The 69,539-nt window shown below is 50.4% G+C and overlaps 3 protein-coding genes across 7 annotated transcripts; 1 reads left to right on the forward strand and 2 right to left on the reverse strand.

Annotated features, from left to right (window-relative positions):
* Nucleotides 1–14,890: 14,890 nt before the first annotated feature.
* CIMIP4 (ciliary microtubule inner protein 4) lies at nucleotides 14,891–34,669 on the reverse strand. Of its 2 annotated transcripts, XM_063723046.1 has the most exons (8): nucleotides 33,438–34,669; nucleotides 33,181–33,281; nucleotides 29,621–29,680; nucleotides 27,588–27,667; nucleotides 25,540–26,006; nucleotides 23,560–23,704; nucleotides 15,248–15,358; nucleotides 14,891–15,042 (listed from the first exon to the last, which is right to left on the reverse strand). In XM_063723046.1, the coding sequence occupies exons 5-8, from the start codon at nucleotides 25,771–25,773 to the stop codon at nucleotides 14,945–14,947; spliced, it is 588 nt and encodes a 195-aa protein (XP_063579116.1). In that variant the 5' UTR covers nucleotides 25,774–26,006; nucleotides 27,588–27,667; nucleotides 29,621–29,680; nucleotides 33,181–33,281; nucleotides 33,438–34,669; the 3' UTR covers nucleotides 14,891–14,944. The 2 variants fall into 2 exon arrangements, with proteins under 2 accessions (XP_063579116.1, XP_054399350.2); XM_054543375.2 differs by lacking the exon at nucleotides 27,588–27,667.
* A 1,903-nt stretch (nucleotides 34,670–36,572) lies between these two features.
* TST (thiosulfate sulfurtransferase) lies at nucleotides 36,573–45,286 on the reverse strand. Its single transcript, XM_002831081.5, has 3 exons — nucleotides 45,136–45,286; nucleotides 43,874–44,489; nucleotides 36,573–37,034 (listed from the first exon to the last, which is right to left on the reverse strand). Exons 2-3 carry the CDS (start codon nucleotides 44,466–44,468, stop codon nucleotides 36,736–36,738), a joined length of 894 nt encoding a protein of 297 aa, XP_002831127.3. The 5' UTR covers nucleotides 44,469–44,489; nucleotides 45,136–45,286; the 3' UTR covers nucleotides 36,573–36,735.
* A 67-nt stretch (nucleotides 45,287–45,353) lies between these two features.
* On the forward strand, nucleotides 45,354–55,512 carry MPST (mercaptopyruvate sulfurtransferase). 4 transcript variants are annotated; one of them, XM_054543376.2, is made up of 4 exons: nucleotides 45,522–45,610; nucleotides 49,901–50,519; nucleotides 51,890–51,895; nucleotides 52,709–52,776. In XM_054543376.2, the coding sequence occupies exons 1-4, from the start codon at nucleotides 45,575–45,577 to the stop codon at nucleotides 52,759–52,761; spliced, it is 714 nt and encodes a 237-aa protein (XP_054399351.2). In that variant the 5' UTR covers nucleotides 45,522–45,574; the 3' UTR covers nucleotides 52,762–52,776. The 4 variants fall into 4 exon arrangements, with proteins under 4 accessions (XP_024095557.3, XP_002831123.3, XP_054399351.2 ...); XM_009234326.3 differs by lacking the exons at nucleotides 51,890–51,895; nucleotides 52,709–52,776 and adding exons at nucleotides 49,461–49,636; nucleotides 54,913–55,512 and having other exon boundaries at nucleotides 45,531–45,610; XM_024239789.3 differs by lacking the exons at nucleotides 45,522–45,610; nucleotides 51,890–51,895; nucleotides 52,709–52,776 and adding exons at nucleotides 45,354–45,512; nucleotides 54,913–55,512.
* Nucleotides 55,513–69,539: the final 14,027 nt, after the last annotated feature.

Genomic DNA, 69,539 nt, shown 5'->3' on the forward strand with positions numbered 1-69,539 from the left:
AAACTCTTTCTAGGTGGTAACACCTCCCGTTCTCGTTGGTTTCTTCCGGGGCAGCGGGCAAAAAGAATCCGCTGAGCTGTGACAATTCTGACATGAGCATGAAAAGATGTGTCCAAGGATGTTCCGTGGGTGTGGTTTGTAATAGTCCCAAGCTGGAAATATCTGAAGCTCCCATCAGTGGGCATCTGGTTAGTGTAACAGTATGATGAGGGGGATTTTCAAGATTCCAAATTCAGACAAAGAGGCATCAAGGAGCCCACATCTGCAGAGAACCATAAACAATGGGGGTCAGATGCCCTCTCAGGGTTCTGCAACGCCACATCCTCACTAACACACTCTGGCCCTCCTCTGGGCCAGGGAGACCTGGGCTAGAGAGAGAGGGAAGAAGTGTCAGAGAGGTGAGTGCTTGGCCAGGTAAGAAAAACTGTGGCTTTTCCTTCCCCCTTACCATGAAGAAGGAGCTGGGGTGCGCACCTCTGCCCCAAGCCAGGTGAGGATACCTCCCAGAGGAGCAATGGTAGAGGCTGGGGGCCTTCACTAAGGGGAGACTCACATTTTGTTCCCCAGTGAGAACAACCCATCGTGCCTGCAGGACCTTGCTGTGCTCTCTGCCTTCTGACCTCTGATAGGGAGGAGAGGGTTGGAGGGAGACCACGGGGGATGGAGGCTAGTGGGGCTGCCACATTTCCACCCCATGAGACCACAGGATGAGGGAGCTTCCAAAATGCAGGTAGACCCCAAGGTAGGGAGTGAGGTGTTAGTGGCCACGCAGAGCCCATCCAAGAGGGCAGACGACTGGGTGAGAACACCCCAGCAGGCCAAGGCTGTGGGGTGTGCCCCGGAGGAGGGCAGGACCCGAGGCATATGGGGAGCCGCTGAGCCGGTGCATCTCCCTCATGGGGGCGCTGTGCAGTGTAGGTGCCCCCATGGGTTACGCACACCTCCTCCAAGAGCGGCCCCCATAGCAGAGCAGAGCTGGCCAGAGGAGCACTAAGTAAGCCAGGCTGACAGAGGTGCTGGAAAAGAGGTTCAAGAAGGAGCTGGAACTGTTACAGGCATTCAAACCAGAGTGACTCCATTTTGAACAGGGGCTGGGCAAAATGAGGCTGAGACCTACTGGGCTGCGTTCCCAGGAAGTCAGGCGTTGTTAGCCGCGGGATGAAATAGAAAAAAAAAAAAAATTAGGCAGGCCTGGTGGCGCACACCTGTAGTCCCCGGGAGGATTGCTTGAGCCCAGGAGTTCGAGGCAGCATTGAGCTAAGATCTCGCCATTGCACTCGGCCTGGGTGACCGAGTGAGACCCTGACTCTAAAATAAGTAAATAAAAAGAACCAAAAAATGTCTAGTTATGGATGATTTTTACTTTCCTTTAGACGCCATTCTCTATAATAAAAAATGTTGCATTTGTAATCAGAAAATTAAAAAAAGAAAGAAAACTATTAAAACTGAATTGGTAGAAGAATGGGTTAGTGAGACAATCCCTCGGAGAAGCTCGTGCTTTGGGAAATCTCTGTGCCGTTTGTAGAAGGATTGCACCAGTGACGCGGTGACACCCATCTCCTCCCAGCCCCGCCTCCTTCCTTCCCATCTGCTGCTGAGGCTTGGCTCGGCTTGTGCTGCCACCTAGAGGTCAGCGGCAGACATTACTTCAACCCCTCTTCCTCAGGGGCAGCCGCTCCCAGCTGCAGTTTTCCCTTTTCATTTTAAGCCCTTGAATTTCAGAGTTGAGGATGGAGCTTTGTGGGAACTTCCAATGTGAAAGCAAGATACGGGCGAGGGCAACACAGAATGAGATAGAGAACATCTGTGTGTGCATCTGTACATGCAGGGCCCAGTGCAAAATGAAAATGTGGGGGCCCCTTGTTCAAAAATTGTTAAGAATCTCAAAATTGTAACAGTAGAGCATTAAATCAAGTGCAGCGCCCTCTGAGAATGAGCCCTCTGGGACTGCACAGGTTGTAGGCTGCATGCCCATGAAGCCGACTGGCATGCCTGTATTTGAGCTTAAGTTAGCAATGTTTTCGTATGCTGTGCCTAGGGGTGTACGTCTACAAATATGTGTATTTGTGTGTATGCATCATGTTGGTGTGCACCTGCTTGTACAAATGTGCTTAGATGTCTGGTTTTTTGTTTTTTTTTTCCTAGACGGAGTTTCGCTTTTTCACCAAGGCTGGAGTGCAGTGGTTCAATTTCGGCTCACTGCAACCTCCACCCCCCAGGTTCAAGCGATTCTCCTGCCTCAGCCTCTGGAGTAGCTGGGATTACAGGCACCTGCCACCATGCCCGGCTAATTTTTGTATTTTTAGTAGAGACGGGGTTTCACTATGTTGGCCAGGCTGGTCTTGAACCCCTGACCTCAGGCAATCCACCCATCTCGGCCTCCCAAAGTGCTAGGATTACAGGTGTGAGCCACCGCACCCGGCCTTAGATGTCTGTGTGTAAATTCATGTATGGTGTGTTTGTGTGTGTGTGTGCATATATGCATGTGAGACAGCAGGTTTCTCTGTTCCAGGGAAGGACAGGGGCCTCAGGTTTCTCACTCCAAGGCTGCTGAAGAATAGCAAGAGGGGCTGGGCGCGGTGGCTCACGCCTGTAATCCCAGCACTTTGGGGGAGGCCGAGGCAAGCAGATCACGAGGTCAGGAGATCGAGACCATCCTGGCCAACATGGTGAAGTCACCTCTCTATTAAAAATACAAAAATTAGCCAGATATGGTGGCGGGTGCCTGTAGTCCCAGCTACTCGGGAGGCTGAGGCAGAAGAATCGCTTGAACCCAAGAGGTGAAGTTTGCAGTGAGCCGAGATCATGCCATTGCACTCCAGCCTGGTGACAGAACAAGACTCTGTCTCAAAAAAAAAAAAAAAAGAATAGCAAGAGCGTGTCTTCCTATAAGAGGAGCTGTCAGGTCCCACCCACTGAACTGCAGAGCTCTTGGCACAGAAAAATTGTCTCCTAACCTCAGCGCTAAGAGAAGACCAAACTCTAGCTGGCTCCTAACAGCATCAGGACGTGTCCCTTGGATGACTCCAGCACCACCATCCTCTCCCCATTAAAATGTCACCTGAGGCTGGGTGCAGTGGCTCCTGCCTGTAATCCCAACACTTTGGGAGGCTCAGGAGGGAGGATCACTTGAGCCCAAGAGTTTGAGACCAGCCTGAGCAACATAGCAAGACCCCATCTGTACCTTAAAAAAAAAATGGCCCTCACACCTGTAATCCCAGCACTTCGGGAGGCTGAGGTGGGTGGATCACCTGAGGTCAGGAGTTAGAGACCAGCTTGCCCAACATGGTGAAACCCTGTCTCTACTAAAAATACAAAAAATTAGCCAGGCATGGTGGTGGGTTGTAATCCCAGCTACTTGGGAGGCTGAGGCAGGAGAATCGCTTGAACCTGGGAGGCGGAGGTTGCAGTGAGCCGAGATCGCGCCACTGTACTCCAGCCTGGGCGACAAGGGCGAAACTCTGTCGGAAAAAAAAAAAAAAAAAAAAGCCCAGGCATGATGGCGTACACTTGTAGTCCCAACTACTCAGGAGGCTGAGGTGTGAGGATCACTTCAGCCCAGGAGTTGGAGGCTGCAGTGAGCTGTGATTGCACAACTACTCCAGCCTGGGTGAGAGAATGAGACCTTGTCTCTAAAAAATATATATATGAATAAATAAATAGATAAATAATGCTGCTTGAGAAAGCTCAACATTACCTGGAGAATTGACTGTTTTTGTTCTAGCCAATGCCTGACAATAGGTCCCTGTATTTGGCTGTTAATTCGTAAGAAAAAAGGTTTCATTGGCTCACAGTTCTGCAGACCATACAGGAAGCAGCATGCTGGCATCTGCTTCTAGGGAAGCCTCAGGGAATCTTTTTTTTTTTTTTTGAGGTGCAGTCTTGCTCTATCGCTAGGCTGGAGTGCAGTGGTAGGATCTCGGCTCACTGCAACCTCCACCTCCCAGGTTCAAGCGATTCCCCTGCCTCAGCCTCCCGAGATGCTGGGACTGCAGGCACATGCCACCACGCCTGGCTAATTTTTTTGTATTTTAGTAGAGACAGGTTTTCACCATGTTGGCCAGGATGGTCTTGATCTCTGGACCTCGTGATTCACCTGCCTCGGCCTCCCAAAGTGCTGGGATTACAGTCATGAGCCACCGCACCCAGCTGCCTCAGGGAACTTTAACTCATGGCAGAAGGCGAAGCGGGAGCAGGCATGTCTGTCACATGATGAAAACAGGAGCAAGAGAGTGAGGGGGGAGAGGCCACACAGTTGCCCAACCAGATCCCACAAGTACTTACTCCTACTGCAGGAACAGCACCAAGCCACGAGGGACCCACCCCATGACCCAAACCCCTCCCACCAGTCCCCACTTCCGACATTGGGGATCACATTTTAACATGAGATTCGGGAGGCAACAAATACATACCTAAATTATACCAGCCCCAGCCTCTCTTTCTTAGAAAATTAACTTAAGAACAGCTTACAATGATGAACCCCTCCCCGGTCCCCTTGACATGTGTGTGCATCTTCTACAGCTCAGGAGCAGCCTGAAAGTTGTTCCTTTGAAATGGAATCCTCAGGAAGGACAGGGCCTCTGTCTCCCTGTCTCTGTGGGTGAACTGAATCCCAGCTGAGATCATTGCCAGCTTGCAGACACAGACACAACTGGCGGGATGGCACCGACCCTGCCCAGCCCTCATTGCTGTTCAGTTGAGTGCCCGCTGTCTTCCCAGCTCCCACGTTCTTTCTTTCAAATGTCTGCCCAGCCACCTCTGCACAAGCTGGAACAGAGCTCAGCTCTTTCCCCTGCTGAACCAAATCTGCCTCCACTTCCACTGCCTGCACTCACATCGGTTGTGTTTCCCTTTGACACCCACTCTGCCACCTGGACCATTCAGGGTGCTCCCCCTGACTCCTGCCACCAACGCCCGCACTGGCCTCCTATGACAGGGACACACGCTACTGCCAACGCTGCTGGAGCAGAGCCTGTCCCAAGGCTGCAAGTGCCAAGGAGGTGCAGCCCTCCCCTGCCATGGGGGCAGCTCTCCCCCAACTCCCTGATAGGTCTGAGGTTCTACAGATTCTACATGCTTCCTAGAGTTCCTGGGGGGAATTAGGTTCCAGGGGTAATTGCCTTCATCGTGTACTTTTTTTTTTTTTTTTTTTTTTTTTGAGATGGAGTCTCTCTCTGTCTCCCAGGCTAGAGCGCAGTGGCACGATCTCGGCTCACTGCAACTTCTGCCTCCCAAGTTCAAGCGATTCTCCTACCTCAGCCTCCCGAGTAGCTGGGATTACAGGCGCCCACCACCACGCCTGGCTAATTTTTGAATTTTTAGTAGAGACAGGGTTTCACCATGTTGGCCAGGCTGGTCACAAACTCCTGACCTCAGGTGATCTGCCCGCCTCGGCCTCCCAAAGTGCTGGGATTACAGGTGTCAGCCACAGCACCCTGCCAGTTGTGTACATTTGATAGGCTTCCTTCTTTCTCTCTCTTCCCCACTCCCCTCCCCGCATCTCCTCATGAGGATTCCCAAGTAAACCCTTGCATGGGAATCCTTGTTCCAGGGTCTGCTTTTAGGGAACCCAAACTCTGAGGCTCTTCCCCAGCCATGTGGCTTGGTCCCCAGGGACTGTTCTGGAGAGGCTTTGGTTTTTATTCTCAGCTGGGCAATGTGTAATATGCTTATCTGCCCCCTGCAGGCAAAGCCCAGCCCAGACTCCACCCTAGGGTCTAATTTCTGTCCCTACAGATATCCTTCATCTCCCCTCTCAGCTTTCCTGTGTCTAAACTGAAACGGTTTCTCCTTTGTCCTTTCTTTGTTTCTAACCATTTCTGGGTGGCTGGGGTATGTAGAAAATATACTAAGGCTAAATCGCACTTACCCAGCCCCTCTTCCACCCCAGGTACTATGGCAGGTGCTTCATCCCAGGAGCCCCTAGACCCTCACAACCGCCCCATGAGGTAGGTTCTCTGACTATCCCCAGTTTACAAATGAGGAAACTGAGGCTCAGAGGAGGCCTCTTGCCCGGGGTCTCACAGCTGTTTGGCAGCTGAGCTGGCATCCAGAGCTGAGTCCTGGTTCTGGCCACCCTGCATTGAATTAGCCAGGGCAGAGAGGTCACTGAAAGAGTGCCCCAAAGGAAGCCGAGACACCTGAGCTCAATTCTGTGTCCTCCTGTCACATGCTGTGGGACCTTGACAGTTCACTTTATTGTCCATGCATGCCTCAGTTTCCCCATTTGTTAAACAGGAAGGTGCAGAGAGGGGCCTCTAAAGACCTCCCAGCCTTTTTCCTCTTGTTCTTCCTCAGGGAGGGAGCACAGTGTTATAAAGACTTCAGGTCCACAGTCCAAGCAGGGCTTCTTGGACTGTGGACCTGAAGTCGGCCTGTAATTATCTCGGGTTACTTTGTTTGAAGACGTTGCCTGGCTTTTCCCCAAATCCTACCAAATACATCTGCAGCTTTTCCTTCTCCTTCACCCAGCTTTAAAATATCTCTCGCGCTTCATTATTACGAAGAATTTAATGATGAGCAGCAAATACGAAAATCTCCATGTAAACTTCCTCCTCTGGACTCTTTGTTTGTTTGTTTGTTTGAGACTGAGTCTTGCTCTATCACCCAAGCTGGAGTGCAGTGGTTTGATCTCGGCTCCCTGCAACCTCCGCCTCCTGGGTTCAAGTGATTCTCGTGCCTCAGCCTCTCAAGTAGCTGGGATTACAGGCACCCACCACCACACCCAGCTAATTTTTGTATTTTTAGTAGAGTCGGGGTTTCATTATATTGGCCAGGCTGGTCTCAAACTCTTGACCTCATGTGATCCGCCCCCCTCGGACTCCCAAAGTGCTAGAATTACAGGCATGAGCCACCGCACCCGGCCTCTCCTCTGGACTTTTAACATACATATTCTAGACCTCAACCTTGCCCACCATAGTTTGTACTTCCCCTGAGCAACGTGACCTAGGTGAGGTTAAAGGTGAGGACCTCCAAGTTAAACCACCTGGATTCAAACCCCAGCTCCAACACACTAGCTGTATGACCTTGGGCAAGTCACTAGAATTCTCTGTGCCTCAATTTCTGGATCTATGAGACAATGAGGGCAATAAAGTTACCCACCTGGCAGGGGTGTTGTGGTGACTAAGTGAGTTCATGTATATACAGTGCTTTCTCAGTGCTAGCTATTATTCTTAATGGGGTCACCCTGTGGTTCAAGTCCCTTAAGTCTGAGAAAATGTGGTCTCTCCTTGGTGAATCAACTTATCTGTGTTGGACATTGCAAGAAGGCTGGGGAGTAACGTAAACAGACCTAACTAAATATTATATAAAGGCCAGGCACAGTGGCTCACATTTGTAATCCCAGCACTTTGGGAGGCTGAGATGGGTGGATCACTTGAGGTCAGGAGTTTGAGACCAGCCTGGCCAACATGGTAAAAACCCCGTCTCTACTAAAAATACAAAAACTAGCCAGGTATAGTGATGCACACCTGTAGTCCCAGCTACTCAGAAGGCTGAGGCACAAGAATTACTTGAACCCGGGAGGGTTGCAGTGAGCCGAGATCTCCAGCCTGGGTGACGGAGTGAGACTTTGTCTCAACAACAACAAAAATCTTTTAAAAATTAAATAAATAAATATTATATAGAACAAAATCTAGGGAAAATCCCTTAGTAGGGAGTCACAGGTTAAGATGAGTGGAAGAAAGCTATAATCATCCGGAAATGATTGCACAAAAGAATGGGCTTCCTTGTTTAGGGACAGCCAGAGGGTATGTGCTGTGGGAACCATTTGGGGAGCAAATGAGCAGCTGAACTATTTACTTCTGACCTCCAAAGGGCCCACAGTGACCAATTCCCTTCCCCCTGAAGACCTGGAATGTTTTACCCTAGGAAGTCTGCATGGGACGCTGACCTGCTCCAATGCTCTAGTAACATTGATCCCAAATCACCTGGGGCCTGGGGCAGTGCTCCCCAGCTTCTAAATTCCCACCCTGGAAGCCCCAGGTGGTTGACTTCCATCCCCCAGGCTGTACCCTCTCTGTCCTGACCCTTCACCACCTTGTATTAAGCTCATCTATGTCCATATTATCATCCCTCTGAGCCAAGGACTACTCATCTCTGTCTCCCACACGGTGCCAAACACTCAGCATATAGTAGGTGCTCAGTAAATACTGGCCTGCTGGGGCCAGGCACAGTAGCTCACACCTGTAATCCAGCACTTTGGCATGCCGAGGTAGGCAGATTGCCTGAACTCAGGAGTTCAAGACTAGCCTGGGCAACATGGTGAAACCCCATCTCTCCTAAAAATACAAAAACTAGCCAGGCATGGTGGCATGCACCTCCAATCCCAGCTACTCAGGAGGCTGAGGCAGGAGAATCGCTTGAACACAGGAGGCAAAGTTTGCAGTGAGCCGAGATCGCACCACTGCACTCCAGCCTGAGTGACAGAGTGAGACTCCGTCTCAAAGATATATATATATACCGGCCCACTGAAAAGGGATTTGGATAGGAGGGGCCCAGGCCTGGCTCCTGTCACTGCCCTGGACAGGTCACCTAACCCCTCTTGCTTGTCATAAACCAGGGAAGCCAGCAGCACAGGGAGGCTAAGATGCCCTCACTCAGACTGATTCATACAATGCCAGCAATGAAAGAAACTCAACCCCTTGTCCTGAGAGTAGGCTTACTCCCTTCTCTGATTATCTGCTTCCCAAGTGCGATGCCTGCAATGCGGGCCAGAGGAAGGAAGTGGCCAGGCCTTTGGCAGGCACATTTCTCCATGAGCATTGGTAATGGGTATCTGGATTAACACATCAGTCCATCTAACCACTCCCCACAGGATTCCTCTTCCTCAGCTGACCTCCCAGGCTTCTGAACCTGCAATTTTAATAAAATCATTGTCATAATCACAGCCGTTGTAACTGATGTACATAGCTTTCTCTGTTCCAGGCGAAGTGAGGAACAGTGAAAACTATGTATAATAATTCGGAGTGACGCAATCAATTTTAGCGTGTTCAAAGTTCTGAGAAGTCTTGCGCAAAAGCAATCTGTATAGTGTTATGTAAACTAGCATAACCTGATTTATTTGACAATGGGATAATTTTTCATAGAATATCTGTTAACATGCCACAGAGTTCTTTTAAACATATTTAGGAAACTGGGCCTGGAGGAAGGAAAAGCGTAAGTGTTTATTGCATGTCTATAACTGGCTCTGTGCCAGATACATGGCATGCATTTTCTCAGGTAATCTTCACAATAGCCTCTGAAAGAGATGGAATTGTCCCTCTATTAGTACTCTAGAAATGAGAATTGGCTCTGACAAGCGAGGTGGTCTTCCCAAGAACACGAGCCTAGCTAGAGTCTCTTGTTGCCTTTCTACAGCAAACCTGCATTTGAATTTTCCTCTGCTGTGGCTCCTTCTAGTTCCTGTTTATTACAGAGCCCATGATTCTGGGAGGGAGAATGGGAAAAAGATCAGCCTACCACTCTGACATCATTGAGAGTTTGGATTTGCAAAGCAGGCAACGTAAACTCCTGTCTTGCAATTTAAGCATAAATGTGTTCAATTTGGCCTCAGTTTCCTCATCTATAACATAGAACTGGAGTGGGAGTAGGAAAGCACGGTTAGAAAGATGTAGCTAAATGGTCTCTCTGTCCCTCCACAGCATGTACATTGTGGGCTTATGAGTCCGAATCTCTGGGCCTGCAATTTGGACATACTGCCACCAGGGGGCGATCTGGACTGGGATTATAGCCATGGCAGGCTCATCTACTGTATCCTGGGTTAAAGCATCCTAAATTGATTTTATTGGTGTTCCCTTGAGTGGTACACGGATATTACTGAAATTATGAAGATGGTTTTCAGTCACAGTGGGCAAATGAGGCCCTGCATGAATTGAAGTGTGACCAATTTTTTTCACTACATGAATTAATGCTTACTTACTACCTGGCCTCTGTGCCTCCTTGAAATTTAAGAATCATTGTGAATTCCACTATCTAGGGACCTCAGGAACATGAAGAACAAGGAATGCTATTGGGAACCACGCCAGTGAAATAAAAGACCTTCTTTAAGTTAAAAAAAAATCTATGTATATTTTATTTACTTTGCCAAGATTACAGCTTTTCTCTCTCTAGAATATTCAATGTTTAATTAAAAAGGGCTCCTCTTTCTGAGGATGAATCTTTAACTGAGACAAAATCATAAAACATGAGACATTTGTTCCCTTATGTCAACATTGAAATTGCTCATTTAACTTTAGATCAGCTCACCAACACCGTGTTTCTCAGACACTCTTGCTAGCATCTTAGTTATCTCATCAGAAAGCATTTTGGCAGCTCTCTCTTGTAAAGCTGCTTCTGAAAAGTACTAAATTAAATGTAAAGTAAAGTTGGATTTCTGTGGCATTCTTCCCATTCACCTTCCATACTCATACCCATAAGCAATGGACTGGTTTTGTGTGTCCCTTTTGAAGGCTACATCAACAGTACATTTCCTGCTGTAGGGGTTGTTCTGCAGATTGTCATTTTCACCCGCCATGATGTATTGTGAGATCTTCCCATGCTGATACATGCAGATGTGGTTCATTTCTTTCCACTGCCATAGATCATCTCATTTGTCCATTGTCCAGCTAAAAAGCATTTAGGTTGTTTTACTTTTTTTTTTTTTTTTTTTTTTTTTTTTTGAGATGGAGTCTCCCTCAGTCGCCCAGGCTGGAGTGCAGTGGCATGATCTTGGCTCACTGCAACCTCCACCTCCTGGGTTCAAGTGATTCTCCTGCCTCAGCCTCCAAGTAGCTGGGACTACAGGCACCCGCCACCATGTCCAGCTAATTTTTTTGAATTTTTAGTGGAGACACGGTTTCACCATGTTGGCCAGGCTATTCTCAAACCCCTGACCACAAATGATTTGCCCACCTCAGCTTCCCAAAGTGCTGGGATTACAAGCATGAGCCACTGCACCCAGCCAAGAACAAGATCTTTTAATACTTGCCAGGTTGTTTTCCTATTGTAAACTACGCTGCAATGGAGATCTTTGCACGCACTCCTTATATACATGTTCAAGGGTTTCTCTAGGCTATGTAGAAATGGAAATTGTAGGTTGTAGGATATAATTTCAATTTTGCTAAATACTCACCCACTGCTCTTGGCTCATAATTCATCAAGTGTACGAAAGTTTCCATTTCCCTCATTCTCATCTACACTTGCGTTTTAATTTTCGCCAACCTGATGGATTGTTTTCATTTGCATCTCTGATTATTGGGGATAATGAGCATCTTTTCAACTCTTCTGTGTGGCTTCTTTAGTCATTAACTCTTTATGTCCCAGCCAGACTGTAAATTCCTAGAAGGAAGGTTGGAGTCTCAAATGTAAGGTCCTCACAGAGGACAGCCCTGTCCAGGCATAGACTGTCTGTTTCCTACCTCACCTCTGTGCTCCTCCTTGGAGCCCTACCTTCCAAGCTTAACGAGCTACCTGCAGCTTGCCAAATACATCATGATGCAGTTTCATGCATACCATGCCCTCTGTCTGGAATGTTGTGCCTCTTCCAGTCCACCTGAACATCCTTACTCATGTTCCATGATTCATCTCAAGAGCCATCTCCTCTATATGAAGCCTACAGTATGACCGGCACCCCACTCCATCCCAGGCAGAGCTAACCACGTTCTCCTTTGTGCTTCTGCTGGCTCCACGTGAACATCTCACGCCTGTGTAAGACTTCTGAGCATCTATGTACCGATGTATCTGTCTCCCCACCATATTCTGAACTCTTTGAGGACAGGCACCATGTCTTATTTATTTTTGCACGTCCAGCTCAGTGATCAGGGCTCGGCAGGGGTATATCATGGGTAGATAAGTCTCTAAGCCAGCTTCTTCCACATCAATCTCCTGCAGACTGCAAAGCTCTGAGGTCTGGACTGTATTGCATTCATACTGCATATTGCATATGCATATTGCATATTGCATATGCATGTTGCATATGCATATTGCATTTGTATGTTGCATATTGCATGTTGCATATTGCATGTTGCATATTGCATGTTGCATATTGCATGTTGCATATGCATGTTGCATATTGCATGTTGCATATTGCGTGTTGCATATGCATGTTGCATATTGCGTGTTGCATATTGCATGTTGCATATTGCGTGTTGCATATTGCGTGTTGCATATTGCGTGTTGCATATTGCGTGTTGCATATTGCGTGTTGCATATTGCACGTTGCATATTGCGTGTTGCATATTGCACGTTGCATATGCGTGTTGCATATTGCACGTTGCATATTGCGTGTTGCATATGCATGTTGCATATTGCGTGTTGCATATGCATGTTGCATATTGCGTGTTGCATATTGCATGTTGCATATGGCGTGTTGCATATTGCATGTTGCATATGCGTGTTGCATATTGTATTGCATTCATATTGCTGTTTTCACCGTGCCTAATAGGGCTGAGTGTTTGTTGTTCTCAGTCAACAGGCACCACAAACACTCAGCCCTGTTAGGCACTGCACTGTCATACTACGTACACTGCAGTACAATTGACTGATAGAGTAGAAGTGGCTTTGGGTAGAAATTCCTGGGTTTGCACCCCAGCTTCCTATGCGTATAATCTTGTACAATTTCCTTGGCCTCTCCAAGCCTCAGTTTCCTCACCTTCATAAAGGGAATGATAACATTTTTGAGGACTGGTATAAGGATGAAATACAGTTGCGTATATAAACCATGTGGCACATAATCATTTGCCACGTTATCATTTCTATGTCAGAACAGCACAGAGTCTGCTTTAGCCACAAGACTTTGGGTGGCTCATTTTTTCAGGTGTCACATGTGATGGGCACATAGTAGTTAATAAAGACAAAGTCTAGTGTTTCCAGTGCTCAGAACAGTGTCTTGCAGAAACTAAGTACCCAGTAAAGAAGTTGAACTGAACTCTGCACTTTGCACATAATTAGGTACTTGACAAATATTAAATCAAGTCAGATTCACTTCCCCGTATTGCATTCCGATCCAATCCTACCTTTAAGTCATTCCCGGATGGGCACAGTGGCTCACGCCTGTAATCCCAGCACTTTGGGAGGCCAAGGCGGGTGGATCACTTGAGGTCAGGAATTCGAGACCAGCCTGGCCAACACGGCGAAACCTCGTCTCTACTAAAAATACAAAAATTAGCTGGGCATGGTGGCACACGCCTGTAATCCCAGCTACTCAGGAGGCTGAGGCAGGAGAATAGCTTAAACCCAGAAGGCGGAGGTTACAGTGAGCCAAGATCACACCACGGCACTCCAGCCTGGACAACAGAGCCAGATTCCATCTCAAAAAAAAAAAAAGACAAAGAAAAAAAAGTAAATAAGTCATTCCCTTCTGTGGGAGGAGGGGCAGCTGAGGGAGAAGTGGGAACATGTCTCCTCTTCTCCTGGTAGTGATTTTGATTCTTCCTCTCGCTTTTGATCTTTCAAAAGCAAGATGACCACCAGGACAAACTATTATTTTGAGGTCGCCAATGAACCATTCCTGCATACAGTAATACTCTTATGTATTCCCCTCTCACAAAGTCTGGGCTTGGCCATATGTCTCTTTGGACACAGGGACATTGACAAGCCAGTGCAAGGCTTGATAAACAATTGCACATTGAATCTTGTCCCCTGAGATGGCTCCTTCTTGAAACCCAGTTCCCGTTCCAAAAGAAGCTCAAGTGAGCCACGAAGAGAGGCCCCACGAGAGAGAGTGATGATCAGCCAGCCCCCCACTGTGGTTCTCATCCCAGCTGAGGCACTAGGCGTGGGAGAGGAGCAGACGTCTTCACCGCAGATGTTATACAGAACAGAAATGAGCTGTACCTCCTGAGCCCTGCCTAAATTGCTCAATCATGAGCAAATTAAGGATCATGTCGTTTTAAGCCCACAAGTTTTGGTGGTGTTTTGGAACACAGCAAATAATAAATAACCCATGGGTAGAGCACGGTCTGAGGGTGCAAGTCAGTGATCTGGGGGTGGAGTGTGCAGCGGGCTTAGAGGCTCATCAGGTGAAAAGCTTCAGGATCAACTGCAAAACAGAACTGCCTGACCTAGAACCCATTATCTGGGGACTCTTCCCTGGGGCTCCAAGTCCCAAGGATCTTATGGGCTGAGGATGCTTTTGGCTGCTTAAACAATCAGGAGGTCCTCAGGCTCATATTACATGAAGTCCAGAGGCCAGCGGCTTCTGGCCAAGTTGATGGAGCAGCTCCGCGAGGCCATGGAGGACCCAGAATGTGCTGCATGGTCTGCAGTTCCTCTGGTCACAGGTGTCTGGCAGGAGTGGTCTGGGCTGCATGGTTCCTCATTCATTACATCAGGAAAGATGGATGCTCTCCCAGCATTCCCAGTGGAGAAAAGAATTTCCCAGAAGGCTGCACACATCCACACATTTCCTTGCATCTTATTGGCCCAAATTGAGTCACATGTGAATGACTGAACCAATCACGTGCAAGAGGTGGGGTTGGGGTAGGGGTTAAGAATCACCATTGACCAATCAAACCCGCCACTAGATTGGAGGAAATATGTGTGGCCAGTTCCTCTGACGTCCGTGTCTCGTGGGGGAGGAATGGATGTCTGGGAATAATTGGCATCTTCTAGGAAGAGCATGTAGGGTAACATCCAGCAGTGTCCACTATAGGACCCCCTCACATAGGGCATGTGGGAGAAGCCAGGCACCCTGGGCTTGAGACAGAGTCATGCCCAGCTCTCATGTCCCTTCCTGGGATAATGGGTGTAGGTACGTGTGTGTGCATGCATGTGCAGGAGGGAGGACTAGGGAATAGTTTGGGATCCCAGGGCTTCTATCTTCCCCCAGTTGGTCTCTCCAACACCACACATCAGCCTCCACTCCAGTGTGAAGAAAGGCACCAAGCACAGGAGAAGAACTCAGACCTGAGCCTTTCCTTATTGTTAGCACTTTATTTGAGTAGAAGACACCTCTACTGCGTCAAATCTAGTACTTTGAGCTCGTAGATTTACTGTTTTCTGCATATTTCTCTTCCAGTGCTTTCTGCAAGTTCAGGTTCATAGCATTTTTCTGGTGCCACCGTCCTACAGAGAGCAGGAGAAGAGACAGCACAGATTAGATCATCCAGCAGTCTCTGGAGTTGCCCAGATCCCAGGGATGACTCGTACCTCTTCCAAGTCCACCTCTGGCTCTGTCTCCTGCTCTGGTTTCTCTCTGACCCTTAGAGCCGACACACCCTGCCGGTGGAGGACAGTCCCTGCCTCCCATCACCCGCAGCTCCTCACTTACCCAGATCATCCGTCTTCCTGCCATGCCAGTGTTCTAAGTCCCTCACTGATTTCTCAATGACCTCTGGTGTGTAGGAAGCCTTCATGAGGCTTTTTGTCTCCTCAGCAGCCCCTGTAGAATACCATGAAGAAACCCCAAGTGCCCAATTCAGTGTCAGTCAGGTACTCCATGGTTTATATTGGGTGTCAGTTTCCTCTACGGATAGTAAATTGTGGAACGGAAGGAGAGTGGGAGGGGTTTCAAAGTAAAGTCGTTTGGGTTCAAACCCAGACTCCATTATTTATGGGTAGTATAGCCTCAGAGAAATTTTTAACCTCTCTGAGCTTCAGTGTCTTCAACTATACCAAGAAATGAGATTTTTTTTCATGGTTGGAAAGACAAAATTATTGGACATTCATCAAGACATCTAGCAAGTGGCAACTAATACCTGTAACTTAAGAAAACTCATCTCTGTTTTCAAAATTCAAACATGCACAAGCGGATACGTTGCAATGATCAAGAGTCAGCAGAAACACCAAAGGACAAAATCTCCCAAATTAGCAAAGATTTGAATGATCAGATACAGAATACAAAATAAGTATATTTAGGCCGGGCGCAGTGGCTCATGCCTGTAATCCCAGCACTTTGGGAGGCCAAAGCGGGTGGTTCACGAGGTCAGGGGTTTGAGACCAGCCTGACCAACATGGTGAAACCCCGTCTCTACTAAAACAAAAATTAGTTGGGCGTGGTGGCAGACTCCTGTAATCCCAGCTACTCAGGAGGCTGAGGCAGGAGAATTGCTTGAACCCGGGAGGTGGAGGTTGCAGTGAGCCGAGATCGTGCCACTGCACTCCAGCCTGGGCAACAGAGAGAGACTCTGTCTCAAACAAACAAACAAAAAAAAACTATATTTAATGATTGAAACCATAAGAGAGAATAAAAATATAAGCAAAGAGTAAGAAACCATCCAGAAAGAGCAGATAGATTAGTAAGAGAAGCAAACGGAATTTCAGAAATGAACACATAATAATTGAAAAAAAATTAAACTCCATGGCAATAAGATGCCTGGGACTGGCTTTGAAATAACCTTGGGTGGGAGTGGATGGGTGGGAGAAAAGATGAGACAAGATCGGCTATGTATTAATCATTGTTGAGGCTGAGTGGTATATGCAACATCTATTTATAAACTAAGTTCTCTTCTTTTCCATAAGCTTGAAAATTGCCATCATAAAAGTTTAAAAAGAAATTCAATTAACAGGTAAAATAGCAGATCAAATAAAGCTGAGAGAAAATGGTAAACTGGAAGATATACCTAAAGAAATTAATATTAGGATGCAATACAAAGAAAAAAAGATGTGGCCTGGGCGCGGTGGCTCACGCCTGTAATCCCAGCACTTTGGGATGCCTAGAATATATATATAAATTCTATATATACATATATATAAATCCTGTATATATATACATATATAAATTCTATAAAATAAGAACATGTAAGCTGGGGTGGAGGTCGGGAGAGTAATTAAAGTTAATTAAAGTTTTGTTTTTTTTTTTGAGACAGAGTCTCGCTCTGTCTCCAGGCTGGAGTGCTGTGGCTCAATCTCGGCTCACTGCAACCTCCACCTCCCAGGTTCAATCTACTCTCCTGCCTCAGCCTCCTGAGTAGCTGGGATTACAGGCACGTGCCACCACACCCAGCTAATTTTTGTATTTTTAGTAGAGACGGGGTTTCACCATGTTAGCCAGGATGGTCTGGATCTCTCGACCTTGTGATCCACCCATCTCGGCCTCCCAAAGTGCTGGGATTACAGGTGTGAGCCACTGCGCCCAGTCAAATTTAAAGGCTTCTAAGGCCCTTAGTGTTCAGGAAAACACAAATGCCTAGATTAACTTTATAATTTGTTAATTACGCATATAAAAATGTCAAAGGTAACCACTCAAAGAATAAGAGGAGTAGAAAAGAACAAATATCAGATTGAGAAAAATAAGAAAGCTGATGCAAATCCAAAAAGAGAGAGAAAAAGAAGCCACAAAGAAAAAGCAGCACACCATCCTGGCTAACATGATGAAACCCCGTCTCTACTAAAAATACAAAAAAAAATTAGCCGGGCGTGGTGGCGGGCACCTGTAGTCTCAGCTACTTGGGAGGCTGAGGCAGGAGAATGGCGTGAACCCAGGAGGCGGAGCTTGCAGTGAGCTGAGAGCGCGCCACTGCACTCCAGCCTGGGCAACAGAGTGAGACTCCATCTCAAAAAAAAGAAAAGAAAAGAAAAGAAAAAGCAGCACAAATAGAAAACGCAAAATAAGATCATGGAAATAAACCCAAATAGTCTATATCAGTAACAAGAATCAATAAGAATGAATTAAACCCATTCGTTAAAAACCAGATGATGACACTACAGAAAATGTTTTCCAGGTATATATCATTGAAAGCACATTTAAAGGGACACAAAGAGAGGATAAACATGGAAGAATAGAAAAAGATATACCCAGGCAAACACTAACCAAAAGCAGTCTGGTCTAACTATATCAGGCGAAATAGACTGTAGGGCAAAGCCACGATGAAAAACAAAAACAACTGCAATTCATTAAGGTAATGTAATGATTCTGAACTTGCTACATTGAAATAATCTCAAAATAGATAAGGCAAAATTGACAGAACCACAGGACAAATGGACAAAGCTGCTATTATAGGGGGAGATTTAAAGACATATATTTTAGTAACTAATAGATCAAGCAAAGAATATTAATAGGGATTAGAAGATTTGTGCGGAAATCATCAACAAGCCTGTTCTATAGACAAATGCAGAATCCCTTACCCGAGAGATTATTATTATTATTATTATTATCATTATTTTGAGAGGGAGTCTTGCTCTGTCGCCAGGCTGGAGTGCAGTGGCACGATCTCGGCTCACTACAGCCTCCGCCTCCCGGGTTCATGCGATTCTTCTGCCTCAGCCTCCCGAGAAGCCATTACAGGCATGTGCCATCATGCCCAGCTAATTTTTGTATTTTTAGTAGAGACGGGGTTTCACCATATTGGCCAGGATGATCTCGATCTCTTGACCTTGTGATCTGCCTGCCTCCACCTCCCGAGAATTTTTTTTTTTTTGAGACGGAGTCTTGCTCTGTCACCAGGCTGGTGTGCAGTGGCACAATCTTGGCTCACTGCAACCTCCGACTCCCTTGTTCAAGCAATTCTCCTGCCTCAGCCTCCCAAGTAGCTGGGAATACAGGCACGTGTCACCACGCCCAGCTAATTTTTGTATTTTTAGTAGAGACAGGGCTTCACCCTGTTGGCCAGGATGGTCTTGATCTCCTGACCTCGTGATCCGCCTGTCTCAGCCTCCCAAAGTGCTGGGATTACAGGCGTGAGCCACCGCGCTCGGCCCCTGGAGAGATTATTTTTAAGCACACACAGATCATCTACAAAAATCACCATCTACTGGGCTCTAAAGCGAATCTGAACAATTTCAAAGAATTGAAATCATTACAGGGCTGTGTTCTCCAATGACAGTGACACAAGCTGGGAGATGGAATCCACCCCAAAGACAAGAGAGCAAAACAAGAAAGAGGAAGACACCAAATAGAGGAAATCGGAATTCCAACAATGGAAAGAAGTGAAAAAAAAGAAAATCCTTGGTAAGCTGGTTCAGGGATCCCTGGATACCTGGACACAGAGGGAAAAAGACAGGACATAAGCTACCACTCTGCCTGCTCTGTGACTCAAAGACACAATGTCCAGGTGAGCCCAGCCAAGGTTTTGATTTGCACTTGGCTTGTCCTTACCATGGGCTGACCCTCTACTCTCCCCTGCCAGCCCTGCTGCATGGAGCAGATGAGGACCTTCATGTTAGCCCACAGGGGTGTCCTGCTGCATGGAGCAGATGAGGACCTTCATGTTAGCCCACAGGGGTGTTCTGCTCTGACCTCCTTCTGAAGCTGGAGCCACGGTGAGTTGGGAGGCAGAAAATACACAAAGGGCCACTCACCCTGGCTATATTCCTGCAGGCCATCCCACATGGTCCCCCCGCAGCCCTGTCTGTGGGAAGCCTATACACCCAGGACTCACGGCCGTGCCAATTCTCTCCCCACATGGAGTTCACTAAACTCTCAAGACACCCAAAGCCAGACTAAGACCCAGAGCCAGCTGCATTTTCCCCCATGCTGTTTCCGTGATAGTGAATAAATTTCATGAGATCTGATGGTTTTATAAGGGGAAAATTCTTTCACTTGCTTCCCATTCTCTCTTGTCGGCCACCATATAAGACGTGCCTTTCACCTTCCACCATGATGTGAGGCCTCCCCAGCTACATGGAACTCTGAGCCTATTAAACCTCTTTTTCTTTATAAATTACCCAGTCTCAGGTATGTCTTTCTCAGCAGTGTGAAAACGGACTGACTATATTATATTTAATGGTGCAATGTTAGACTCAAGAAGGAGATAAGCATGCCTGTTTTTCCTGCTTATATACACCATTGTCCTAGACAGGTCAGCCAGATGCTGATATAAAGGTGAGAAAAGCCTAGTGTTTAAGAATTTAAACTCTAGCCTCTGACTGGCAGGGTTTAAATCCCAACTCTGACCGTTCCTACCTGTGTGGCCTTAATTAAGTTATTTAACTTTTCCATGACTCAATTATTTTTTATCTGGAAAAAAATGGGAATTGTAGCATTTACCACATGGGATTCATGTGGAGAATAAAATATATATATAAAGTACTCAGAGCAGTACCTGGCATATGTTAAATACTATGCATAAATGTAGCCATTATTACTATTCAAAAGCACCCCTAAAGAATCTATAAATAATTATTGGAATTAATTGGTGAGCTGCATAAAGCTTCTGGATATGAGATTAATATACAAAAACAAAAATTGCATTTGTGTATATGTTATCAGCAGCAAAGTTAGAAAATATAATTTTAAAAAGATATCATTTTCAACAAGCAGCCAAAAAAGAGATTCTCCTGAGTAAGTCTAACAAAAACACCTGCATGATGTTTATAGAAAAAAAAAATCACAAAATGTTACTGAGAGATATCGAAGGAAGATTTAAATTAATGGAGGTATACACCATATTCATATATTAGAAAATTCATTATAAAGCTGACAACAGCCCTTAAGTTGAGCTGTAGATTCAATGTATTTCCAATCAAAATCCCAACAGGGTTTTTCATGGAAATTTCTGTATATTAATAACATTTGTATGGAAGAGTAAAGGGCCTAGAAACCCAAGACATTAACTGGTGATGGTGGTGGAGGGTTGGTAGTGAGAGTATTGCCTGACCAGATATCAGGCTACTTATAATACCTTGGTGATTAAAAATGTAATATTAGACCAATGGACAGAATAAAGCGTGGAAACTGATCTATGCATGTGTCGAAACCTGATGGATAACAGAGGTACCACTGTAGGTCACCGGGAGGAAAGATGAGCCTATTCAATAAAAGGTACTGAGGCAGTCAGTAATCCACATAAAGAAGGAATTGAAAATGAATCCCTACTGGGGAAAGATTTCTGGTGTTGTCGTTCCATTATTTTGAGGGCTGGGCACATAGATGCCCAAGGAATGCCTGAGCTCCTCATCTCGCTCTTTATACAGCGGGGCAAGCTGCCTAAAGTTTCCTCAAGCCTCAGTTTTACTACTTTCTTAAATGGCTAAAACTCACAAAAGCCGTCTACAGTTCTTGAAAATGAATCCCTACTTCATACTAAAAACAAAAATCAACTCCAGGTGGATTAAAGACTTAAATGTGAAAAGCAAAACTAAATATTTTTGAAGATTGTATAAAAGATGATCTATGATTTAGCGTAGGATAGGAGTCCCTCAACCTGCTCCCCCTGGCAGCTTCTCTAATTCAGTAAATAGCCATCTCGTCCTTCCAGTTGTTCAGGTCAAAACGTTGAAGTCAACCTTAATTCCTGTCTCTCTCCCCAAAATCTATTCATTAGCATATTCTCTTCTCTCTGCCTTATACAAATATCCAGAATCCTACTACATCAAGCTACCTTCACCATTACCTCCCTGAGCTGCTATATTGCACAATGGTGCCTTCCAAAATAGTGCAGTGCACTAGCCCAGCTTCCAACACCAAGCCACCATCATCTGTCCCATCTGGAGTTTCGCAGCTGCCTCCTACAGGTTTCCCTGTTTCTGCCCCAGCTCCCTACGTCCATTCTCCCCGTAGCAACTGGAGTGAGCCTTTAACCTGAGCCAAACAGGGCCATTCTCCTGCTTAAAATCCTGGCTTGGTTTCTCATCTCACTCCAAGTAAAGACCTTCCAGCAGGTTTCACGACCCAGCCTGTTTCCTCTGATGTCTTCTGCCTCACTCCTGTGCAGCCATACCAGCCTCACCAACCTCAAACAGCAAATGTAAAGGCTAACCCCGGGTGGGTGGAGACAGAGAGAGACAGATGGATGGGCACACTGACAGCACTGTGTGGTAGGGTGAAGCCCTGATTCACAGTGTTTGCCAATTTCCAGAGTGTAAATACTACTAGCATGGCCAATTTTAAGACAGCATTTATGTGCCAGTCAGTTCAGGGAGACAATTGCCTCTTGTGAGCTGGTGCAAGCTGCTATGAGCTCCAGCACACCCTTGGCACAGTTCTACTTCCCAGGCGGGATGATGGGACACAGACATTTTTAAAAATAGATTCTTTTACATTTATGTAGACATTATCATACAAAGTTGTATGGAACAGCTATTTGGTGACCGATAGTTGTTAAAGAGAGAACTGGAAGGCAGGATCTGGAAGGCCAGGAACAGAGAACAAGCAGAACTGTATTCTCGCTTTCCTCCCCCAGCACCATCCCTTCTCCAAGCTCAGAGAAAAATCCAGAAAGGCTTCCAGTGGGTATCTGGTTCCTCGGGTGACAGGGATCCGAGCCAGGTGGAAGAGATTTGTCAGGCCCTGGGAGCACTGGCGAGGGCCTGGAGTGAGGAGAGAGGAAGGAGCCGTACCAGAAAAAGCCTCATTTTGCAATGAGGCCAAACCAGAATGTGGGGCAGAGAGAAGCCCCTGCGTGCTGTGACAGGCATCTGAGCTATCCAGAAGACCCTGGGAACAGGATCATAGCTAGGGAGGTGACTTAGTGGTCAAGAAAAGACTATGAGGCTTTGAAGGCAGAAGGAACACCTGACTTTGAGTCCTAGACACAATGCAGACTACTGAGAGTTCTAAGGCAAATGATCTTAAATCTGCCCGTGAAATGGAGCTAATAGCAGTCTCCCCACCCCAACCAAACAGGACTACACTGATCCAGTGGAAACCCTCTGTAAATGTCAGAGCCTCCAACCCACCCTTTCTTTCTCCCCAGGTGGCGCCACCTCCGGGCTCTGGAGAAGAAAAATGATAGCCTGACAGCTACTGAGTGCTCACCATTTGCCTCGGCCAAGCACCTTCATGTGGCACTTCATAAAGTCCTGCCAGTGACCCAGCAAGGGCCATACTCTCATTATCATCCCCACTGTACCGAGAAGGCAGCGGATGGAGAGGTTGAGGATGCCACCTAAGGTCATACCCAGCTAGTGAGTGGCTGAGCTGAGCTTTGAACCAAACAAACTTGATATTGTCACTGTGGCCAAAGGTGCCTGGGATGGGGCTAGGGGTGTGGGGAGCAGCAGTCCTGGGCCTTCTACTGGGTCCTGGGCCTCCTACTGGCAGATTAAGAACAAGAGGTGGGCAGGGCGCAGTGACTCACTCCTGTAATCCCAGCACTTTGGGAGGCCAAGGTGGGTGAATCACTTGAGCCCAGGAGTTTGAGACCAGCCTGGGCAAAATGGTGAAACCTTGTCTCTACCAAAAATACAAAAAAAAAAAAAAAAAAAAAAAAAGAAAAGAAAAGAAAATAATTCGCCAGGTGTGGTGGCGCGCATCTGTGGTCCCAGCTACTTATGGGGGCAGGGGAGTGGCTGAGGTGGGAGGGGTGTTTTCTTGAGCCTGTGAGGCGGAGATTTCAGTGAGCCAAGATTGTGCCACTGCACCCCAGCCTGGGCAACAGAGTGAGACTTCAAAAAACACAAGAAGGGAAGGGAAGGGAAAGGGAAGGAAGGGGAGGGCAGGGGAGGGGAGTGGAGGGCCGGGGAGGGACCAGAGGTGCCTGACTGCCAACTGGGACAAATCATCCACACATCAAGGACAGGGGACTGGATGTTCCCAGCACTCGCAAGCTGACATAGAGGACACACGGGCATGAAATAAGTGTCCTTGAAGATGTGCCCTGGGGTCCTAGACCTCATATGGAGTGGAAACCCCAAACGCCTTCCCTGCCCAATGCCTGGGAGACCATGGGTGTTCACGGCCCCACCCTTGCCCTTTGACTTGACCTCGAAACAAGTTTGACCGCATGTTGTAGCCAAGATCATAGTAGTCTGAGAAGACGGAGGACATTTCCACACGATTCTGGGTCCTGCTGGGCCATGAGCTTGCCCTCTTCTGGCCCTCGAAGACTTCATCAATAGCCCTTTGAGCCTGAGCAGGGAGGCAGGGACAACAGACAGGGGATGGAAAAGCAGTGTCAAGCCCCATATCTCCCTCCAACTCCTCCTCCCTTGACCCTGCCCTCCCCACCCCGATCCCACCTTTAGCCTGCAGCCCTCAACCTATTCACAGGGCTGGGGAGCTGGAGTATACAAAGGCCCCAGCCCTAACCCCTCTCATCACCCACACTGCTGTGGGTGGGGGGCATCAGGTTAACGATCATAAAACCTCTTCCAAGCATTGAGCACCTGCTAAATGCAATATAGGGTGCCACTCTTCCCACCATTTTATAAATGAGGAAAGTGGGCCTCAGGAGGCCAGAGATCACCCAGTTCACATGGCTGGCAGGCCACAGAGCCCTGGCTTGCCTCCTACGACTGAGGCATCACACAGGGCAGCTCTGGGTGGGTGCTTAACTTTCAATGAGGCCAACTCCTTCTTCATACCAGTAGGGAAACTGACACGCAGAGAAGCTGAGCTCAGGCCCAGGGGCAGGACACCTAGGTTTGAGTTCCAATTCTGCAATATATCAGCTGTTGACTTCAGCAAGCCTCTTCTCCGCTCTAGGCCTCAGTTTCCCTACATGTAAAATGTGAAGGCAGGGTGGAACTGGATGGTCTTTGAAGTGGCTTTCAGCTGTGACACTTGCTGGCTCAATGACACTTGTGACATAAGTTACAGGTGGGCAGAAAACACAGATTTCTTGATTCCAGCCAGGGACAATGGTGGCTGAAGAAAGAAAGGACTTCTCCCAAGGCTGGGCAGGGCGATGAGAGGTAGTGACCACAGAGTCAACCTCAAATTGGGACAAGTTCCTCTAAGTGGGGCAGAACATATCAAGATTGTGACCTTCCAGACTTGCTGGTGGTGGGGTCACTGCACTTTAAGATGACAGAGTGGAAGGGGAGCCTAGGAGAAGCCTGACCCCCAGCTTTTGTGACCCAAGCAGATCGTAGCCCCTCCTTGGGACTTGGTTATACCATCTGTTAAAAAGGAAACAATAACTCCTGCCTGACTTTCCACACAATGCAGTTGCTATGAGGGTTGAGATGGTGGCTTTGAAAATATGTCTCAGAATGCCAGGGCAGAAAGAACACAGCATTTGACCAGAAATGGTAGATGAATTTTATCTTAAGTTTCAGTTGATTCGTAGTGACTGCCTGGAATGCTATATTGGGTGGAAAAGAGTGCTGGCATTGACTAGCAATGTCTGCCATGAATGCAGGCTGGGAGGGTTGTGATACGTACACCATGTATTTGTCAGCCTGATCTAGTCCAACTGCCTCGCTTTACAGATGTGGAGACTGAAGCCCAGAGAGGGTAAGTAACTTATCCAAAGTCACCTAGCATTTAGGAGCAGGTCCAGGATTCAAACCCAAGTCTTCTGATTCCCAATAAATGCTATCCATCCACTAAATGTGGTCTTCTTTGGGAGACTTGTTCAAATGGAAAACATCCAATTCACACAAAAGGCTTTTAACTGCAAAGTCATTAAGGACCAGAGTTCCAGAATCTGCTGACCCAGTTTGCACCCTCGTCTCGCACAGTTGGGTGAATTTGGTTGACTGACTTAACCCCTCTAAGCCTTGGGCTCCTTATCTATAAAATGAGGACAATAATAGTACCTTCCTCATGGGTTGCTGGGAAGATGTAACAACTTGTTATACGTGAAGTTTAAACAGTGCACAGTGGCTGGCACACAGCAGGTGCTCAGGAGATACTGCTTTCTAGTGGTATTATTATAGGGACTCTGTACTCAAGAGCGAGTTTATCTTATGTCCTCATTATAAGACTCTGCATCACCCTCCTGGCCCCTGCTGTGACACCTGCTCCTCGGAGACCAGCTGGTCCACCACGTTGCTCCCAAACTTGTGGCGAATGTTGTTAGGAATGATGCTGCCCTTCTGGTTCGTGGGCGTGCTCCTCTGGTCCTGGGCCCCCAAGCTGGGACCGTCATCTGTCCCCTGGTACGGCTGAGCCCCCTCTCCCAAGGTGGCCCTGTTCTCTCTCAAGGAGGATCGAGAGCCTCCGTTCTTCAGGGACCTGGACTGTGGGTCCATCCCCAGAGAATCCCTGCTGGCAGCAGTCGGGGGTGGAGGGGGAATCTCCTTCAAGTGGCATTGCCCTAGGGAGCTGCCTTGAGCGCTGGCTCCCTGGGGCAGGGGCTGTGGGGACGACAGACCCTGGTTCTTGAACTTGGAGGTGTCCAAGGAACTGTAGGCCGCTTTCCAGGGGTCCAAGTCCTGCTGGCCCTCCTTGTCATTCGGATGGGCCCTGGTCAAAGTGGTTGTACCTGAGCAGGACAAAGAGAAACAGAGGGGGAGGGAGATAGACACGGAGACAAGGGCAGAAAGTAGAGGGTGGGGAAAGGGGCAGAGATGGGGGTGAGGAGGGGGAACCCACAGACAAAGAGCCCCAGAGCTCCACAACCAGAGAAGGGGAGATGGACAGAGAGAAAGCGCAGGAACCAGAGGCATGGGTGGGAAATTAGGAGACACAAAGGGAGAAGAGAGGTCAGCCCGCCCTGCCTCCCACGGGCAGGGTTAGTCCACATTGCCTGGGGCAACAAGGGCTGCCGCCCAAGCCTGTCCCGCCTTGAGGCCTAGCTGTGTGACCACAAGCAAGGGGCTTGGCCTGTCTGTGCTTTCGTGTCCCTGGTTCCATTTGGATAGTTCCTTTCCCCACTTTTCCATCTTGAAACCTCCCCCTCTCTCCGCAGTGAGAATCTGGCAGCAGCGGCACTGGCAGAGGCGTTCCTGGGGCTAAGCCACGTGCCTGGGAAGTACTGGAGTTGGATGGGACTCCCAGACTTTGCTTCCAATGCAAGGCTGCTCCCCAATACCTACCTCCTCCCTTCGCCAGGGCTGAGAAGTGGCGTCATCCCAGCCACCTCCCAGGCTCTCTCCTCCCCACCTCTCCCTGTCTCCCACGTCCCTGCCCACAGCCTCCGCTCCTCTGGGTCTCTTGCTCTCAGCCTTCAGTGTCTCCTCACAGCCTGGCCCCATCCTCCACCCCAGATTACAGCTGTAAATGTGTTTGGTGGTCTTCCCTCCAAAACCTCAAGACGAGTCCTCCAGTCCTCTTAAAAGATACATAGGGGCTGGGTGTGGTGGCTGTCAGACCTCTGAGCCCAAGCTAAGCCATCATATCCCCTGTGACTTGCGCGTATATATCCAGATGGCCTGAAGCAACTGAGGATCCACAAAAGAAGTTAAAATAGCTAGTTCCTGCCTTAACTGATGACATTCTGTTCCCGCCCCACCCTAACTGATCAATTGACTTTGTGACTATACACCCTCCCCACCCTTGCGATAATGTACTTTGTGATAGTCCCCTACCGTTGTGAATGTACTTTGTACGATATGCCCTCCCCACCCTTGAGAAGGTACTTTGTAATATTCTCCCTGCCCTTGAGAATGTACTTTGTAAGATCCACCCCCTGCCTGCAAAAAAATTGCTCCTAACTCCACCGCCTATCCCAATCCTATAAGAACTAATGATAATCCAACCACCCTTTGCTAACTCTCTTTTCGGACTCAGCCCGCCTGCACCCAGGAGATTAAAAAGCTTTATTGCTCACACAACGCCTATTTGGTGGTCTCTTCACATGGACGCACATGATAGTGGCTCATGCCTGTAAGTGGTCATTAAGGGCCTCACACCCGCAAGGGTCATTAATGACACGCCTGTACATGGTAGCTCACGCCAGCACTTTGGGAGGCCAGAGTGGTCAGATCACTTGAGGTTAGGAGTTAGAGATCGGCCTGGCCAACATGGTGAAACCCCGCCTCTACTAAAAATACAAAAATTGGCTGGGTGTGGTGGCGTGCACCTGTAATCCCAGCTACTGGGGAGGCTGAAGCACGAGAATCACCTGAACCTGGGAGGCGGAGGTTGCATTAAGCTGAGATCACGCCACTGCACTCCAGCCTGGGCAGCAGAGCGAGACTCCACCTCAAAAAAAAAAAAAAAGAAAAAAGATACATAGCTTTGTTTCGCTTTTGTGTATGAATGAGACCAGAGTCGTGTGTTGCTTTGTAACTTGCTGTTCAATGCACCACCCTGCCTTGGGGATCTACTCAAGGTAGCGGAGACAGCCCTAACTTCCCTTCGGAGCCCTGCAGGGCTCCACCACCACCCCACAGGGGGACATTCAGATCGATCCAGTTTAGTTTCTCAGAGAAGGATGCTGCAAACATCAGGCTTTGGCAGCCACTGGGGTTTTTATTTCACACCCACGGGTCCCTGCTCTGCTGTCACAAATGTGGAGCTAGGGGAGGGCCCTTCTCGCCTACTCCTCAGGGGACTGCAGACCCTTCCCCAGGGCAGTGGGAGACAGGAAGCTGAGGTTTCTCTGCTTCCCTGCCCACTTTCTCCTCGCCTTCCTTCCTCTCGGTGCCTTTGTCATGGCTCTTTGTCACCTACACGATAGGCAGAGGGAAAACCTATTCCCCCAGACCAGACTTCCTTCTTCCTGTACTGGGCTCTGCCCCAACCAGCAGGCAGCCAAGCAGAGGGGCACATCTGGGGACAGCTGGACTGTCAGGATGGGCATGATGACCCTCCTCAAAAGAGCGGATGCAGAGACTGGGAAGACCACCCACCTGATCAACCTCAGCCCCCCTCACCCTGCTCCTGAAGAGCCTGAGGGCCCATCGCAGGAATGGGCTCCTCTTGGATTCGGGCTTAGGACAGCCAGTCCTGCACTGCCTCCTCTATCAGCACGTGCTGTCGCCATTGCTGGCTCATGCTCAGCCTGCCCTTTAGGGTTATGGGCATGCTTATGGCTGAAATGTGTCTTGTATCCCTGGCCCGGAGAGCTAGCATATTCACCAACACCTCAACTGAGCAAAAACCTACTGCATGTCAGGTGCTGTGCCAGCTGACAGGGACACAACAGGGAGCTGAAAAAGCCAACCCTTTTCCTCTCAGGGTTGAATATCTGTTGAATGAATGAATGGATGTTGCATGAATGAATTAAGACCTGCATCTGCCGTTTCAAGAATCTCATTGCAACTACACCTTTCCTCTACTCCATTCATTCAGCTGTAAAATGGGCAGAGTAAACCCTGCTTCATTTGCTATTATGAAGATCAAATGATCAGTCCACAGAGTTTATCTAAATGTGGCCATGTATCAGGATTCCCTAGGCTCTCATTAAAAATACTGATTCCTGGGCCCCTTTCAGAGCTGCTGCATCAGAAAGGCCCTGAATCTGAGTGTTTAACAAGGCCCCTGGGCATTCAGGTCATTGGAGGAAGATTTTAGCAGGATCGCTGCCCCAACTCACTGGACTCTTTTCTCCCCATCCCACCTGCCAGCCCCAGCCACCCTCCACTCACCCCTGGGGACCGTTCTCAGAGCAGGCCTGACTCAGTCATGCCTGTATTGAAATCTTTCCTCTTGTCCTCAGGGCAGAGTCCCTGCTCTCAGAACTCCACAAAAGTGCCAGACCTCTTTCCCTACCAGGCCTTTGCCTGGGCTGTCCCTCCTGCCTGGAACACTCCCCTCCACTCCTTGGGCTACACTACCCCTGGTCTTGGATCACATGTAACCCCTTATATACCTCCCATTCACTGAGGCTAAGCCCCTCACCATGTTCCCCCACAGCACTGCCCTTCTGGTGCACACAAGACTTAGAGCACCTGAGTCACCCCCTCAGGATGGAGACCATATCGGAGTGATAATCCCTACACATGGCAGGATGGGAGAGCTCAGTAAGTCCATTCCCTCCTTTTTCCTTCTGTCTTCCAACAGAATGCCCCCTATGAAGCCCGGGCCGATGGTGGGTCTGGAGGCCAACACAAGACGGAAGGGGAGGAGAAAGGGCCGGTGCCCTGCTGCCCCAGGGATTCCCTCCAGAAGCCTGGATGTGCATTCAGCACATCCCTGGTCTGCCCGTCCTACCTGCTCGGTGGCCCAGCTCCATAGCCTCTTGCTGTGGGACAGGCAATTCCAAGCTTAGTCCTGTAAACAAAGCACCACGTTTCATCGTCTCAGATGACACACAGAGTCTCTGTGAACAAGGATGAGCTGGGAGCTGAACAGGAAGGCCTGTGGCTGTCTGCCCGCCCCTGATCAGAGGTTCCTAAGCTGCTCCTGGTGCCCTCTGGCACTGCCCAGACCCATGGAGCCTCTGCCCCATTCACTCATCACCCCTGGCACACGGGCTTCCTCCTGGACTTCTGCAGCCTCTGCCCTCTCTGAAAAGCCCTGGCCACCCCCACCCCACCCCACCAGTCCTCAAAGACCTTTCTCAAGCAGCCTTGGGACCCTGGGCTCCTTCTACTCCTTCATAATCTTTTCATCTCCTCCTCCTCTTCTCCCCTATCACCACCACCCTAGGAGACCCTAGCAGGCCCCTGGCTGTGAAGTCCATTGCCCCAGCCCCCAGCCTGGCAACCATCTGTCTTCCTGCAAATAGGATTGTATCCATTTGCTGACTGCTCATTCATGGTCAGGGAAGGGAGGCAGCTTAGCCACCACAAAGAAGAGACAAGAGCAGGAACTCACACTTTGCTCTGGTGTAAACTACGTCTTCTCTCTAAGGCCTTTGGGTCAAATCAGAGGGGTGGCTTCAAAAGCTGCTGCAGCTTTCATGTTTGTGTTCCATTTTCTTATGTGATCTTTTTCTTTTTTCTTTCTTCCTGTCTTTTCTTTTTTTTCTTTCTTTTTTTTTTTTTTTTTTTTTTTGAGACAGGGTCTTACTTACTCTGTTACCCAGGCTGGAGTGCAGTGGTGCAATCTCAGCTCACTGCAACCTCCGCCTCCCAAGTTCAAGTGATTCTCCCATCTCAGCCTCCCAAGTAGCTGGGATTACAGGTGTTGTGCTACCACACCTGGCTAATTTTTGTATTTTTAGTAGAGATGGGGTTTCGCCATGTTGACCAGGCTGATCTCTAACTCCTGGCCTCAAGTGATCCACCCGCCTTGGCCTCCCAAAGTGCTGGGATTACAGGTGTGAGCCACCACACCTGGCCTGTGACTTCAGTTTTGTTTGCTCTCTTTCCCTGGCTCTCCTTGGTTTGCTCATTCTGATGACAGCAAATGCCATGTTTTGAGCTGCCCTATAGAGCAGCCCATGAAGCAAGAAACTGAGGGTGACTTCTGGCCAAAAGCTCGTAAGGAATAGAAGCCCTGAGTCCAACAGTCTTTGAAGAACTGAATGAATCCCGACACCTGAATGAACTTGAAAGTGGATCCTTCCCCAGTTGAGCCTTGATATGAGAACACAGCCTGGATGACACTTTCATTACAGCCTGTGGGATACCTGGGCCAGAGGACCCAGCCAAGTCAGGATCCTGACTCCTATAAATTCTGAGATCATAAATTTGTACTGTTTTAAACATGCAGTGTCAAGCTTCTAAGCTTTATGGTCACTTGTTATGCAGCAATACATAGCTAATACATATTTTGGTACTAAGAGTGGGGTGTTGCTATAACAAATACTTAAAATTTTGGGACTGAATTTGGAACCAAGCAGTGGTCAGAGTCTATAAGGAGTTTGAGAAGCATGATAGAAAAAGCCTAAATCACCTTAAACAGTTTTTTTTTTTTTTTTAAGCAGAAATCTGGAGTTGGAAGATGCTGCCAGTGAGGGCCCAAATGGAAGTGAGGAATATATTACTAGAAATAGTGGAAGAAAGACCCTTGTTATGTAGTTGCAGAAACAGTGACACTGTCATCTGCAGTTATGTGACTAATGAACTGAGTGATTTAGCTAAAGAGTTCCAAAGAAAAGATTGTAGTTGCCTCTTAGTTTCTTCTTACTACTTGTAGTGAAATGTGAGAGGAAGGTGATGAAATAAAGAAGGGACTGTTAAACAAAAAGATGCCAGTACTTAATGGTTCTGAAGTTTCATCCTCTCCAGATCCCAAAAGATGCTAAAATTAAGAAATGGCTTCAGAATACTGGAAAGTGTGCCCAAGAGTGTGACTGTGCAACTTCTTGTTAAAACTTCAGAAAGATCAAAGGACCAGGGTATTACTCTGTCACACAAAGGGTGCTTTAAAGAGATTAAAGAGATGCCTGATATATCCTCTTAACAGAACCATAGGACCTCTAGGAAGCTTAAGGATCCTCAACAGGAGCCCCAGTTAAAAAGGGGTGTGACTTTTGTTCAACGGAGTGAACCCCTGTAAGTTTTACTGTTGAGAAAATAACATCAGCAAAATGTTGGCAGCTTGAGGTAAAAGGGATAGAAGCAGTACAAAATGAAAAGATACCATTGAACAAAAAATAAAAATAAAAAAGGCAAGTCAGAGAGTGGAAGCAAGAGTCCAGAAGGCAGAGCTGAGAGCCATGGAGAATTATTCCCGGCCTTGAAACCTAATCAAGGAACGTACAACATTTGTGTGGCTGGATTTCAAAACTGCTATGGACCATTGACTCCATGTCTCCATTTTCCTCAATTTTGAATAGGAATGTCACTAGCTCTTATCCTATGCCTATCACATCATTGTATGTTAGGTGTGCTCAGGGCAAATTACTTAGTTTCACAGATCTATGATGGAGAATAATTGAATTTGAGAAGCTGTACTTAAGGAACAACACTGGAGAAGCCTCAGCCACACCTGAAGCTGATTTATATGACCAGATTCTAGCTTTTAAACTGATGCTTTAATAGGACGAGAATTTTAAAGATCTTAGCAGAGGATGAATGTATTTCGCATGTGGAAGGGATGTACATTATTGGGGGCCAGAGGGCAGACAGTGGTAGGCAGTTGACATGGCTCCCAATGATCCGTTTCTTGGTATAATTCTCTCTCCTTTAGTGTGGACTGGACACAGTGATGAATCTGGCAAAAATGAGGGATGTCGCATCCGTGATGAACTTATAAGAGACTACGACTTCTGTCTTGTTCACACACTCTCTTCAGCTCTCCTCAGCTCATCTTCTCTGACGGAAGCCAGTTTCCCTGTTGTGAGCTGCCCTATGGAGAGGTCCACAGGGCAAGGAACTCCAGAGGAGCTGGATCCTGCCATGTGAATGGGTTCCTTCTCTGGTCGAGCTTTGAGGTGAGACTAGAGACCCAAGCAACACCTTGATTGCAGCCTGTGCTGCAATTGAGAGACCCTGATTGAGAGACCCTGGGACAGAAAAATCACCAACACTCCACCGGTATTCCCAACTCACAGAAACTGCGAGATAGTAAATGTTGTCTTAAGCCCACTAAGTTTTGGGGTGATTTGTTATGCAGCAAGAGATAACTAACACAAGTCCATGTCAAGCATTCTCACATCTGGTAAATTAGTCTGGTCTTCACAAATACCCAGTAAAGTGTTCAGAGACACTACTAACTTATCTTCTTTCACAGATGGAGAAAATGAGGCTCCAAAAAGACACAGGACTTCACCAGGTGGGGCTAAAATTAAATTGCACATTTTCAAGCTAGGTGAAGTTCAAGTTAGCTCCTTCAAGTTGTCTTTCTCCTCCTATCCCCATCCCCCATCCCCAGCCACCCACCTGACGTGCCCACAGCAGCTCTGTACGTCCCAGTGCACTGCCAGTCCACAGCAGTCTGGATGGGCTACAATAGAAGTGTGGACTCACTTCCAGTTTCTGACCTGGAGAGAGAGAACCCAAGAGACTTTGGTCAAAGAGGGCGGGAAGGTAGTTCCAGTCTAGGCAGTCTTCACTCACAAGCAACTCTGAATGGGGAAAAGGAAGATGAAACCCCATGTCCTGGAAGAACCCTGGCCCTTCATAAGTCTCTGCCTCACCTCTCCAATCTCTTTGATAACAACGGGAAACACATGAACCACACTGATGTGTGCTGAAGCCCAGGAGTGCAGAACCCTGCTGCAGAACTACTGGTGAAGACCAATGGATGGTTGCTGGGAAGTGGCCTCCCCTAGATGTTCATTGGAGTTGCCATGGTGATCACTATACACAGGGCTCTGTTACCTCAGAGGGCTGATAGGCCCACCCCTAGGGAAAAGAGGCCAGGAGAAAGCCAGGACTGAGGAGGCAGGAGGGGCTTCATGTATTGTTCACTCTCTCATCCACTGGAGAATGTCGGTTGAGCCCCCACTACTTGCCAGGTGTGCCAGGCACAGGGGGCTCAGATGCTACCAAGTGCAAAAGACGTTCTTGGGAGTTCAAAGCACTAAGTAGAGAGAAGAAGTAGTTCTGTGTAGGAAAAAAGAGGAAGGACTTATGAAAGAGCCATTTGAGTTGGATCTTGAAGGATGCGTAGGAGCTTAACAGTTTCGAAGGGATGAGAATATTAAAGGCATGAATGTGTGTAACAGCATAAATGTAGATCAAGGTCAATGGGAAAGGAGAAAGATGCATCTGGAGCTGTGTGATTTGGATTCCCAGGAATCAGGGACCTGGGAGTAAAACTCAAGCAAGAATGGAACAGCGAGAGTCCCCTCTCCTATTCCTGAATAACAAGGGCTACAGAAGGAGATCAACAAAATTAAGTGACTTCTTTTCTGCAGAGAAAAAGGAGGCAGAAGTCATTGGTGCCAGCACTGGCCCATTCCTGCCTGGCTGTTGCTCAGCCTGGACAAAGAGTAGGTATAGTGAATGCCTCCTGCAAGCCCAGCCTTTCAGGATTTCCCCAGGAAACAGAGAGTGCTGTGGTTAAACTTGGAGTCCCCAGAATCTGGGCCTGTCACTTATTAGATAAGAGACTAGCCAAGTCCTTTAGCTGAACTTCTTTCATATGTGAAACAGATATCACCCAACACTAAGGATAAGGGTGATGGGTGAATAAAACAATTTTTTGCAAAATGTAGCACATTGCCTTGCACAGAGAGAGACATCACAAAACTCTAAGCTACTTCCACAAGCAACCCATCAGCAAGTCCTTCAGAGTACACTAGACTTGGATGCCTTCATCCACCTCCACAACTCCCCCCACTCCCTGGTCCAAGCCACCCCCATCTCTTGCCTAAGTATTATCTATTGTTGCATGACAATCTTGCCATAAACTTCAAAGCTTAACATACAACTGTTATCTCACAGTTTCTTTGGGTCGGGCGTCTACTCATGGCTTAGCTGAGTTCTCTGCGTTGGGGTCTTAGCAGGCTACAATCCAAGTATTGGCCAGGGCTGCAGTCTCATCTGAGGTTCCACTGGGGAAGAATATGCTTCCAAGCTCATGTGGCTGTGGGAGGATACAGTTCCTTGCAGTCTGTTAGACTGAGGGTCTCAGGCTCTCTCTGGCTGTCAGCCAGAGGCTATCCTCAGTTCCTTGCTCTGTGGGCCCCCCAACATGACACTGACTTCATCAAAGCCAGCAAAGAGGGGGTCCCCTTGCAAGATGGGGCATTACAATACTGTGTACCATAATCACAGAAGTGGCATCCATCACCTTTGCCGTAGGCTGTCGGTTAAAAGTAAGTCACGGGTCCCACCCTCAGTGAAAGGGAGAGGGCGACTCAGGGCATGAACATGATGGGGCAGATAATATGGGGACCACCCTGGAGTCCACCGTATCCTCTGACAGTCTTCTCACTCAACAGCCCAGCAATCCTATTAAGACCTATGTTCGATCATATGTCACCCCTCTAATCAAAACCTTCCAGCTCAACCACAGTAAAAGCTGACATCCTCCCATTTATCTCCAAGGCCCTACCCAACGTGGCCACCATTCTTCTCTGACTTCTGCTCCTCTCACTTTCCCAAGTGCCCCCTGGGTCCCTGCCATGCCAGGCTCTGCTGTTTTTTGGGCACACCAAGCACAGGCCCTCCTCGGGGCCTTTGCATGGGCTGTTCCCTCTCCTCTCCTGCAACTTCCTTCCCCCACATGCCTACATGGCTTGCCTCTTCACCTCCTTCAAGACTCTGCTCGCCTTCCCAGACCACCTTTTCTTAAAAAGCATCCCAGCCCACCCCACACTCCCTACGCCTCTTTTCCAACCTTTTCTACCATTGCACCTTATCGCCATCTGACATACTGTGTATAGTTGCTTCTTCTTCCCACAGCAGGATCTGAACCACATATGAGATGGGAAGAGGACTGTTTTGTTAGTGGCATGGAAGTGAGAGGGGTCAGCCCTCCAGACTACCAGTCTCTCCACTATAGATCCCACCGGCCTCAGCATTCAGCCCCATCACCCAATCTGCCAGCCCCAAAACCAACCTCCTCAGCATCTCCTGAGCACCTATTTGCCCCAATGCCAAGCCAAGGACAGACTTGGTCTCCGGCCCTCCAGGATCCTGTCTTCACTGGGAAGGCTGGATAGTGGGGAACCAGGAGTCCCCAGTAGGTAGGGCCCGGAATTCTTCTTGCAACCCCAAAGGAGGTCTAAGAGAGGCTGTTTCCGGGAAACTCGAAATGCAGCCACATGGGGCCAAGCTACCAGGTTGCTTTCTTCTGCCGTGGCTTCCTGATTCACCTGCCAGAACCTGGACCTTCTCCCAGGGCCAAAGCTCTTTCTCCAGCCCCTCCCGCCACTGCTCCCCAGGGGGTCTTACTCTGAGCCAGGAAAGGTGCTCGAGACAGAGGCCACCTTCCTTTCACCTGCTCCTGAGCATGGCCTCTTCTGAGAGGCCCTGGGGCTGTGTGACACCTCTATGGACATACTGGGAAAGCCAGCCGTCCCCCCACCCCTACCCAGGAGGCTGGGGCTACAGCAGCCGGGACTTCAGCTCTCTGGCTTTCTGGTTCCCTTCCCACCTGCCTTCCTGGTAGGACCCAGCGTGCTCTGGGACAGAGTCCACCTGGCATGGGACAGCAGGAGGCTGTTTCTGCCAAAACTGGGTGAAAGCGGTGTCCTCGGTATGGCTTCCCCAGCCAGAGGGGCTATGGTGGTCTCTGGCCTTGGTGGAGTCTCCAGAGTTTGAAAGACGTGGAAGTTTGGGGGCAAGGATGGAACCCAGAGAGAGGCAGGCAAACACACCACTCAGAAAAGGCAAAGTTTATTCCAGTGTTGACAGAGAGAGGGTGAGCCTTGCACAGCAATTCTAAAAACATGTCAATCTCCTTCACCTAAGAGGTAAGAACCGGCTGCAAGTCATGGGGTCACTAAACCGGCCGCAGTTACAGTAAGCAGGAGAGGTCACGGCTCAGGCCTTCTCAGACTTTCCCTGGGACACACGGCTCTCTGGGGGGGCCCGGCGAAACCACTCGGACCAGGAGCCATCATACACGGCCACATCAGGCTTGCCGCAGAGGTAGGCAGCCAAGGCCACATGGCAGGCGGTGACTCCCTTGCGGCACGTGGCAATGAGAGGCTGCGAGAGATCCACCTTCTTGGTCTGGAACAGAGCACGGAGCTCTTCGGGGCCCTTCTCGAAGCCATCCTCAGTCAGGAAGTCCATGAAAGGCATGTTGACGGCGCCACGGATATGGCCCGAGTCCAGTCCTGGGCAGGGCAGAGGACACAGGTTAGGGGATGTATGAGGGGTGGGGACTAATGGAGCCTGGAGGATTCCATCAGCTGTAGCTGGAAGGATAGATAGCTTTGCAAATAAAAATAACTTCTTTGCTCTGCTTGGAGCTCAATTTATTCCCAGCCCCACCTACTATCATTTCTCATGACTTAAGATGCCTGCAACTCCTCCCCTAACACCTGTCTTGAAGTAGAGATGCCCAAAAGCACACCTGCTTGAGAGGACAGCGGCATGAGTCTCAGCTCCACTAATCTTTACCTTGGGCAAATCATTTCACTTCTCTGAACCTCAGTTTTCTCATCTGTAAAATGGGCTCAGTGGTACATACGTATCTCACAGCCATGTTGAGAAGAGCAAATGGGACAACTTATTGCAAATGCTATGTGCTGAGAACACAGCGGGTGAAAGGTAGAGACATAGCAAGGCCCTCTGGGAGATTCCAGTCTAACAAGAAAGACAGATGCTAAACAGATAACCACATAACTAATCAGATATGTCACCCCATTTTACAGATGAATCCGCTGAGGCTTGGCAAAACAACACGGCTCACCTAAGGCCACACAGAAAGACGAAGGCAGACCCAGGATTACATCGGGGCCTCTGGTTTTCTGTTAAGCACACAGTTGCAGAAAGAGCAAGTGACCTGGTGTCAGACGTAAGGTCAAATCCCACTGGAGCAAGTTATGTCAGCTCTCTGAGCCTCAGTTTCTCCATAGGAAAAATGGAAATGAGAGTATCCACTGGGTATTGGCTGCTGTACGGAGCGGGTAGCACAAGGAAAGCGCTGGCTTTGGAGCCTGGCCCACCCACCCTGCCATGCTGCGCCCCCAGCCACTTCACCACCTACGGAGGGTGTAGGGGGAGAATAGGGACAGTGTGGGCCTTTTTGGTCCCCTCTAAGAACTTGGATGGAAGCAGAGTGGAGGGACTAGGCTGGCTCTAGGGTCCTTTCTGGAACTGTCTCAGTACCCAGTGAGGGCCCTCGGCCAAATCTGACTTCAGAAGAGCCAGGAATTGGGGCAAAGGGGAAGGCCATGGCCAGAGCTGGTGCCACCCACAGGGTGAGGCCACAGGCCAATCTCACACATGCCCCAGGCCACTCCTGTCTTCCTCGAGCAGCCCACACCCTGGCAGGGGTGGGGGCTCTATGGTTGGCCCCACTCCCAGTGCCCAACCTGCACTTTGGCCTGACACACACATATCTCCATCTCTTTGAGCCCTCCTTGCTCCCCAAATCCCCACCCCCATTCAACCTGGATTATGGGACAGGGCAGGAACAGGGTGGCAGGAGTGGGAGGGGAAGGATCTGACTAGTGTGGCCAAGGCACATACTGGGGTTGGGTACAGCCAAGCAGGCCCTGAACCTCCGAGCCTCAGTCTCCCTCCTGCAGAACGGGGACAAAACCCCACCTAGGTCGGATGCGGTGGCTCACGCCTGTAGTCCCAGCACTTTGGGAGGCCAAGGTGGGTGGATCACGAGGTCAGTTCAAGACCAGCCTGGTCAACATGGTGAAACCCCGTCTCTACTAAAGATATAAAAAATTAGCCAGGTATGGTGGCATGCACCTGTAATCCCAGCTACTCGGGAGGCTGAGGGAGGAGAAACGCTTGAACCTGTGAGGCGGAGGTTGTAGTGAGCCGAGATCACCCCATTGCACTGCAGCCTAGGCAGCAAGAGTGAGACTCCGTCTCAAAAAAAAAAAAAAAAAAAAAGTAAACCTCACCCACCGGACAGGTGTGTGGGGAAGTCTAACTACTGCAGCTAAAAGCACCCAGTGACCCTGGCAGGCACACGATTCGGTACATCATCACACCAGCTATGTCCCGATCCTTTCACCCTGGGGCCAAAGAGGATTCCAAAATCTATTAGTACAAGTCGAGTTTGATTGGCAGTGGTGTTTACAATCAACTGTCACCAGTTACAAATTTCTTTCTTCCTTCGCCACTCCCACTGCTTCATTTGAATAGCCTGAAAATCAAGTAGAAAGGCCAGGCATGGTGGCTCATATCTGTAATCCCAGCACTTTGGGAGGCCCAGATGGAAGGATTGCTTGAGCCCAGGAGTTGGGTAACATAGCAAGGCCCCATATCTATAGAAAAAAAAAAAATGAGCCAGGCGTGGTGGCATGCACCTGTAGTCCCAGCTACTTGAGAGGCTGAGGTAGGAGGATCACTTGAGCCCAGGAGGCTGCAGTGAGCTGTGATCATGCCACTCCAGCCTGGGTGATAGAGCAAGACTCTATCTCAAAAATATAATAATAATGAATTAAAAAAGAAAGTTTGATTGCATATAACGTATAAAATTACAGCAATTTCTTCCTGTTGTGTTTCACCTGCTTTGCCTGGAAACTTGAATCTAAGATGTGTGCCCACCCTACCAACGAGGAACAGTGGATCAGCTGGCATCGAGGGCATTCTTTCCCAAGAAACCCAGCTTTAAAATGTTTCCATAGTGGGCTGGATTGAAGTGCATTTGAAAGCACAACGGGTTGAATCCTGTTTTGTTTTGTTGTCCCCATCCCTGATGACACAGCCCTACTGTGTTCTTCTGATTACATAAAGGGCACCCCTTCTGAGTAAAGATGAAGTCAGGGAGTTTCTGTAGAGCGGGCCTCCCGCACTGGGCCAGCTGGACGGGGTGAAGCGAGGGGAGCTCAGGGCCTGTCTGGGGCATTTAAATGAACTGTGGGAAGGGCTGAGATGAACCTGGGCCAGAGAACTTTCAAGAACAGCCAGTTTGGCTGGACGCAGTGGCTCACGCCTGTAATCCCAGTACTTTGGGAGGCCGAGGTAGGCGGATCACGAAGTCAGGAGATCGAGACCATCCTGGCTAACACGGTGAAACCCCGTCTCTACTAAAAATGCAAAAAAAAAAAAAAATTTAGCCAGGTGTGGTGGTGGGCCTGTAGTCCCAGCTACTCGGGAGGCTGAGGCAGGAGAATGGCGTGAACCCGGAAGGCGGAGCTTAAAGTGAGCCAAGATCGCACCACTACACTCCAGCCTGGGTGACAGAGTGAGACTCCGTCACAAAAAAAAAAAAAAAAAAAAGAATAGCCAGTTGGTGGAAAGGCACATTGGGCCATAAAGCAGAGGCTCCCATGTTTCTCTTCCCAAGTCTAGCTGAAGGGTTCTGGCTCTCCCTGCCCCCAGCAGGCATGCCCCCATTCCCATAACCTGCAGCACCAGGCACTTGACAGCAGGTGCTCTCAAGAACTTTATCCTCCTCAATCCTCACAAAGCAGGGGAGATTATTCTCTCAGCATTGCTGGGGAACCCAGGCTCAGAGAGGTGAAGTCACTTGCCTCAGGACACACAGCAAAGGTAAGTGAAGTCTGATTCGTCTGCCCCCAATGCCTGTGTTCTTTGACCACCCTGAGCCTCCCTGGAAAAGGAGACCGAGGCTGGGGATTGGATGAGATGACCTCTCGTGCTCAACTACTTGAGTTAACATCCCTCAGGCCACTGGTAGGTGTGGATTTTTAAGGCCAAGAAAAGCTGTCTGGCCCTTTCTCCTTTCACTAAGGAATCCAGAGCAGGCAGCCCCAGAAGGCAACCCCTTAACCCTGGCCAGGAAGAGGCAGCCCCACACCTTCCCTCCTCCCTCAGCCAAGCTCCCAGCCCTGGGAGGGAGAGATAGGTAGAGTGGATTTTCAGTCCCATACAGCAGCCCGGGAGCCACACCATGGAGCCATGACCTTTCCCTCAGCCTCTGGGTTTGCTTACAGCTCACCCCACCCACAGCAGTAGCCTTGGGAAACAGCCCCAACTTGAAGCCTGCCGACCTGGGGTCAAGTCCCAGCCACTTTGCCTTAACAGAGAAGCCCTTTCCTTGTCCCCACCCACAAAGTGGGACCCAGCCTACCTAACCCTGCCCGCCTCCCCTTGCAGAGCTGCTGTAGGTGTCCAGAAGAGACTATTATAAAAAGGGTTCTGTAAATAAAAGTGCTCATTAGGGGGTTGATACCCTCCTCCCTTCTTCACCCTCACTCCCTCCAAGAAGGGAGGCAAAGAAAATTAAGTCGATAAAGAAACTGGGCTGGATAAACTCCTACTCTGCCTCTCTCACTTCCTCCAGCCCGCTTCTCAGGTGAGCAGCGCTCCTTTCATGAAGAACAGTCAGCGGTGAATGCACTAGCCTGAGGCTACGCATCAGCATCACACCTGGATGGAACCTCAGGTCTGGCTGACTCCAGGACTAAGGGCTTGTGGAGGCACAAAACTACATCCAAAGAGGAAGGCGCTTGCCTTCTCACTTCCTGAGAAGGAAGTGGCCACCAGATATCTAAGCTCTGCATCCCACTCCATTTGGGGTCATTCCTTCCAGAGATGACCAGGGCCAATGCCTGACCCCCAGGCCTGCCACCCCCATGCCCCTGTCATCTGGACCGCTGAACCTACGGGTGCCTCCCTGATCCCACACCAAGCTGGGAACCATAAACTTGGCAGAGCCTCATGTGCCTTTGTGTCCCCAAAATATCTTGTATGGGAGGCCAGCAAAGCCTTTTGGAGGAGGGGGTTGGGGCGGGAAGTGCCACACCCTCCAGGATTTGTATCGTTCCTTACCCTTCTCCAAATCCCTTTCCAGCCACTGCTACTTTTTTTTTTTTTTTTTTTTTTTTTGAGACGGAGTCTTGCTCTGTTGCCCAGGCTGGAGTGCAGTGGTGCGATCTTGGCTCACCGCAACCTCCACCTCCTGGGTTCAAGCGATTCTCCTGCCTCAGCCTCCCAAGTAGCTAGGATTACAGGCGTGCACCACCACGCCTGGCTAATTTTTTAAAATTATTTTTAGTAGAGACGGGGTTTCACCATGTTGGTCAGGCTGGTCTCGAACTCCCGACCTCGTGATCCGCCCCCCCCTCGGTCTCCCAAGGTGCTGGGATTACAGGCGTGAGCCACCACGCCCGGCCGCCACTGCTACATTTAAACAAATGCATACTCCTGTGGGTAGGGCTGGCATGACTCTTCTCATTTTATGATAAGGAAACCCAGAGAGGCCAAGCAACTGGACTGAGGTCACCCCAAGGAGGAGTGGCTGAACTGAAATGAGAATCCATGTTCCCTGGTGCTCCTGAGGGAAACTGAAGGAGGTGTGAACAGGATTACAGAGGAGGAACTTCAGCATCCCGGGCCTTCAGGAGGCATTACCCACTGCAGGCCATTCTCCTCCTCTGAGCCTCATCTGTAAAATGGGTGAGGACATTGGAACTGGCACCTGCAAGCTGTCCCTTCCACTTATTTCTTAGGTTGCTTCAGGGCAGGCTGGGAAGCAGCAAGAGAACCAATTCCACTGATCCTCCCCCATGACAGCTTAAATCCCAAGGAGAAGAGGCATCTTGAACCAAGGCCAGGAGAGGGCTGCAGGCGTTCCCAGCCAGGATTCTCTGGGAGGTGCCAAATGAACTTGAATCTTCAACTCCAGACCTTCAGAGAGCAAGCAGGCAAGAAAAATATGGGGCCTAGAAAAAGCTGCGCTGGAAAGGGCAGAGACCCTGCTGTCCTGGCTCTGTCACTAACTAGCTATGCGGTCTTGGCCCCTGCCTCTGTGCACCTCAGTCTCCCCTCTGTCAGATGAGGTCACCGTTCAGGCCCTCCAGCTCTAAGAGTGTGCAAAACAGTTTTCCCAGCATTCTCTCTGTGGGAGGTACAGACAGGAAGAGATGTTTTTCAACAAGTCAGGCAAAATGTTGCACACGAGTTAGATTCTGTAGAGAAGGAGCTCTGACTGAGGAAAGAGCCACCAAGGAGGTGCCCAGAGACAAGAGAGGGCCCTGCTCCTGGAGATGGCCAGGCAGGGACTGGAGGGCACTCAGCAGGAGTGATGGCAGCGAGACTCCAGTCCTGCCTCTAGAAAAGGGAAGACCTCCGAGGTTCTCTCTGGTTAGGAGGTTCTAGAACTCAGCATTTCCTCTTCTGAGGCTCCCCCCAGCCCTCAAGCAGTATCCAATCCACCTGGGCTTCCCTACCACAGGAGGGGAACTTCTGAGTCGCCTTCCTGGGGCAACCAGCAGAGGGGACTCCCTCCTGGCCCTGGGAAGTAGGGGTAGGGCAGCATGGGGTGCGTGCTGGTTTATACAGGTGCCTGGTTTGAAACAAGGCAGCATTGGATTCGAATCCTGGCTTCCACCACTTAATGTCCTGGCATCTCAGTCCCCCTACCCCCTGCTGCCAAAACAGGGGCATTGAGCCTTGTTCGCTGAGATAATGCAGTGCCAAGTGTCTGGCATGAAATGGCAGCTGCTGTTACAGCTCTGCGACAGGCTGCAGCTGCCTGGAAAGGTTATGGAACAGACGGCCTTTGCAAACAGCAGTCAGGGGCCCCAGGAGAGCTAGATTTGGGGAGAGGGGGATCCTGGGGGGAGGGACACTGTTGATGTCTATAAAGGTTTCTGCGGGACGAGAGAGGCCTGGAGAAGCTGGGTGTGTCCATGGGAGGTTTCTGTACAGCAATGCAAACGCTGGCTCAGGGGCATGACACCCTCAGGTATATCCTAGTACATGTGGGGCAGCTGGTGCCTGGGAGTGGAGGCGGTGGACATGTCACCAGTGACTTCGGCTGATGTCACTCCACACAGAGGCTAGGTGGCTTCTTAGCACATGGCTATGAGGACACATTCTCGGGTCCTTGTGGATCCAAGCTGAAAAAGCCTTTAGGTTTGTCTCCACCTTCTGGTTTTATCGATGGAAAGACTGAGGCCTACCTGGGAGGATTGAAGGCATGGGACGGACCCTGGAGAGGGTCCCAGTCATCCTTACTCTCTATCCTTCCATGGGGCAATACTCCCCAGGGACCACCCAGCACTGGGACACCTACCTACTGCATCCGGCTCCGGCTCGGTGCCCAGGAACCGCCCTTGAGACCGTGAATCCACCAGCTGGAACCTCTTAGATTCAAGGTTCTCCAGCACCTGCTCGTAGGTCTTGAGCAGGGAGCGGTCCAGTGTGGCTTTGAAGACGGCCGGTTCTGGGCGTGAGGGCTCGGATGTCACCGGGTGGCCCTCCTTCAGCCAGTTCCGGAAGCCACCATTGAGCACTGATACGGTGCGGTGGCCAAACACACGGAACATCCACCAGACCCGGGGAGCATAGAAGCTGCCCAGGTGGTCACCATCATACACCACCACGTGCGTGTGGTTGCTGATGCCCAGGCGGCCCACATACTCGGCGAAGCCAGCCTCGCTGGGCAGCATCATCTCGTAGGGCGACGCCGTGTCCCGGCACTCTTCTATGTCAAAGAAAGAGGCGCCGGGTACGTGGCGCTCGAGGTACTCCTTGCGGGCCTCTCGGGTGCCTGGTGAGTACCAGGACGCGTCCAGCACCCGCAGGCCCGGCCCCAGCTTGCCAGTCCTGATGGACTCCGCCAGCCACTTGGTGGAGACCAGCGCCCGGTAGAGCACCTGATGAACCATGGCTTCAGCTCTGCGTGTCACCTGGCACGGGTGGGAACCAGGAAAGAGAGACAGGCGTGAGGAAGGAAGTCGGTGTGTTCAGTAGGGTGAGGCCTGGGAGAAGCTCTTTCTCCCTCCGCACTCCCCCGGGTTCCTTGTTTACAGCAAGCCAGCGGTGCTGGGGCGTGCAGCGGGATAAGTTTGCAGATTCCCTCTGGAAAGCCGGCCCCGCCCCTCCCAGCCGGCCCGGGGGCCCAGCGCAGAAGCGGGTGGGGCAAGAGTTTCCAAGGACTCCAGATAGGGGCGCTTCCTGGGGCGGGGATCTGGCTCCTAGAAGTTACAGTACTCGATCCCGCCGGGAAAGAGCAATGAAAGCATGCCCGGGATGGGGGGCGATGGCATCTTGGGCTTAGAATCCCCTTTCCTTCCAAGGCAGAGGGGGTGGGCGTACGGCGAGGAAGCTCCGCGGGCCGCGCACACGCTATCGCCTGTGGCCTCCCCAGGCAGCCCGAGCTCGCCCGTCTCCAGAGTGCCCGAGTCCGGCCCGCAGCTCGCTGCCCTCTGCCCTAGGTGGTTCAGGGGTTCCCGGGGCACCCCGTCCCACTCTCGCAACGCTATCCTTCCCCGGACAGCAGGTGGCCCGGCCGGCGGCCCAGGCGCCCGGCCGCCGCCCCCGCCCCGCACTCACTCGCCCCGGACGCCGCGCTGGCGCTCGCCCCGGCCCGCTGGAGAAGTTGGCCAGTTCAAACCCCCGGCCTCAGCTCCCCAGGCGGCGCGCACCATCGCGCCACCGCCAGAGGGGGAACCCTGCGCCGCCCGCCGCCATCCCGCGCCTCCCCCGCGCCGCCGCTTCGCGCCCGGCACCCGCCAACCTCGCGCGCGGGGCATCAGGGACCCGCGGGGGTCTGAGGGGGGACGCCGGGTGGCGCGGGGGCCGCGCGGGCCCGGGCTGGGCGGAGCGGGCGTACCCCCACTGCCCGGCTGGTGGAAGGCGCGGGCAGCAGCGGCTCCGAGTGGCCGCGGCAGTGGGCTGTGCCGGAGTCTCCTCCCTTTGGCCCGCTGCAGGTTGGTGGCGGGAGGAGGGGACAGCTGCGGGCGCGGGGAGGGGGCGCCGCGCCGCGGGGGCCATGGCGGAGCCACGAAGCCGGGAGTCCGAGACCCGGGTAACTGCCGCGGCGTGGCGGCTTGCCTTTCTGGAGGGGGAGGGAGTGGCTCTTTGGGGGTGCGCGGCGCGGGGCTCCCGCGCGGGACCTGGGCGGAAGAGGGGGCTTAGTCTAGGAGAGAAGGCGCGCCGCTACGTTGGCACTAAGGGTGACTGTCCGCTTGGGGCGGCCTGCCGGGTGGGGTCGTGGCGAGTGGCGGGTGGGGAGCCTTGGGTGGAAGTGGGTGACCTGGTGCCACCAAAGAAGGCGGGAGAGAGAGAGGAGGACAGGGAGACGAGACCCCGCTGACCCAGAGGCCCCAGGAAGAGACACTAGCCAATAACTTGTTAGTGAGTGAAAGGAACTAACATTGTCAAGGCCTGCTTGGTGTGGCACTTTGCTGGGTACTCCCGTGGTGTAACTTAGTTCCCACAATAACCCTGAGGAGTAGGCCAGAAACTTACTAAGACAGGAGAGAGCGGCAGAGCGAGTTGCTGGAGGACACACCCAGAGTTGAGGCCGGGCCTGATCCCTGGTCTGAAGCCCACGTGGTAACAGCTGCCTTTGTTTACCTGGCTCTTCCCTGAAGCCTCACGCTTTTTTAAAAATTGCCTGTTTTTAACTTAGCCCGTTTAATCATAAGTTGATGTAATTCAATTTTTAATAATAGCTGTGTTTAACAACCAGTTGGCAAAATTCCTGAAAAGCTCACCATGGGCTCTTGCAAACTGGGGGATGCCATTGCCCCTCCCTAGCTTTTGCAGAGGCTAGCCTGGAAGCTTTCCCTGTTCCCCAACCCCGAGCTTTGGTTTTGTTTTGTTTTTTGAGACAGGCTGTGGTTCTGTGGCCCAGACTGGAGTGCAGTGGCGCCATCTCAGCTCACCGCAACCTCCGCCTCCCAGGCTCAAGCCATCCTCCCACCTTAGCCTCCCGAGTAGGTGGGACCACAGGCATGTGCCACCATTCCCGGCTAATTTTTAAATTTTTGGTAGAGATGGGGTTTCGCCATGCTGTCCAGGCTGGTCTTGAACTCCTGGGCTCAAGTGATCTGCCCATCTCAGCCTTCCAAAGTGCTGAGATTACAGGCATGAGCCACCATCCCTGGCCTCATCCCCCTTTTAAAAAAAAGGTTTTGTTCTAAAATGCTCACAGCAATCCTCAAAGCCTAGTGTCTGGTGGTTGGGGGAGGGGGTGGGCAGGAGGGACCAGGCTGGGGAGGTCCTAGAGGAGCGCCCAAGCTCTGCTCCTCAGGGGGTACCCTGGATCCAGCCTGTGGCTCACGCTTGCCTCAGTGCAGCTGTGTACCCTTCTGACATGAGCCTGAGGCGGTTATGTCCTGGGGTCCTCCACTCCCAGGGCACCCCTACCTACAGTGATCCCAGCTCCTGAATCACACAGGCACCTGGTTTCTACCTCTCCCTGACACCCACAGCCTGCCGTCACACCCTCCTTTATGGCCCACAGACCTTTGTGAGAAGTGCCAATCAAGCAGGCAGACTGGGGCAGGGTGACCTCAGATCTCTGAAGTCCCACCAAGCCCTGAAATTCTAAGATTTTAGATTTGCTGCTGTCAGTTCCAGGGCCACCAATGAGAGTAATGAAATAAATAATGCAATATTATTATTATTATTATTTTGAGATGGAGTCTCACTCTGTTGCCCAGGCTGGAGTGCAGTGGCATGATCTCGGCTCACTGCAACCTCTGCCTCCCAGGTTCAAGTGATTCTCCTGCCTCAGCCTCCCGGGTAGCTGGGACTACAGGCTCATGCCACCACGCCCAGCCAATTTTTGTATTTTTAGTAGAGATGAGGTTTCACCATGTTGGTCAGGCTGGTCTCGAACTCCTGACCTCATTATCTGCCTGCCTTGGCCTCCCAAAGTGCTGGGATTACAGATGTGAGCCACTGCGCCCGACCTAAACCGTTTTTAATGATTATTAAAACCAGCCAGATGTGGTGGTTGCCCCTCAACATTTATTGTTTAACCTTGGCTCTAAGAGGTGGGGGTGGGAAGCTCCATTATAAGGAACAGAAACCACCCAGAGACCCTACACACCCACCATCACACAACCAGTTAAGCAATGGAGTGGGGTTTACATTGATTTTGGGAGCTCTCTGGCTCCCAAACCAGGGCTCTTTCTACGGTAAATGGATGATTGGGTGAGGGAAACAAGGATCCTCAAGAATGGGGGACAGTGTTGGGGGGTGCACAGGGGCTGCTGTGGTTCCCACAATAGGGTTCCTCAGGAAGGAACCTGCAGCATCTGCCAGCACAGCGCCCCCTAGCTGTGCTGTAACGCAGATAATGGGGATCGCCCCTTAGCCAAACACCCCTTGGCAGCCTCCCTACCCTAAAGACCGTGCTGAGGCTTCCTGGGCCCCTGGAAAAGTCAGATTAGTCTGGACTTCCTCCTACTCCAGGAAGCCTTCCCACCTCTTCTGCTGCCACCCCAGGCAAAAATAGGGGCCCTCTGTGCTCAACACTGAATTCTAAACTGTCCTCAATTTGACTGTCTCTTGCCTGCAGCCTGACTTTTCCCCCCAGGGCTTGGCAAAGGCAAGAGTGCCTCGGTGTCCGGCACAAGGCCTGACCGCGTGGGTGAAGTAGGTCCCTAAAAGCCAGCTGCGGCGAGACTGTGGTGGTGGGTACAGGATGTCACCCTAGAACTCATTAGGCCCTGGTCATCATGGCACCTGGGGCAGGGGAAGTCCAGCCTGAGGGGTCAAATTCTGGCTGCAAATCCTGAGGCTGCCTCCTGTGACCACGGGCAAGGCACTTACTCTTCTAATTGCCAGTGGCCTCATTCATAAAGCAGGCATCCTAATACCTGCCCAAGGCTGCGGTGCTGAGCATGTGACCTGGCCCGCAGAGGCACTCGGTCCACAGATGTTGTTCTCTACCTGCCCCCTTCATTTCGCTGGCAGGATTGCATGCAATGGGTGTCAAGGTTGGGCCTCACACGGGATAAGTGAGAGCTGACCTGCAGCCCATACTCCACGCAGCCAGCCATGGGCCCTGGTGGGGGCTCAGCCTCTGCCTGGCAGAAGGGGCCCTCTCACCTTCACAACGGTGGCTTCCCAGCACAAAGGGCATAAAGTGTTTGGGGAGTCTACACCCAGGAAGGCTGTGGGCTGGCCTGGCAAGCTGGTGCACTATCTCTGATATGCAGGAAAGATGGAGAGGAGAGGGAGGGAGGTGCGAAGTCACTGTTGCTGCTGCTAGAAGGGCCAGAGAGAGCCCAGGCTGGACAGGCAAAACCTGGCCTCGCCAGACTCCCAGAGCCTGCACAGAGTGTGTGGCTGAGAAGTCCGGATTCTGGTGCCAGACCGACTGCCTAGTGAGAAGCCTGGCACCACCGGGTCAGGTTAGTGCACTTTTTCTTGTTTGTTTTTTGTTTTTGAGACAGAGTTTCGCTCTTGTCCCCCAGGCTGGATTGCAATGGCACGATCTCGGGTCACTGCAACCTCCGCCTCCTGGGTTCAAGCAGTTCTCCTGCCTCAGCCTCCCGAGTAGCTGGGATTACAGGTGCCCGCCACTAAGCCCGGCTAATTTTTTGTATTTTTAGTAGAGACAGGGTTTCACCATGTTGGCCAGGCTGGTCTCAAACTCCTGACCTCAGGTGATCCACCCGCCTCGGCCTTCCAAAGTGCTGGGATTACAGGCTTGAGCCACCACACCAGGCCAGGTTAGTGCACTTCTGTGAGCCTGAGTGTCCTCCTTGAAACGGTGACAATAATATACCAAGCCTCTTAAGATCACTCATTCAACACATACTGGAGAGTCTACTGTGTCAGGCATTGTTCTAGGATATTGTTAGGATTCAGTGGTACCCAGCAAGGACTCAGTAAATTCCAGCTACTGTTCCTATTAGGTCGCCAATATAAATGCTTGATAAGTGAATGAATGACTTCCATCTGGGACTTGGTTGCAAATAAAGCCGAGCTGCATCTTAGGGAGGGGTGAAGACTTTGTCCCTGTTTGTGCCTTGAAGCCAGCAGGGCCTTGCCCTAGGATACCTCCAGCCACCTTCCTGCCCAGCAAGTGGAGGTGAGGGGCGCGGCCTGGGGCTCTCCAGGAGGTCATGGTCATTGGGTCACTTGGAGCTTGTGTTTATATGAGGCCTGGCAGAGGGAGGCCCCTGGCCACCCACCTTTGTGCCCAGGTTCACCACCGCTGGTTTCTGCGTTCCCTGGACTCTGCCCTGCACGGGCCCCACCTCCCCCTCCGGCCCTCACCCATGATCCAGCCCCAGCCCCAGCCCCAACACCGGCCTCTCCCTGCTTCCCTCCTGACATCCTCCCTGTCGCCCAGGCCCGCAGCCCGAGTGTCGCCGCCATGGCTTTGCCACAGCTCTTCCGCGCGCTGGTGTCAGCGCAATGGGTGGCCGAGGCGCTGCGGGCCCCGCGCGCTGGGCAGCCCCTGCAGCTGCTGGACGCCTCCTGGTACTTGCCGAAGCTGGGGCGCGACGCGCGACGCGAGTTCGAGGAGCGCCACATCCCGGGCGCCGCCTTCTTCGACATCGACCAGTGCAGCGACCGCACCTCGCCCTACGACCACATGCTGCCCAGCGCCCAGCATTTCGCGGAGTACGCAGGCCGCCTGGGCGTGGGCGCGGCCACCCACGTCGTGATCTACGACGCCAGCGACCAGGGCCTCTACTCCGCCCCGCGCGTCTGGTGGATGTTCCGAGCCTTCGGCCACCGCTCCGTGTCACTGCTTGACGGCGGCCTCTGCCACTGGCTGCGCCAGAACCTCCCGCTCAGCTCCGGCAAGAGCCAAACTGCTCCCGCCGAGTTCCGCGCTCAGCTCGACCCGGCCTTCATCAAGACCTACGAGGACATCAAGGAGAACCTGGAATCCCGGCGCTTCCAGGTGGTGGACTCCCGAGCCTCTGGCAGGTTCCGCGGCACCGACCCCGAGCCCCGAGACGGTAACGCGGGGGAAGGGGGCAGGAGGTCGTCGGGGGCGCTGCCTCTACGCCCTGAGCAGTGCCCTGGACTTGACCTTCCTTTTATTTTTGTAATTTATCTTGCTTTCATTTCCTTTCCTTTTTTCTTTCTTTTCCTTTTTTCTTCCCTTTCCTTCCCTTCTTTCCCCTTTTTCCCTTCCGTTGCCTTCTTTTCACAGGATCTCGCAGTACCACCCAGGCTGGAGTGCGGTGGCACAATCATGGCTCACTGCAGCCTCAGCCTCCTGGGCTCAGGTGACCCTCCCCCGTCAGCCTGACCTTGCCTTTAAAGGCCACTGCATGAGGTGGGGAAGGAGATTGGACTTCCACTTGCCCCGGTGACTTTGTTTGTTAAGCAGAGCAATAATACTGGCCCTTCCCCTCCTGTGCTTTGGGCAGTGACTCTCCCTAGCTCATTGGGAGCCCTGGTTCCCAAACGGCTCTCACTCCAACACTAGAGGTGTGGGGGGTCACTGTGGAATGTTGGGGGGCAGGCCCCAGTATGAGAGAAAAACCCAGAGGGATGGTCCTGATCAGGGCTACCCATGCCCCTGAGGATGGTGGAATGAAGGCAGAGTCGGGGGCGCATAAAAGGAAAGTGTTTCCTAGGGGCCAAAGCTTGGAGAACTGAGGGTAGAAGGGGGATTAAACAGAAGTGGGTAGGGCAGAGCCTTCTGCCTCTGGGCTGGATTTCCTCAGGCAAGAAGCCCGTGGGTAAGCTCTGTATAATGCGAGGAGGGGTCCCCACAAAGCAGGCTGGTCAGTGGTCACACTGGTGTGAGTCTTTCAAACATCCGGTGTAAGTAGATACTGTCATCGCACAGAGGAGGAAATGGAGCCCTGCCCAAGGTCTCAAGAAACAACCCAGCCGGGATTCAGACTCGGCAGCCTGCGCACTTAACAGCCATGAGCAACCAGGAACTCCCCAGTCCTTTCTCTTGTGCCTTCAAGAGTGCAAGAAACTGACCACCGCCCCTAGGGAGCTCCCTGAAGAGCATTCCCATGGCTACAGATTGGTTTGGAGCCGCTTGGGCTCACCGTGGGCCAGCATTGTTTTGGATGGCTTGAGGGCAAGGACTGTCCCTGCTCTTAATGGTCCTGAAGATTAGCTCAGTACCTGGCACAGAGTCGACGTTCCAGAGAGGTTTGGTGAATACAGAAGGTCCCTGTCGCATGGAATCCCGCAAAGCAATGTTGATGTTACCGGAACCATAGGAAACCGCTGATATCCAACCATTTTTGAACCTACACAGGTGTCAGTTTCATGTGGTTCAGCCTAATGAGAGCACCACCTTCATCCTGTTGGGTTCTCCATCTCAGCCCCAGGGGGATGAGCAACACAGGGGAGCTAGCTGGTGGTGCCAGACTGGGGTTCAGATCCCTGCCACATTTACATGGGCTTCGTGACACACGACGGGTCGTCTAATCTCTGAATCGCAGCTTCTGCCTGTGTAGAATGGGAGCAGTAACACAGAGCATAAAGGCATGGTAGGGGCAAGGAGAGCAAGTGTGTAAAGCACTCAGCTCCGGGTTTTCATGCACAAGTGTGCCGCACACTTGTGCCTGACACTTATTTCAGTTGCACTAGCTCATCTATAGAATGGGAGGTGATACACGCCTAGCAGGCTTGTTGTCAAAACAAACTAAGCTCAGTGCAGCTGGATCAGTGATGAATATCACTGTTGTCATCATTCCCACTCCACAGCCTGAGGCCTGGTCAAGTGCTCCTGTGATGTGCCACACCAGTCCAGCAGGCAGGGGAAACATGCCTTGCTTGGTGGGGTTCAAGGTGTAGGGATGGCCCTCCCTTTACAGTCACCACCCTGGGTTGAGAGTTTGTTCTTCTTCCTTGCTCTGGGCTGGTCTCTATGTGATATCTGACCAAGCCCGGTTTCTGTGTCTGTTAAGTGGGATGCATGACCCATTCCAGCCTCTCCACAGACTCGGGAGTGCTATCTCTATGCCAGGGTCTGATACTAGATACCGATACATGGGTCAGCAGCTCCCGTGGGAGTGTCACTCCACTGTGGAGGGAAACCAAGGCAGAAGCTAGACAAGAGTCTGAATGGCTCAGATTTGAATCATTAGGTTTTGAGGGGGAGTTTTGTTTGTTTTTGTTGTTGTTATTGTTGTTTTGAGACGGAGTTTCGCTCTTGTTGCCCAGGCTGCAGTGCAGTGGTGCGATCTCAGCTCACCACAACCTCCACCTCCTGGGTTCAAGTGATTCTCCTGCCTTAGCCTCCGGAGTAGCTGGGATTACAGGCATGTGCCACCATGCCTGGCTAATGTTTGTATTATTAGTAGAGATGGGATTTCTCCATGTTGGTCAGGCTGGTCTCGAACTCCCAACCTCAGGTAATCTGCCCCCCCTCAGCCTCCCAAAGTACTGGGATTACAGGCATGAGCCACCGTGTCTGGCCCAAGCATTAGTTGTGAAGGTTTATTTTGTTGCAAATCCCAGTCCTGCATGAAAATGGGAATGTTAGTAACCCCTGCCTCGAGGTGGGGCAGTGAAAACAAAAAACACCCTGGGAGTCTGCAGAGGTGTGGGCCTTTCCCATCCCATTCTTTCTGCTACAATCAAAATGATCTTTTAAAAATGGAAATCTAGGTTGGACAGGTTAACTCCTACCTATAATCCTCACACTTTGGAAGGCTGAGGTGGGAGGATCCCTTGAGCCCAGGAGTTCAAGACCATCCTGGATGTGATGGCAAGCCCCTTCTCAATAAAAAAAAAAAAAGTAACAGTAAAAAAGTAAACACAGAAGCCTGAGTTCCCCCTGCAGTCAGGTCAAAGCCCCCAAGTCTTACTCCAGGCCTGCTAAGGCGTTCCCATCCCCTTCGGCTTCCCCTTTGGGCCTCTGGCTCCTCACTGTCTGGGCTTTGAGACAATGACCTTTAACCCCTCCAAGCAACAGATGGTTCCCTCGCCTCTCAGATTCCCTCTGCCAGGGATGCTCTAGGCCTCCATCCACCTAGACCCCTTTATGTGACTGAATCCTACTCATCCTTCCGGGCATTCTCAGAGAAACTTCCTCCACCCACTGAGCCCCCAGCCAGTGTGGCGTGATGGTGGGAAGCATACACTTGCCTGGGTTTACTCCTCCCTGTCCTCTGCTAGCTTGCACAAGCTCGTCTTTGTACTTCATTCTCTTCATCTGTACAAAAGAGAAGATAATCATTTCTTTCCCAGAGAATTTTGGGATGGATTAAAGGAGAAACTATAGCTGACCATCTCTAAACAGTGCCTGGCACAAAGTAAGCATTCAGTAACATCAGCTATTGGCCAGGCAAGGTGGCCTACTCCTATATTCCCAGCACTTTGGGAGGCCGAGGCAGAAGGATTGCTTGAGGCCAGGAACTCAAGACCATCCTGAGCCACATAGTGAGACCCCATGTCTATAAAAACCAAATTAGGCCAGGCTCAGCGGTTCATGCCTGTAATCCCAGCACTTTGAGAGGCCAAGGCAGATGGATCACCTGAGGTCAGGAGTTCGAGACCACCCTGGCCAACATGGTGAAACCCCGTCTCTACTAAAAATACATAAATTAGCCAGGTGTGGTGGGTGCCTGTAATCCCAGCTACTCGGGAGGCTGAGGCAGGAGAATCACTTGAACCCAGGAGGTGGAGGTTGCAGTGAGCCAAGATCATGCCACTGCACTCCAGCCTGGATGACAAGAGCAAAACTCCATCTCAAAAAAAAAAAAAAAAAGAAAATTAGCTGTGCATGGTGGCATGTGCCTCTAGTAGTCCCAGCCCCTCGGGGGGAAGCTGAGGCAGGAGGATTGCTTGAGCCCAGGAGGTTGAGGCTTCAGTGAGCCATGATCATGCCACTGCACTTCAGCCTGGGCAACAAAATGAGACCCTGTCTCAGTAATAATAATATCAGCTATTGCTATTACTGGCATTATTTTTTTTTTTTACATGCCCCAGGCCACCCAGTAGGGCATTTTTGGAACACCCATTATGCTTGTAATTATTCAGTTGCCTGTCTGCCCTGCCAGATTAAAACTCCTTGCCTGCAGGTACTGCATGTTCTAGCTAAGCAGGGGTCTTGTTTATTGCTTTGCTGTCCCTAGGGTGCATAGTCAGGAGACCTTGGGGCCCAGTTCTTAGGTTCAAAGTTCAGTCAGCAATTTGCTAGATGCATTAGCCTTAGGTGGTACTTAACCTCGGCATCACCGTGTATAAAATGGGGGCTCCTCTAAACAGTGCTCAAGTTTTATGGTTGTGAGAATTAAATGAGATGGTGGATATAAAGGATTTAGCACCATGCTTGCATGGGATGCTCTCAATATCTCGAGCGCCACAAATACGAGGTACCATTCATAGCATCCTTCTATTTGTCCCCTCCTCCCTGCTCCCCTGCTGTAGGCATTGAACCTGGCCACATCCCGGGTACCGTGAACATCCCCTTCACAGACTTCCTGACCCAGGAGGGGCTGGAGAAGAGCCCTGAGGAGATCCGCCATCTGTTCCAGGAGAAGAAAGTGGACCTGTCTAAGCCACTGGTGGCCACATGTGGCTCTGGCGTCACGGCCTGCCACGTGGCACTAGGGGCCTACCTCTGCGGCAAGCCCGACGTGCCCATCTACGATGGCTCCTGGGTGGAGTGGTACATGCGCGCCCGGCCAGAGGATGTCATCTCAGAGGGCCGGGGGAAGACTTACTGAGGCTGGGCAGGACACAGGCGAGCTCGGGTGATGCCGGCCACCAGTAATGCCTGGCCTGGTAGCTCTGTCTCTGCTTTCACCAAGAGAGTGTTTCTTCGCTCAACTCAGGTGGCATTTGGGGTGACATCTCAAAGGCCAGGAACTCCATTGACTTGTTGGCTGCCAGTAGGGGCGGGAGGAAAGGCGGAGGCGGGCCCTGGAGGAGGGAGGCCACAACTCCGAGCTGCCCACCTGGTGCTGAGCTGGGACCCCACCTCCTTTCTGTTTTATTTTTGAGGAAATAAAATAACCAAGTGCTAAATCTTTGTAGCTCTGGGGCTGCCTCGGTTTTCTAAGGAGCCAGGGGTTCTGTCATGCCCAGCAAAGGTCACTCTGGGGAGCCTGAGGGTCTTGGAGATCCTGTCTCTGCCTTCCAAGCAGTGCTGGGGCCCCAGAGCTCCCCACTTCTGTGACCGGGCTAGCCCCTAGCAAGCTGTCCCTCATCCCATAATCCTGCGTGTTCTCCCTTCTGGCATCTGGGCTATTTAAGGTGAATTTTCCTGTGACATGTCTGTGGTCCCACCCAAAGCTACTCTCCCACCACCTGCCCTTCTAGCAGGTAAATAGTACATCTCTTTTCCAGAAGATGGGTCCAGAGCTTAACAGGAGCCTATGCCATGCCAAGGAGGAATGTCCCAGCCCAGCTGGGATGTTCTAGGGAAGTGCTGAGCTGGGCTGAATTGGAGGAGAACCTGGCTGTAAACTCTGGAAGCTCACACTTGGGGGCTGGTCTCTGGAATTCCCGGAGTGGGTGGACCCAGGGAGTTTGATTCTTTCTGCTCAAGGAGAACATCTCTCCCATTTCCCAAGGATAGGGGCTCCATCCTCCTTGCCCAGGATTTATCCTTTGTGCAGAGGTGGACGTAGGTGTCTGAGAAGGCCCCAAACTCCCCCCTGCCCATCACGACCTGGATCACCCCTCCCCATCTTTCCAACCCCCAGGCACCATCTCAGCAGCGCAGGGGCAGTGTCCCGCCAGGCGGTACTGGGGAAAGCTGGAAGTTATCTTATTGACCCTTCCTTTGGAAACAAGACCAGAGAGGGGCAGTGACTTACCAAGGTCACACTGTGAATTTATGAAGAGCCAGGGCCAAATCCAGATTCCTTGACTCAGTTTACTCCTCTTTTCACCTGACTGTATCCCCTCAACTTCCCCCTGATGCTGAGTCATTTCCCAAGTCCGCAGGGATGGGAGAAATCGACACAGCATAGAATCTTGGTTTTCCAAGTAAGAGCTCTAAAGTAACTCCCAACCTCTCAGAGCCTCAGTTTCCTCCCTTACAACATGGGAATCGTGTACTTCTGAAGAAGAGAACTCAGATGAGAGCCTTTCCAAGAGTTCACTGCAGACTCCCCGTTTTCCGCACTTGGGGTTCTCAGCCTCAGCGCTGCTGACATTTACACTGAATGATTCCTTGTCATGGGGGCCGTCCTGTGTGTTGGGGGATGCTTGGCCGCGTTTCTGGCCTCTGCCCACTAGATGCCAGTAACACTGCCCAGTTATGACAACCGAAAGTCTCCAGATGTGGCCAGATGTCCCCTGGGGGGCAAAAATCACCCCCAGTTAATAACCACTGCTCTAGGGGCAAATAACACAATTGACCACTGCAGTCAGGAACAGTGTAGACAGGGAACCCCAACATGGAGGGGCTCCCCGACTCCCCGTCATAAGCACCTTCTCCCAGAAGTGGAAGTGAAGCAGTTTAGACACTCCCCCCTTTCTGACCAGTCTCAGACAAGCTTTATTTTGCCTTCCTAGAATGGGTCTGCCCCTTTGAGGAGACAAGTTTGTCTGCAAACTTGTGAGGTTCTGATCCAGCTTCCAGTCCCAGCCACTCCACACAAGGCTGCCTGACCTTGGACATGCTGCCCAGCCGCTGCGGGCTTCCGTTTCTTTTTTTTTTTTACCCCCACCCCAAGATAGAGTTTGCTCTGTTGCCCAGGCTGGAGTGCAATGGCACGATCTCAGCTCCCTGAAACCTCTACCTCCCTGGTTCAAGCGATTCTCCTACCTCAGCCTCCCGAGTAGCTGGGATTACAGGCACTCACCACCACGCCTGGCTAATTTTTGTGTCTTTGGTAGAGACAGGGTCTCATCATGTTGCCCAGGCTGGTCTCACTCCTGACCTCGTGATCCGCCCGCCTCGGCCTCCCTAAGTGTCGGAATTACAGGCATGAGCCGCAGAGCCCAGACCCGTTTCTTCACCTTTAAAATGGGCACAATAGTACCTTCCTGGCCGGCACGGTGGCTCACGCCTGTAACCTCAACACTTTGGGAGGCATAGGTGGGAGGATCACTTGAACTCAGGAGTTCAAGACCAGCCTGGACAACATAGTGAGACCTCATCTGTATGCAAAAATAAGAAAAAAGATGAGCTGGGCAGAGTGGCATGTGCCTGTAGTCACAGCTACTTGGGAGGCTGAGGTGGGAAGATCGCTTGAGCCCAGGAGGTCAAGGCTGCAATGAGCTGTGATTACACCACTGCACTCCAGGCTGGGAGACAGAGCAAGATCGTATCTCAAAAGAAAAAAAAAAAAGAGTACCTTCCTGAGCAGTATGAGGATTACATGAGATAATCCATAGAAACTGTTTTGCTTGGTGCAGAGTAAACACCAAGTGTTTCCTCCCATTAGTTTTAAAGGAGTTTTACTTATTCAGCATGTTAAGTGCCTTCTGTGCTTCTGGCATTGGAGGAGAGAGAGTGACAAATAGAATTGTGTCCCAGCCCTCTCAAAGCTTCCAAACTAGGGAGAAGCTAGTCTTTTAGAGTACATTTCTAGAGAGAAGGGGGTGCTATGAAATGATCTATTTCACAACAGACTAATTTTACAGGTGGGAAAACAAACTCAGAGAGGTTCAGTGATTTGCCTCAGGGCACACAGCTAGTTTGCTGGAGGAACCTAACTGGAGTTAGAATTCTCCAGGGGAGGAGTTTCTCCAGCGGATCTTGCCTGCCATGGTTTTCCAGATTCCAGGATCAAGGTGAGAACAGAAACGCGTGAGAAGCTCAGGGAAGATGGCCACGTGTTTCTCAGCTCCACAGGGAAACCTTGAGCAGTGGAATTTAATCAATGGGTTTGGGTTAGGCACCCTTCCGCTACCCTAGTCCAACCTGCAGCAAGGAAACCAAGGCTGATCCCAGCCCGGGCTTTTTTCTCCTGGGAAGGTCCTCCTTGGGTCTGGACAGGCTCGGAAGTGACCTGCCTAGAGGTGGGCGATCTGGCTGCACCTTTCTAGGACTACAGAGCTTCAGTTTAACTTTGCAGGAGTTTGTTAGGAATGAACTAGACACACACCCTCCCCCCAGCTCCGTCCTGCCTCCTGCAAGCCTGAACTCTTAGAATAATTAACCACTCACTGCAGGATCCTGGCCTCTGCCAGGGCCCGCCGCACCCACCCTGTGTGTTCGAGGCAGGAACTTGCAACACTGAGCAACAAGAATGATGAAATTTTTATCCACTTGGCAAATATTTGCTCAGCGCCCCCTCTGTGTCAGGAACAGTTGGAAATGCGTTTCCCAACCTTGCCTAACCAGCTGCCCTGGAATGTTTTCCACTTCCTGGGTCATCGCCTCCAGAGATCAAAGCCCCCATCCACACAGTGGGCTGAGTATGGATCCATGCAGTGATCTGGTCCTGGTGCTGTGGAATCAGCTTTGCACCAGGCCCCGGAAGGTCTGCGTTCCAGAGCCTTCCTGTTGGGGCCTCAGTCTTCTCATCTGAAAAACGGGAGCAAAATCAGTTCTGCCATGCCCAGTGTGGGTGTGATGTCACATCAGGTAAGGCTCAAAATGAAGTCAGATGTCACACCTACTGGAATAACCTCAGCTATATAAGCACAGTGGAGCTTTATTATCCTTAACTCATAGAGGATGAATCATTTGGGGGAAGATGAAATGTTGAAATATTCAGGTTAACGGAAAGTGTTATTTTAAGCACCTAAATTTTTTACCTATTAACCTAGTAGGGGTGGAACGTGGTAGGCTGATCTTGCCTGCACTTCCGGGGGCTTTGTTTGATCCCTTGATTGCACAGCGATACCTGCAGGCGCTCCTTGCCCCTCAACTGTCAGGATGTTGAGGTCTTCAGGTCCTCGATACCGAATCCTAGCTGACTGCCCTTCTGGTTTCCTGTCTGTGTTCTCTGGAGTCTCCCTCGGCCTGCTTCGAGGTGGGCCCACTCTCTAGATAATGCCACCATTTGGATGGTTTCAACGACTGTGCTGAGCCAGTGACTCTGGAGTCAGGGCCTCCCGCAACTCGATTCCTCCTGAACTCAGATCCCTGAGTCGTGGCCTCCCAGGCCCCAACCCTGCTCCTCCACCTGTGTCCCCTGTCTCAGCGTGCACGGTCACCACCTGTGGGTCACCCAGGCCCAGACCTGGCAGCAAGTGATCTGAGACTCTGTCCCACTTACCCACAGCCGGTCAGACCTCCACCTCTACTCCCATTGCCTTTGTCCAGGTCCCCCACTCAGCCCACACCCAACACTCAGCCTGTCTCCTCCATTCATTCCAGGGTACTTCCTAGGGACAAGCCCTGTGGCAGGATCTGGGGGCATGGAGGATAAAGACCAGCCCTGAGAAGGGGCATTCGCCCCATGGGGAGGGACAGACATGGATCCTGGCAACAGTGTGGCGAGGAGTATCTGAGAAGTGGAAACACAGAGAACCGCCATGGGTTGGGGTGCTGGTTCTGGGTCTGAGAGGCACCTCCGCACCCGCGCATAGTCCCTTTTATGAATTCCCTGGACTGTGCCCTCTTGCTCCAGGGAGAGCTGCAGCAGGGGACGGTGCAAAGAGCAGCCTCCGGAGCACCCTGACCTCCAACTCCCTGGCCGTGAGTGTGGGCAGAGGGGCCTGGATTTCCTCATCTGTGACGTGGCAATAATCCACTTTATAGGATTGCTATGAGGATGAAGTGATTTGATTCATACATAGCACTGACAGCAGAAGCTGACCTCATAAGCACCAAATCTACGGGCTTGTTTGTTTGTTTGTTGTTTGTTTTAAGATGGAGTCTCACTCTGTCACCCAGGCTGAAGTGCGACGACAAGATCTCGGCTCACTGCAACCTCCACCTCCCAGTTTCAAGCGATTCTTGTGCCTCAGCCTTTGGAGTAGCTGGGATTATGTGTGCACCACCACACCTGGCTGATTTTTGTATTTTTAGTAGAGACGGGGTTTCACCATGTTGGTCAGGCTGGTCTCGAACTCCTGACCTCAAGTGATCTGCCTGCCTTGGCCTCTCAAAGTGCTGGGATTACAGGCCTGAGCCACTGTGCCCGACCACCATGTTGTATTGTTACAGTTACTGCTCTCCTGTCCTGCACCTGCCCCGCCTGCCTCCCTTGGCTGGGCTGTAAACCCTTGAGGGGTAACGTATCTTGTTCATGTTTCTTGTCCTGGTACCAGCACAGCAACTGACATGAACGGGGGTTTTGGGGCTCAAAAAGCGTTGCCCTAAAATACGGCGTTCTGACATGAAGCAGCCACAAGGTCTATCTGACCTCCCTGCCTCCTTGTCTGAATCCTCTGTCTCTCTCAAAGTGCAGGATGACGCTGTTCTCTGAAGTTTCTTTATCTACCTAGAAACAGGACCTGCCAAAGGAGAACACAATTACCTTCCCTGGAATATCATTAGCTAGAGGTTAAAACTCATATCCCAGAGGATATGAGACTGAACATTAAACACCACACCTACAGCCCAGATAAACTTCATCCCAAACCATTATCTGCTCTCTTTCCCTTTCAATGTCCAAAGAAATTATTAATTATCATCTGGACACTGGACTCATTCATTTCCCCCCTAAAAACCATTGACTGTCCTTCAAATTGCCACGTGTCCCCCATCTCTCCTTCCCCCGTGAAGAAGGGCGCATGCACCTGTACCCCACTGGGTTATCGGGTAACTTCTGTGATTCCCTCATGCTCTGCATGTTGAAATAAATTTTGCCTTTTCTCCAATTAATCTTCCTTTTGTCTGTTGATTTTCACCGAGCCTTCACGAGGAGAAAGGGAAGCTTTCCCTTTGTCTCTGCAGGGGCCAATGAATGTTTAACATTACACAAGTACACTGTCAGGGCTGAGAGACACGTTAATAACCCCTCCTGTTTACTGTTTCCATGTGCCAGAGAGGATGCTAAGTGCTTTGCCTCCATTTACTCTAACCATTCGGAGAAACAAGTGTTATTATCCTCCATAAGTCAGGTGATTGAGGTCAGGAGTTTGTGACAGCCTGGCCAACATGGTGAAACCCCGTCTCTACTAAAAATACAAAACATTAGCTGGACGTGGTGGTGGGTGCCTGTAATCCCAGCTATTTGGGAGGCTGAGGCAGGAGAATCACTTGAACCCCGGAGGCAGAGGTTGCAGTGAGCTGAGATCGCACCACTGCACTCCAGCCTGAGCAACTTTGCCTCAAAAAAAAAAAAAAAAAAAAAAAGTCAGGTGACTTGCCCAAGATGACAGGAGAGGTTAGATCTGGGACTGGGCTCTGAATCCTGGACAGAATGACCACAAGGCTTTTGTCCACCACAACATAGAATTGGGGAGGGGATCACAGAAGAGGGGGCAGGCTTCTCACTGCATGGGGAGGTGTCATACGCCCCTTAAAACACATAGGCGTGTATGCACATGCGCACAAACACATGCACGTTCACGCCTTTGTACACAAGTGAGGAACAGGGCAACCAAAGGCTAATTTATTTGTCTGGCTAGCTGTGTGCTCTTTGATATGTTTCTCCAGGACTTTTTTTTTTTTTTTTTTTTTTGAGACGGAGTCTAGCTCTGTCACCAGGTTGGAGTGCAGTGGTGCAATCTCGGCTCACTGCAACCTCCACCTCCCGGGTTCAAGTGATTCTTCTGCATCAGCCTGCCGAGTAGCTGGGACTACAGGCACCTGCAACCACGCCCAGCTAATTTTTGTATTTTCAGTAGAGATGGGGTTTCACCATGTGGGCCAGGATGGTCTCGATCTCTTGACCTTGTGATCCGCCCACCTCAGCCTCCCAAAGTGCTGGGATTACAGGTGTAAGCCACCACGCCTGGCTTCTCCAGAACTTCTTTTTTTTTTTTTGATGCTGCCTGATTGACTTCAAAGTAAAAGCAAGGACAGGTATGGTGGCTCATGCTTGTAATCACAACACCTTGGGAGTCCCAGGCAGGAGGATCGCTTGAGGCCAGGAATTTGAGATCAGCCTGGGCAACAAGTGAAGACCCTATCTCTTCAAAAATATAAATTAGCTGGGCATGGTGGTGCACACCTGCAGTCCAAGCTACTCAGGAGGCTGAAGCAGGAGGATCACTTGAGCCCAGGAGAAGTTCAAGGCTGCAGTGAGCCATGACTGCATCACTGCACTCCAGACTGGGCAACACAGCAAGATCCTGTCTCTAAAAATAAATAAATAAAAAGAAAATAAAAACAAGAAAGCATGAATTTTATTCACTTCGGCTTCTTCCTTTTCTTTTCTTTTTTTTTTGGAGACAGACTCTTGCTCTGTCACCCAGGCTGGAGTGCAGTGATGCGATCTCGGCTCACTGCAACCTCTGCCTCCCGGGTTCAAGCAATTCTCCTGCCTCAGCCTCCTGAGTAGCTGAGATTACAGGCGCCCGCCACCACGTCCAGCTAATTTTTTTTTGTATTTTTTTAGTAGAGACGGGGTTTCACCATGTTGGTCAGGCTGGTCTCGAACCCCTGACCTCGTGATCCACTCGCCTCGGCCTCCCAAAGTGCTGGGATTATAGGCGTGAGCCACCGCGCCCAGCCTGGCTAATTCCTTTTCTTGAGGTGCCTTTCTCACCTTCTGCAAAATGGCAGGTAAATGCCCCTCCTCTAACCTGCGGAAAGCAAATCGGGGAGAAATTCAGCACCAGGCTGTGCTTGCTTTTCCAATGACTGGAGCTACACATGCAGCTCCTCAAGTGGGAATAAGGAGCTGAGCATAATTCTAGGTAGGAGGGATGCTTGATGGGCAAGGACAGGCAGAAACCACTAGAGACAAGAGCCGCTGTGGGCTGGCTGGGAGCTCCAGGCCAGGAGGAGCATCTCTAAGAGCAGAGCAGAGCCGCTGAGGGTGGTATGGGTCCTTCAGTGTGCCCACCCTCATGTTACCTGCTTGTTCACCACGCCCCTGGCTCTGAGACATTTCTGGCTGCCTGGTTGCCCTTCCTCGGCCCTGTACTCGTGTCCAGCCTCTGCCATCTTGACTCAATGGCCCTTGGCATGCCCCACTGAAGTGTCTGCTCTGGCCATGCCAGCTCCCACCTGGATTGGCACATCAGCCTCCCAAACCCTCCCAAGCTATCCTCTTCCTCCTTATCTATTGTGTGGGCCATGCCAAGAGCCAGGCTGAAGCAGGCAGTGGGGAAAAGAGAAACCGGGCAGGGAGGGGACACATGTGACTGTACAGGCAGGACCCCAAGACCTTGCAAGGAGTCTTCGCCAGTGTTCGGCCAGTGGTCAGCTGAGGCGCTGGCATGGGGCTTGGGCCCCTGGGGTCAGAAATAGGACAGGATGGTCAACCTGAGGTGAACAGAAAGAGGTTTTGGAACTGAGGTCCTTCCAGTGCAGCCCTGGAGGATGGAAACAGGAAGGAGAACGGGAGACAGAGCCTGGGAGCAGGGATGGGGTGGGAAGCCGCCAGAAGCCAAGGGAGGAGGAGGCAAGCCCCAGAGGCTGCAGCTCTCCTGGCCTGGCCATTGCGCAGGAGGTGCGAATGTGTTAGGCTGGCTGGCAGATTCAGCGTTGGGGAAACGGATTGCAATAGAACGTGAGGCTGAGTATCATTACACTAAGTCACCTGCTTGCCATTCGAGGACAGCAGAGTCCAAACAGGAGTTGCAGGAACTGGGCTCTGAATTATCATCACACTCAATCATTTATGTTCCAACCGATTCTCCTGCCTTTAAAAAACAAATTGGCCATAAGAAATATTTATTAAAGACCCAAAAATAAAATAGCAGAATAGGCAATTAGAGAAAGCTGTGAATCCATGATTTCTAAATAACTGGTTTTTAAAAAATAAATTATTGGCCAGGTGCAATGGCTCACGCTTGTAATCACAGCACTTTGGGAGGCCGAGGCGGGTGGATCATGAGGTCAGGAGTTCGAGACTAGTCTGGCCAACACAGTGAAACCCCCTCTCTACTAAAAATACAAGAATTAGCTGGGCGTGGTGGCGCACACCTGTAATCCCAGCTACTTGGGAGGCTGAGGTAGGAGAATTGCTTGAACCCGGGAGGCGGAGGTTGCAGTGAGCTGAGATCGCGCCACCGCACTCCAGCCTGGGCGTCAGAGCTAGACACCGTCTCAAAATATATATTATTGTTTGAGGAGACAAGACCTGTACTCCGAATAAATCTGAAAAGGTACCAAAGGATTCACAGGAGCCTCCCTCCCAGAGCAGCCCCAGTGAGTCAATTCCTTTCTCCCAGGCAAACACTATGTCAGTTTCTTGTGTATCATCAGAGATGATTTGTGCATCTAAAATAAAACACATATATATGTGTATATATTGTACATATTGCCTCTCTCTTTTTTGTCCATAGCATTTTGTTTTCAGATAATATGATAGTACACCTGAAAAACCCCAGAGAATTAATAATAAAAGTTACTCAAACAATAAAAAAAAAAATCAATGAGGTATACAATTAACATATGGAAATCAGGCTGGGCACAGTGGCTCAGGCCTGTAATCCCAGCACTTTGCGAGGCTGAGGTGGGCGGATCACTTGAGGTCAGGAGTTCAAGACCAGCCTGGCCAACATGGCAAAACCCCATCTCTACTAAAAATACAAAAATTAGTCAGGTGTGGTGGCATGCACCTGTAGTCCCAGCTACTCAGGAGGCTGAGGCACAGGAATCTCTTGAACCCGGGAGGTGGAGGTTGCAGTGAGCCGAGATCATGCCACTGCACTCCAGCCTGGGTGACAGAGTCAGACTCTGTCTCAAAAAAAAAAAAAAAAAAAAAACTAACATACGGAAGTCCATAGATTTAATATACTCAAACAATAGCCAGTTAGGGAATATAATGGTAGGCCGGGTGCAGAGGTTCACACCTGTAGTTAATTCCAACACTTTGGAAGGCCGAGGTGGGTGGAACATGAGAGGATAGCTTGAGCCCATGAGTTCAAGACCAGCCTGGGCAACAGAGGGGCACTCTGTCTCTACTTTTTTAAAAAAGAGAAAGAGAGAGAGAGAGAGACTCTAATGGTAGAGAAAAACCTCAGTTACAATAGCAACAAAAAAAAATTCAAAAGGACAAAAAAAGCAACTTAACAAGAAATGCGCAAAGCCTATTTAGGATAGCTTTAAAATAACCTCCTAAAAGACTCAAAAGTAGGTTTGAACAAATGGAAGACATCCCTCGTCCTTGAATAGGACAACTCAACATCATAAAAATGTCAGTTCTCCCTAAGATAATTTAAACATTTGACCCATCTACAATAAAAATATCAATATGCTTCTTTATTGGGCTAAAAATGCTGACCCAAGTTCACATGGAAAATCAAGCATGCAAGAATAGCAGGAAAACTTTGAAGAGAAAAGGCTACAAAGGGTCTGACCCTACAAGAATACTCTAAAGACTCTCTGTAATTAAAACAGTGTGTGGCTTGTGCATGAATAGACAGACCAATGGACTAGAATAGTGAGTCCAGAAATAGGCTCGAATACTCCAGGAAACTTAGTGTATGATAAAGGCATCTCAAACCTCTGGGGCAAAGATGGACTTCTTTTTTGTTTAAGAGACAGGGTCTCGCTCTGTCATGCAGGCTGGAGTGCAGTGGTGTGATCATGGCTCACTGCAGCCTCGAATCCCTGGGCTCAAGCAATCCTCTTGCCTCAGCCTCCCAAGTAGCTGGAACTACAGGTGCGTGCCACCACACCCAGCTCCAAGTAACTCTTGAATGTGATATTTTGGCTGTTTGGACTACACATACTCAGGCAAAATACAAAATAAACAAAAAAAACTTCCAATAACAAATATTGAACTCTTGTTAATAGGTTTGTTTTTCACAATGTTATAGGTTACCAATTATAAAACTAGGACTGGCCAAATAAGTAAGTAAATGTATTAAAGATACTGGGAGCAAACTGTTTCCCTATTGGAGAGAAGACAAACAAATATGGAAAGGGAGAAGACTTGAATGAAGCCTGTGGTGCTGGACTGAAGTTGGAGATATCAGCGTGAACTCAGGATTTCTACTATAGACAGGTGCAGAAACAAGTGTGTGTGTGTGTGTGTGTGTGTGTGTGTGTGTGTACGTGTTTCCCAGCTCTAGCTCTGTTCCTTGAGATTTCCTGAAAGCAATGACATCCTAGTGCAATGAGCCCACCAAATGCTCAGGTGTTAGTTTTATCTTTTCTTTTTTTGAGATGGAGTCTTGCTCTGTCGCCCAAGCTGAAGTGCAATGGCACGATCTCAGCTCACTGCAACCTCCGATTCTCAGGTTCAAGCGATTCTCCTGCCTCAGCCTCCAGAGTAGCTGGGATTACAGGTGCCCGACACCACGCCTGGCTAATTTTTGTATTTTTAGTAAAGACAGGGTTTCACCACACTGGTGTCAAACTCCTGACCTCAAGTGATCCGCCTGCCTCAGCCTCCCAAAGTGCTGGGATTATAGGCGTGAGCCACCATACCCAGCCTGCTGTTGGTTTTAAATACCATTATCCATCAAAAGGAACTGGAGCTGCTGGGGCAGGAAAAGTATAATATGAGCCCAGACTGTTTTGCTGGGCCAGAAAGGAAGGAAGTGCTCAAATGATAATGAGGATGAGTCAGAAGGATACAGGAGCCAGTTGGAAGAGAAGAATGGAGAACTGCTGTTTAATGAGTACAGAGTTTCAGTTTTGCAAGATGAAAAGTGTTCTGTGGATGGATGCTGGTGATAGAATCACAACAATGTGAATGTATGTAATGTCACTAAACTGGACACTTAAAAATGATTAAAATGGTAAATTTTATGTGTATTTTACTACAATGTTTAAAAAGATTCAGCGTTTAAGAACTTGTTTTTAAAAAAGGACACGGGCCAGGCGCGGTGGCTCACGCTTGTAACCCCAGCGCTTTGGGAGGCCGAGGCAGAGCGGATCACAAGGTCAGAAGTTTGAGGCCAGCCTGGCCAACATGGTGAAACCCCGACTCTACTAAAAATACAAAAATTAGCAGGGCATGGTGGCGTGCGCCTGTGGTCCCAGCTACTCAGGAGGCTGAGGCAGGAGAATCGCTTGAACCTGGGAGGCAGAGGTTGTGGTGAGCCGAGATCGCACCACTGCACTCCAGCCTCCATCTCAAACAAACAAACAAAAAAATCGATGGGGGAAAGGAGTAACTGTACAGCTCAGAGACCCGGCAGACACCACCTGCACAAAATGATCCGCCCTGATCTCACCAGTAATGGGATCACGGACATCAGATTCCTTCAAGACCTGATGCACAGGCAAGAACACAACCTCATTTCTATGAGAGTCCTGCCAAAAATGCATATGCTGAATCCAATCATGAGGAAATATCAGGCAAACCCACACTGAGGGTTTGCCTATCCCCCCCAAAAAAATCACCTATACTCCAAAAATGAAAGAGAGAGAAACTGTCCCAGATCAAAGGAGAACTAAAGAGAAATGACAAGAGAACGCAATTGTCCTAGATGGGCTCCCAGAGGCTTTTAGCAAAAATTTTTCCTTTCTTTTTCTATAAAGGACATTAGTGGGACAAATGGAGATTGGAAGAAATCTGTAGATAAGCTATGGTATGTATCAGTGTTAATTTCCTGATTTTGACCATTGTCCTGTGGTTATGGAGAGAATGACCTTGTTTTTCAGAAATCATGCTGAAGAGTTTAGGAATGAAAAGTCATTAATTTTGCAGTTTACTTTCATATTTATTTATTTTTAATTTTTATTTTTTTTGAGACAGAGTCTTGCTCTGTCACCCAGGCTGGAGTACAGTGGTGCAATCTTGGCTCACTCCAACCTCCGCCTCCCGGGTTCAAACGATTCTCCTGCCTCAGCCTCCTGAGTAGCTGGGATTACAGGCATGTGCCACCACGCTCGGCTAATTTTTGTATGTTTAGTAGAAACGAGGTTTTACCATGTGGGCCAGGCTGGTCTCGAAGTCCTGACCTCAAGTGATCCACTGGCCTCAGCCTCCCAAAGTGCTGGGATTACAGGTATGAGCCACCATGCCCAGCCTGTAGTTTACTTTCAAAAACAGTTCAGAAAAACAACAAAGAAGGTGGGGAGAGAACAAAGGAAGGATTGTGTGAACACTTGGCGCATCTGGTAAAGGCTCTATGGCATTTTTTACTGTAATGTTTGCAACTTTTCTCTAAGTCTAAAATTATTTTCAAAGCAAAATGTTTTGTTGTTACTTTAATGCAGTTTTTTCTGATTTAGTTTCAGCTAGGGCTGCTCACTGACCCCACTTTCTTTCTTTCTTTTTTTTTTTTTTTTTGGGATAGAGTCTGTCTCTGTTGCCCAGGCTGGAGTGCAGTGGCCCAATCTCAGTCACTGCAACCTCCGCCTCCCGGGTTAAAGCGATTCTCATGCTGGCCTCAAGCTTCTGACCTTGTGATCCACTCCGCCTCGGCCTCCCAACGTGCCACCAGGCCCGGCTACTTTTTGTATTTTTAGTAGAGACAGGGTTTCACCATATTGGCCAGGCTGGTCTCGAACTCCTGACCTCAAGTGATCCGCCCACCTCAGCCTCCCATAGTGCTGGGATTACAGGCATGAGCCACTGCGCCTGGCTGACCCCACATTCTAAAACAAGGTGAAGTGCTGGACTCTCGAAAGCATTTCTTGCTACTGAAGTGGTTAAGAGCTAGTTGTAGAACCCTAGGACCACCCCCCGACCCGCACCTCTCCTGCCCCCAGCAGTGATATGAGAGCTGCCACCAGGAGCAGCAGGAAGGTAGAGGACGCTTTCTCTAGTGGCAGGTGTTGGGGTGCTGTCCCATGGAAGAGGTGCATGGGGTGCCTCCTCTCTCCACAGGCTGAGTGAGAGGGCTTCAAGGAGGCCATCTGCCGAGCTTCACCCGTGTGTCCTGGATTCTGGGGGTCTCAGAGGCTGGGCGGGCCCTTGCCTGGAAAAGCCTGCATCCTGCCAGCTGCTCCTTTCTGGGGTCAGGAGGCGCATGTGCTCTGAGTCTTGCCAGGGTGGGGCCTGCCTGCAGGCTTTTCTCGGCCCAGCTGAGAGCTGGCCGAAAGGAGATGGCTTGGAGCTGTCCAGAGGGGTACTTGGTGCATGAGTGCACAGAGGCTGGAAGCGGGGTTGGGGAGTGGGTGGACG

Source organism: Pongo abelii, chromosome 23, assembly GCF_028885655.2.
Source record: "Pongo abelii isolate AG06213 chromosome 23, NHGRI_mPonAbe1-v2.0_pri, whole genome shotgun sequence".
Lineage (NCBI taxonomy): Eukaryota > Metazoa > Chordata > Mammalia > Primates > Hominidae > Pongo > Pongo abelii.

Excerpts from the sequence above, each read along its gene's own strand:
- TST (XM_002831081.5), bottom strand. The coding sequence starts at position 44,468 with ATGGTTCATCAGGTGCTCTACCGGGCGCTGGTCTCCACCAAGTGGCTG. Across the intron at positions 37,035-43,873 it reads GCCGGAGCCGGATGCAGTAG|GACTGGACTCGGGCCATATC; the intron begins GTAGGTGTCCCA and ends TGCCCTGCCCAG.
- MPST (XM_002831077.4), top strand. The coding sequence starts at position 45,575 with ATGGCGGAGCCACGAAGCCGGGAGTCCGAGACCCGG. Across the intron at positions 45,611-49,900 it reads GCCGGGAGTCCGAGACCCGG|GCCCGCAGCCCGAGTGTCGC; the intron begins GTAACTGCCGCG and ends CCTGTCGCCCAG. Across the intron at positions 50,520-54,912 it reads CGACCCCGAGCCCCGAGACG|GCATTGAACCTGGCCACATC; the intron begins GTAACGCGGGGG and ends CCCCTGCTGTAG.
- CIMIP4 (XM_054543375.2), bottom strand. The coding sequence starts at position 29,642 with ATGGAGCTGGGCCACCGAGCAG. Across the intron at positions 26,007-29,620 it reads GGAGCTGGGCCACCGAGCAG|GTACAACCACTTTGACCAGG; the intron begins GTAGGACGGGCA and ends TGTCCTGCTCAG. Across the intron at positions 23,705-25,539 it reads AGCTGGTCTCCGAGGAGCAG|GCTCAAAGGGCTATTGATGA; the intron begins GTGTCACAGCAG and ends CTCCCTGCTCAG.